General features: G+C 47.3%; 2 protein-coding genes across 5 annotated transcripts; both read left to right on the top strand.

The window, feature by feature from the left end:
* Nucleotides 1-33,958: 33,958 nt before the first annotated feature.
* Nucleotides 33,959-36,043, top strand: LOC125739910 (E3 SUMO-protein ligase ZBED1-like). The gene is made up of 4 exons (XM_049010462.1): nt 33,959-34,280; nt 34,388-34,537; nt 34,880-35,142; nt 35,252-36,043. Exons 1-4 carry the CDS (start codon nt 33,959-33,961, stop codon nt 36,041-36,043), a joined length of 1,527 nt encoding a protein of 508 aa, XP_048866419.1.
* Nucleotides 36,044-41,361: 5,318 nt separating this feature from the next.
* LOC125739744 (uncharacterized) lies at nt 41,362-54,899 on the top strand. 4 transcript variants are annotated; one of them, XM_049010202.1, is made up of 2 exons: nt 41,362-41,497; nt 50,614-54,899. In XM_049010202.1, exon 2 carries the CDS (start codon nt 53,063-53,065, stop codon nt 54,149-54,151), a length of 1,089 nt encoding a protein of 362 aa, XP_048866159.1. In that variant the 5' UTR covers nt 41,362-41,497; nt 50,614-53,062; the 3' UTR covers nt 54,152-54,899. The 4 variants fall into 4 exon arrangements, with proteins under 4 accessions (XP_048866159.1, XP_048866160.1, XP_048866158.1 ...); XM_049010203.1 differs by having other exon boundaries at nt 41,367-41,502; XM_049010201.1 differs by lacking the exon at nt 41,362-41,497 and adding an exon at nt 42,089-42,378.
* The last annotated feature ends 11,150 nt before the right edge of the window (nt 54,900-66,049 follow it).

Raw genomic sequence — 66,049 nt, forward strand, 5'->3', positions numbered from 1 at the left:
AGCCCGAGGAGTCTTATTTCCAGAGAAGCTTCCTTAGTCTCTGAGTCTGACTGGGTCTGGCTCCAGATGACAGGACAGTATGACAACCTCTTGGACGCTTTAGACTGCGAGTTCAGCAATGTGGGTCGAGGCGGTACAGTTTGTGGCCTCTCAGCTCGCGGGACACAGCTTGGACCAAGGCTTCCTCGCTCGTCGGACGTGGCTCAGCTCGCTGCCTCCTAGCTCGCGAGACACGGCTCAGCTCGTGGCCTCTCAGCTCACGGCATCCTAGCTCATGCCACGCGGCTCAGCTCGCGGCCTCATTTGCTCACGCCACTCGGCTCAGCTCTTGCTCTACCAGCCCATGCCACGCAGCTCCGTTCGCGGCCTCCCACCTCACGCCATCCTCGAGTGCCCTGATGACGGAAAACGTTGTTCTCTAGAATTTTTATTATTTTGGTTGTGATGGGGTTCAAAGCACAGTGCTGGCTAGATATCACTCTTGCAAAAAGGAGCCCGAGGAGTCTTATTTCCAGAGAAGCTTCCTTAGTCTCTGAGTCTGACTGGGTCTGGCTCCAGATGACAGGAGAGTATGACAACCTGTTGGACGCTTTAGACTACGAGTTCAGCAATGTGGGTCGAGGCGGTACAGTTTGCGGCCTCTCAGCTCGCGGGACACAGCTTGGACCAAGGCTTCCTCGCTCGTCGGACGTGGCTCAGCTCGCTGCCTCCTAGTTCGCGAGACACGGCTCAGCTCGTGGCCTCTCAGCTCACGGCATCCTAGCTCATGCCACGCGGCTCAGCTCGCGGCCTCATTTGCTCATGCCACTCGGCTCAGCTCTTGCACTTCCAGCCCATGCCACGCAGCCCCGTTCGCAGCCTCCCACCTCCCGCCATCCTCGAGTCCCCTGATGACGGAAAACATTGCTCTCCAGAATTTTTATTATGTTGGTCGTGATGGGGTTCAAGGCACAGTGCTGGCTAGATAGCACTCTTGCAAAAAGGAGCCCGAGGAGTCTTATTTCGAGAGAAGCTTCCTTAGTCTCTGAGTCTGACTGGGTCTGGCTCCAGATGACAGGACAGTATGACAACCTCTTGGACGCTTTAGACTGTGAGTTCAGCAATGTGGGTCGAGGCGGTACAGTTTGTGGCCTCTCAGCTCGCGGGACACAGCTTGGACCAAGGCTTCCTCGCTCGTCGGACGTGGCTCAGCTCGCTGCCTCCTAGTTCGCGAGACACGGCTCAGCTCGTGGCCTCTCAGCTCACGGCATCCTAGCTCATGCCACGCGGCTCAGCTCGCGGCCTCATTTGCTCATGCCACTCGGCTCAGCTCTTGCACTTCCAGCCCATGCCACGCAGCTCCGTTCGCGGCCTCCCACCTCCCGCCATCCTCGAGTGCCCTGATGACGGAAAACGTTGTTCTCCAGAATTTTTATTATTTTGGTTGTGATGGGGTTCAAAGCACAGTGCTGGCTAGATATCACTCTTGCAAAAAGGAGCCCGAGGAGTCTTATTTCCAGAGAAGCTTCCTTAGTCTCTGAGTCTGACTGTGTCTGGCTCCAGATGACAGGAGAGTATGACAACCTGTTGGACGCTTTAGACTACGAGTTCAGCAATGTTGGTCGAGGCGGTACAGTTTGCGGCCTCTCAGCTCGCGGGACACAGCTTGGACCAAGGCTTCCTCGCTCGTCGGACGTGGCTCAGCTCGCTGCCTCCTAGTTCGCGAGACACGGCTCAGCTCGTGGCCTATCAGCTCACGGCATCCTAGCTCATGCCACGCGGCTCAGCTCGCGGCCTCATTTGCTCATGCCACTCGGCTCAGCTCTTGCACTTCCAGCCCATGCCACGCAGCTCCGTTCGCGGCCTCCCACCTCCCGCCATCCTCGAGTGCCCTGATGACGGAAAACGTTGTTCTCCAGAATTTTTATTATTTTGGTTGTGATGGGGTTCAAAGCACAGTGCTGGCTAGATATCACTCTTGCAAAAAGGAGCCCGAGGAGTCTTATTTCCAGAGAAGCTTCCTTAGTCTCTGAGTCTGACTGTGTCTGGCTCCAGATGACAGGAGAGTATGACAACCTGTTGGACGCTTTAGACTACGAGTTCAGCAATGTTGGTCGAGGCGGTACAGTTTGCGGCCTCTCAGCTCGCGGAACACAGCTTGGACCAAGGCTTCCTCGCTCGTCGAACGTGGCTCAGCTCGCTGCCTCCTAGCTCGCGAGACACGTCTCAGCTCGGGGCATCCCAGCTTGCGGGACGCGGCTCAGCTCGCGGCCTCTCAGCTCACGGCTTCCTAGCTCATGACACGCAGCTCAGCCTGTGGCCTCCTAGCTCATGCCACGCGGCTCAGCTCGCGGCCTCATTTGCTCACGCCACTCGGCTCAGCTCTTGCTCTACCAGCCCATGCCACGCAACTCCGTTCGCGGCCTCCCACCTCCCGCCATCCTCGAGTGCTCTGATGATGGAAAACGTTGCTCTCCAGAATTTTTATTATTTTGGTCGTGATGGGGTTCAAGGCACAGTGCTGGCTAGATATCACTCTTGCAAAAAGGAGCCCGAGGAGTCTTATTTCGAGAGAAGCTTCCTTAGTCTCTGAGTCTGACTGGGTCTGGCTCCAGATGACAGGAGAGTATGACAACCTCTTGGACGCTTTAGACTACGAGTTCAGCAATGTGGGTCGAGGCGGTACAGTTTGTGGCCTCTCAGCTCGCGGGACACAGCTTGGACCAAGGCTTCCTCGCTCGTCGGACGTGGCTCAGCTCGCTGCCTCCTAGCTCGTGAGACACGGCTCAGCTCGTGGCCTCTCAGCTCACGGCATCCTAGCTCATGCCACGCGGCTCAGCTCGCGGCCTCATTTGCTCACGCCACTCGGCTCAGCTCTTGCTCTACCAGCCCATGCCACGCAGCTCCGTTCGCGGCCTCCCACCTCCCGCCATCCTCGAGTGCTCTGATGATGGAAAACGTTGCTCTCCAGAATTTTTATTATTTTGGTCGTGATGGGGTTCAAGGCACAGTGCTGGCTAGATAGCACTCTTGCAAAAAGGAGCCCGAGGAGTCTTATTTCCAGAGAAGCTTCCTTAGTCTCTGAGTCTGACTGGGTCTGGCTCCAGATGACAGGACAGTATGACAACCTCTTGGACGCTTTAGACTGCGAGTTCAGCAATGTGGGTCGAGGCGGTACAGTTTGTGGCCTCTCAGCTCGCGGGACACAGCTTGGACCAAGGCTTCCTCGCTCGTCGGACGTGGCTCAGCTCGCTGCCTCCTAGCTCGCGAGACACGGCTCAGCTCGTGGCCTCTCAGCTTACGGCATCCTAGCTCATGCCACGCGGCTCAGCTCGCGGCCTCATTTGCTCACGCCACTCGGCTCAGCTCTTGCTCTACCAGCCCATGCCACGCAGCTCCGTTCGCAGCCTCCCACCTCCCGCCATCCTCGAGTCCCCTGATGACGGAAAACATTGCTCTCCAGAATTTTTATTATGTTGGTCGTGATGGGGTTCAAGGCACAGTGCTGGCTAGATAGCACTCTTGCAAAAAGGAGCCCGAGGAGTCTTATTTTGAGAGAAGCTTCCTTAGTCTCTGAGTCTGACTGGGTCTGGCTCCAGATGACAGGACAGTATGACAACCTCTTGGACGCTTTAGACTGCGAGTTCAGCAATGTGGGTCGAGGCGGTACAGTTTGTGGCCTCTCAGCTCGCGGGACACAGCTTGGACCAAGGCTTCCTCGCTCGTCGGACGTGGCTCAGCTCGCTGCCTCCTAGCTCGCGAGACACGGCTCAGCTCGTGGCCTCTCAGCTTACGGCATCCTAGCTCATGCCACGCGGCTCAGCTCGCGGCCTCATTTGCTCACGCCACTCGGCTCAGCTCTTGCTCTACCAGCCCATGCCACGCAGCTCCGTTCGCAGCCTCCCACCTCCCGCCATCCTCGAGTCCCCTGATGACGGAAAACATTGCTCTCCAGAATTTTTATTATGTTGGTCGTGATGGGGTTCAAGGCACAGTGCTGGCTAGATAGCACTCTTGCAAAAAGGAGCCCGAGGAGTCTTATTTCGAGAGAAGCTTCCTTAGTCTCTGAGTCTGACTGGGTCTGGCTCCAGATGACAGGACAGTATGACAACCTCTTGGACGCTTTAGACTGTGAGTTCAGCAATGTGGGTCGAGGCGGTACAGTTTGTGGCCTCTCAGCTCGCGGGACACAGCTTGGACCAAGGCTTCCTCGCTCGTCGGACGTGGCTCAGCTCGCTGCCTCCTAGCTCGCGAGACACGGCTCAGCTCGTGGCCTCTCAGCTTACGGCATCCTAGCTCATGCCACGCGGCTCAGCTCGCGGCCTCATTTGCTCACGCCACTCGGCTCAGCTCTTGCACTTCCAGCCCATGCCACGTAGCTCCGTTCGCGGCCTCCCACCTCCCGCCATCCTCGAGTGCCCTGATGACGGAAAACGTTGTTCTCCAGAATTTTTATTATGTTGGTCGTGATGGGGTTCAAGGCACAGTGCTGGCTAGATAGCACTCTTGCAAAAAGGAGCCCGAGGAGTCTTATTTCGAGAGAAGCTTCCTTAGTCTCTGAGTCTGACTGGGTCTGGCTCCAGATGACAGGACAGTATGACAACCTCTTGGACGCTTTAGACTGCGAGTTCAGCAATGTGGGTCGAGGCGGTACAGTTTGTGGCCTCTCAGCTCGCGGGACACAGCTTGGACCAAGGCTTCCTCGCTCGTCGGACGTGGCTCAGCTCGCTGCCTCCTAGCTCGCGAGACACGGCTCAGCTCGTGGCCTCTCAGCTCACGGCATCCTAGCTCATGCCACGCGGCTCAGCTCGCGGCCTCATTTGCTCACGCCACTCGGCTCAGCTCTTGCTCTACCAGCCCATGCCACGCAGCTCCGTTCGCGGCCTCCCACCTCACGCCATCCTCGAGTGCCCTGATGACGGAAAACGTTGTTCTCCAGAATTTTTATTATTTTGGTTGTGATGGGGTTCAAAGCACAGTGCTGGCTAGATATCACTCTTGCAAAAAGGAGCCCGAGGAGTCTTATTTCCAGAGAAGCTTCCTTAGTCTCTGAGTCTGACTGGGTCTGGCTCCAGATGACAGGAGAGTATGACAACCTGTTGGACGCTTTAGACTACGAGTTCAGCAATGTGGGTCGAGGCGGTACAGCTTGCGGCCTCTCAGCTCGCGGGACACAGCTTGGACCAAGGCTTCCTCGCTCGTCGGACGTGGCTCAGCTCGCTGCCTCCTAGTTCGCGAGACACGGCTCAGCTCGTGGCCTCTCAGCTCACGGCATCCTAGCTCATGCCACGCGGCTCAGCTCGCGGCCTCATTTGCTCATGCCACTCGGCTCAGCTCTTGCACTTCCAGCCCATGCCACGCAGCTCCGTTCGCAGCCTCCCACCTCCCGCCATCCTCGAGTGCCCTGATGACGGAAAACGTTGTTCTCCAGAATTTTTATTATTTTGGTTATGATGGGGTTCAAAGCACAGTGCTGGCTAGATATCACTCTTGCAAAAAGGAGCCCGAGGAGTCTTATTTCCAGAGAAGCTTCCTTAGTCTCTGAGTCTGACTGGGTCGGGCTCCAGATGACAGGAGAGTATGACAACCTGTTGGACGCTTTAGACTACGAGTTCAACAATGTGGGTCGAGGCGGTACAGTTTGCGGCCTCTCAGCTAGCGGGACACCGCTTGGACCAAGGCTTCCTCGCTCGTCGGACGTGGCTCAGCTCGCTGCCTCCTAGTTCGCGAGACACAGCTCAGCTCGTGGCCTCTCAGCTCACGGCATCCTAGCTCATGCCACGCGGCTCAGCTCGCGGCCTCATTTGCTCATGCCACTCGGCTCAGCTCTTGCACTTCCAGCCCATGCCACGCAGCTCCGTTCGCGGCCTCCCACCTCCCGCCATCCTCGAGTGCCCTCATGACGGAAAACGTTGTTCTCCAGAATTTTTATTATTTTGGTTATGATGGGGTTCAAAGCACAGTGCTGGCTAGATATCACTCTTGCAAAAAGGAGCCCGAGGAGTCTTATTTCCAGAGAAGCTTCCTTAGTCTCTGAGTCTGACTGGGTCGGGCTCCAGATGACAGGAGAGTATGACAACCTGTTGGACGCTTTAGACTACGAGTTCAGCAATGTGGGTCGAGGCGGTACAGTTTGCGGCCTCTCAGCTAGCGGGACACCGCTTGGACCAAGGCTTCCTCGCTCGTCGGACGTGGCTCAGCTCGCTGCCTCCTAGTTCGCGAGACACGTCTCAGCTCGGGGCATCCCAGCTTGCGGGACGCGGCTCAGCTCGTGGCCTCTCAGCTCACGGCTTCCTAGCTCATGACACGCAGCTCAGCCTGCGGCCTCCTAGCTCATGCCACACGGCTCAGCTCGCGGCCTCATTTGCTCACGCCACTCGGCTCAGCTCTTGCTCTACCAGCCCATGCCACGCAACTCCGTTCGCGGCCTCCCACCTCCCGCCATCCTCGAGTGCTCTGATGATGGAAAACGTTGCTCTCCAGAATTTTTATTATTTTGGTCGTGATGGGGTTCAAGGCACAGTGCTGGCTAGATATCACTCTTGCAAAAAGGAGCCCGAGGAGTCTTATTTCGAGAGAAGCTTCCTTAGTCTCTGAGTCTGACTGGGTCTGGCTCCAGATGACAGGAGAGTATGACAACCTCTTGGACGCTTTAGACTACGAGTTCAGCAATGTGGGTCGAGGCGGTACAGTTTGTGGCCTCTCAGCTCGCGGGACACAGCTTGGACCAAGGCTTCCTCGCTCGTCGGACGTGACTCAGCTCGCTGCCTCCTAGCTCGTGAGACACGGCTCAGCTCGTGGCCTCTCAGCTCACGGCATCCTAGCTCATGCCACGCGGCTCAGCTCGCGGCCTCATTTGCTCATGCCACTCGGCTCAGCTCTTGCTCTACCAGCCCATGCCACGCAGCTCCGTTCGCGGCCTCCCACCTCCCACCATCCTCGAGTGCTCTGATGATGGAAAACGTTGCTCTCCAGAATTTTTATTATTTTGGTCGTGATGGGGTTCAAGGCACAGTGCTGGCTAGATAGCACTCTTGCAAAAAGGAGCCCGAGGAGTCTTATTTCCAGAGAAGCTTCCTTAGTCTCTGAGTCTGACTGGGTCTGGCTCCAGATGACAGGACAGTATGACAACCTCTTGGACGCTTTAGACTGCGAGTTCAGCAATGTGGGTCGAGGCGGTACAGTTTGTGGCCTCTCAGCTCGCGGGACACAGCTTGGACCAAGGCTTCCTCGCTCGTCGGACGTGGCTCAGCTCGCTGCCTCCTAGCTCGCGAGACACGGCTCAGCTCGTGGCCTCTCAGCTTACGGCATCCTAGCTCATGCCACGCGGCTCAGCTCGCGGCCTCATTTGCTCACGCCACTCGGCTCAGCTCTTGCTCTACCAGCCCATGCCACGCAGCTCCATTCGCAGCCTCCCACCTCCCGCCATCCTCGAGTCCCCTGATGACGGAAAACATTGCTCTCCAGAATTTTTATTATGTTGGTCGTGATGGGGTTCAAGGCACAGTGCTGGCTAGATAGCACTCTTGCAAAAAGGAGCCCGAGGAGTCTTATTTCGAGAGAAGCTTCCTTAGTCTCTGAGTCTGACTGGGTCTGGCTCCAGATGACAGGACAGTATGACAACCTCTTGGACGCTTTAGACTGCGAGTTCAGCAATGTGGGTCGAGGCGGTACAGTTTGCGGCCTCTCAGCTCGCGGGACACAGCTTGGACCAAGGCTTCCTCGCTCGTCGGACGTGGCTCAGCTCGCTGCCTCCTAGTTCGCGAGACACGGCTCAGCTCGTGGCCTCTCAGCTCACGGCATCCTAGCTCATGCCACGCGGCTCAGCTCGCGGCCTCCCACCTCCCGCCATCCTCGAGTGCCCTGATGACGGAAAACGTTGTTCTCCAGAATTTTTATTATTTTGGTTATGATGGGGTTCAAAGCACAGTGCTGGCTAGATATCACTCTTGCAAAAAGGAGCCCGAGGAGTCTTATTTCCAGAGAAGCTTCCTTAGTCTCTGAGTCTGACTGGGTCTGGCTCCAGATGACAGGAGAGTATGACAACCTGTTGGACGCTTTAGACTACGAGTTCAGCAATGTTGGTCGAGGCGGTACAGTTTGCGGCCTCTCAGCTCGCGGAACACAGCTTGGACCAAGGCTTCCTCGCTCGTCGGACGTGGCTCAGCTCGCTGCCTCCTAGCTCGCGAGACACGTCTCAGCTCGGGGCATCCCAGCTTGCGGGACGTGGCTCAGCTCGTGGCCTCTCAGCTCACGGCTTCCTAGCTCATGACACGCAGCTCAGCCTGCGGCCTCCTAGCTCATGCCACGCGGCTCAGCTCACGGCCTCATTTGCTCACGCCACTCGGCTCAGCTCTTGCTCTACCAGCCCATGCCACGCAACTCCGTTCGCGGCCTCCCACCTCCCGCCATCCTCGAGTGCTCTGATGATGGAAAACGTTGCTCTCCAGAATTTTTATTATTTTGGTCGTGATGGGGTTCAAGGCACAGTGCTGGCTAGATATCACTCTTGCAAAAAGGAGCCCGAGGAGTCTTATTTCGAGAGAAGCTTCCTTAGTCTCTGAGTCTGACTGGGTCTGGCTCCAGATGACAGGAGAGTATGACAACCTCTTGGACGCTTTAGACTACGAGTTCAGCAATGTGGGTCGAGGCGGTACAGTTTGTGGCCTCTCAGCTCGCGGGACACAGCTTGGACCAAGGCTTCCTCGCTCGTCGGACGTGGCTCAGCTCGCTGCCTCCTAGCTCGTGAGACACGGCTCAGCTCGTGGCCTCTCAGCTCACGGCATCCTAGCTCATGCCACGCGGCTCAGCTCGCGGCCTCATTTGCTCACGCCACTCGGCTCAGCTCTTGCTCTACCAGCCCATGCCACGCAGCTCCGTTCGCGGCCTCCCACCTCCCGCCATCCTCGAGTGCTCTGATGATGGAAAACGTTGCTCTCCAGAATTTTTATTATTTTGGTCGTGATGGGGTTCAAGGCACAGTGCTGGCTAGATATCACTCTTGCAAAAAGGAGCCCGAGGAGTCTTATTTCCAGAGAAGCTTCCTTAGTCTCTGAGTCTGACTGGGTCTGGCTCCAGATGACAGGAGAGTATGACAACCTGTTGGACGCTTTAGACTACGAGTTCAGCAATGTGGGTCGAGGCGGTACAGTTTGCGGCCTCTCAGCTCGCGGGACACAGCTTGGACCAAGGCTTCCTCGCTCGTCGGACGTGGCTCAGCTCGCTGCCTCCTAGTTCGCGAGACACGGCTCAGCTCGTGGCCTCTCAGCTCACGGCATCCTAGCTCATGCCACGCGGCTCAGCTCGCGGCCTCATTTGCTCATGCCACTCGGCTCAGCTCTTGCACTTCCAGCCCATGCCACGCAGCTCCGTTCGCGGCCTCCCACCTCCCGCCATCCTCGAGTGCCCTGATGACGGAAAACATTGCTCTCCAGAATTTTTATTATGTTGGTCGTGATGGGGTTCAAGGCACAGTGCTGGCTAGATAGCACTCTTGCAAAAAGGAGCCCGAGGAGTCTTATTTCGAGAGAAGCTTCCTTAGTCTCTGAGTCTGACTGGGTCTGGCTCCAGATGACAGGACAGTATGACAACCTCTTGGACGCTTTAGACTGTGAGTTCAGCAATGTGGGTCGAGGCGGTACAGTTTGTGGCCTCTCAGCTCGCGGGACACAGCTTGGACCAAGGCTTCCTCGCTCGTCGGACGTGGCTCAGCTCGCTGCCTCCTAGCTCGCGAGACACGGCTCAGCTCGTGGCCTCTCAGCTCACGGCATCCTAGCTCATGCCACGCGGCTCAGCTCGCGGCCTCATTTGCTCACGCCACTCGGCTCAGCTCTTGCTCTACCAGCCCATGCCACGCAGCTCCGTTCGCGGCCTCCCACCTCACGCCATCCTCGAGTGCCCTGATGACGGAAAACGTTGTTCTCCAGAATTTTTATTATTTTGGTTGTGATGGGGTTCAAAGCACAGTGCTGGCTAGATATCACTCTGGCAAAAAGGAGCCCGAGGACTCTTATTTCCAGAGAAGCTTCCTTAGTCTCTGAGTCTGACTGGGTCTGGCTCCAGATGACAGGACAGTATGACAACCTCTTGGACGCTTTAGACTGCGAGTTCAGCAATGTGGGTCGAGGCGGTACAGTTTGTGGCCTCTCAGCTCGCGGGACACAGCTTGGATCAAGGCTTCCTCGCTCGTCGGACGTGGCTCAGCTCGCTGCCTCCTAGCTCGCGAGACACGGCTCAGCTCGTGGCCTCTCAGCTTACGGCATCCTAGCTCATGCCACGCGGCTCAGCTCGCGGCCTCATTTGCGCACGCCACTCGGCTCAGCTCTTGCACTTCCAGCCCATGCCACGTAGCTCCGTTCGCGGCCTCCCACCTCCCGCCATCCTCGAGTGCCCTGATGACGGAAAACGTTGTTCTCCAGAATTTTTATTATGTTGGTCGTGATGGGGTTCAAGGCACAGTGCTGGCTAGATAGCACTCTTGCAAAAAGGAGCCCGAGGAGTCTTATTTCGAGAGAAGCTTCCTTAGTCTCTGAGTCTGACTGGGTCTGGCTCCAGATGACAGGACAGTATGACAACCTCTTGGATGCTTTAGACTGCGAGTTCAGCAATGTGGGTCGAGGCGGTACAGTTTGAGGCCTCTCAGCTCGCGGGACACAGCTTGGACCAAGGCTTCCTCGCTCGTCGGACGTGGCTCAGCTCGCTGCCTCCTAGCTCGCGAGACACGGCTCAGCTCGTGGCCTCTCAGCTCACGGCATCCTAGCTCATGCCACGCGGCTCAGCTCGTGGCCTCATTTGCTCACGCCACTCGGCTCAGCTCTTGCACTTCCAGCCCATGCCACGCAGCTCCGTTCGCGGCCTCCCACTTCCCGCCATCCTCGAGTGCTCTGATGATGGAAAACGTTGCTCTCCAGAATTTTTATTATTTTGGTCGTGATGGGGTTCAAGGCACAGTGCTGGCTAGATAGCACTCTTGCAAAAAGGAGCCCGAGGAGTCTTATTTCGAGAGAAGCTTCCTTAGTCTCTGAGTCTGACTGGGTCTGGCTCCAGATGACAGGACAGTATGACAACCTCTTGGACGCTTTAGACTACGAGTTCAGCAATGTGGGTCGAGGCGGTACAGTTTGTGGCCTCTCAGCTCGCGGGACACAGCTTGGACCAAGGCTTCCTCGCTTGTCGGACGTGGCTCAGCTCGCTGCCTCCTAGCTCGCGAGACACGGCTCAGCTCGTGGCCTCTTAGCTCACGGCATCCTAGCTCATGCCACGCGGCTCAGCTCGCGGCCTCATTTGCTCACGCCACTCGGCTCAGCTCTTGCTCTACCAGCCCATGCCACGCAGCTCCGTTCGCGGCCTCCCACCTCCCGCCATCCTCGAGTGCTCTGATGATGGAAAACGTTGCTCTCCAGAATTTTAATTATTTTGGTCGTGATGGGGTTCAAGGCACAGTGCTGGCTAGATAGCACTCTTGCAAGAAGGAGCCCAAGGAGTCTTATTTCGAGAGAAGCTTCCTTAGTCTCTGAGTCTGACTGGGTCTGGCTCCAGATGACAGGACAGTATGACAACCTCTTGGACGCTTTAGACTGCGAGTTCAGCAATGTGGGTCGAGGCGGTACAGTTTGTGGCCTCTCAGCTCGCGGGACACAGCTTGGACCAAGGCTTCCTCGCTCGTCGGACGTGGCTCAGCTCGCTGCCTCCTAGCTCGCGAGACACGGCTCAGCTCGTGGCCTCTCAGCTCACGGCATCCTAGCTCATGCCACGCGGCTCAGCTCGCGGCCTCATTTGCTCACGCCACTCGGCTCAGCTCTTGCTCTACCAGCCCATGCCACGCAGCTCCGTTCGCGGCCTCCCACCTCACGCCATCCTCGAGTGCCCTGATGACGGAAAACGTTGTTCTCCAGAATTTTTATTATTTTGGTTGTGATGGGGTTCAAAGCACAGTGCTGGCTAGATATCACTCTTGCAAAAAGGAGCCCGAGGAGTCTTATTTCCAGAGAAGCTTCCTTAGTCTCTGAGTCTGACTGGGTCTGGCTCCAGATGACAGGACAGTATGACAACCTCTTGGACGTTTTAGACTACGAGTTCAGCAATGTCGGTCGAGGCGGTACAGTTTGTGGCCTCTCAGCTCGCGGGACACAGCTTGGACCAAGGCTTCCTCGCTCGTCGGACGTGGCTCAGCTCGCTGCCTCCTAGCTCGCGAGACACGGCTCAGCTCGTGGCCTCTCAGCTCACGGCATCCTAGCTCATGCCACGCGGCTCAGCTCGCGGCCTCATTTGCTCACGCCACTCGGCTCAGCTCTTGCACTTCCAGCCCATGCCACGCAGCTCCGTTCGCGGCCTCCCACTTCCCGTCATCCTCGAGTGCTCTGATGATGGAAAACGTTGCTCTCCAGAATATTTATTATTTTGGTCGTGATGGGGTTCAAGGCACAGTGCTGGCTAGATATCACTCTTGCAAAAAGGAGCCCGAGGAGTCTTATTTCGAGAGAAGCTTCCTTAGTCTCTGAGTCTGACTGGGTCTGGCTCCAGATGACAGGACAGTATGACAACCTCTTGGACGCTTTAGACTACGAGTTCAGCAATGTGGGTCGAGGCGGTACAGTTTGTGGCCTCTCAGCTCGCGGGGCACAGCTTGGACCAAGGCTTCCTCGCTCGTCGGACGTGGCTCAGCTCGCTGCCTCCTAGCTCGCGAGACACGGCTCAGCTCGTGGCCTCTCAGCTCACGGCATCCTAGCTCATGCCACGCGGCTCAGCTCGCGGCCTCATTTGCTCACGCCACTCGGCTCAGCTCTTGCTCTACCAGCCCATGCCACGCAGCTCCGTTCGCGGCCTCCCACCTCCCGCCATCCTCGAGTGCTCTGATGATGGAAAACGTTGCTCTCCAGAATTTTTATTATTTTGGTCGTGATGGGGTTCAAGGCACAGTGCTGGCTAGATAGCACTCTTGCAAGAAGGAGCCCGAGGAGTCTTATTTCGAGAGAAGCTTCCTTAGTCTCTGAGTCTGACTGGGTCTGGCTCCAGATGACAGGACAGTATGACAACCTCTTGGACGCTTTAGACTGCGAGTTCAGCAATGTGGGTCGAGGCGGTACAGTTTGTGGCCTCTCAGCTCGCGGGACACAGCTTGGACAAAGGCTTCCTCGCTCGTCGGACGTGGCTCAGCTCGCTGCCTCCTAGATCGCGAGACACGGCTCAGCTCGTGGCCTCTCAGCTCACGGCATCCTAGCTCATGCCACGCGGCTCAGCTCGCGGCCTCATTTGCTCACGCCACTCGGCTCAGCTCTTGCACTTCCAGCCCATGCCACGCAGCTCCGTTCGCGGCCTCCCACCTCACGCCATCCTCGAGTGCCCTGATGACGGAAAACGTTGTTCTCCAGAATTTTTATTATTTTGGTTGTGATGGGGTTCAAAGCACAGTGCTGGCTAGATATCACTCTTGCAAAAAGGAGCCCGAGGAGTCTTATTTCCAGAGAAGCTTCCTTAGACTCTGAGTCTGACTGGGTCTGGCTCCAGATGACAGGAGAGTATGACAACCTGTTGGACGCTTTAGAGTATGAGTTCAGCAATGTGGGTCGAGGCGGTATAGTTTGTGGCCTCTCAGCTCGCGGGACACAGCTTGGACCAAGGCTTCCTCGCTCGTCGGACGTGGCTCAGCTCGCTGCCTCCTAGCTCGCGAGACACGGCTCAGCTCGTGGCCTCTCAGCTCACGGCATCCTAGCTCATGCCACGCGGCTCAGCTCGCGGCCTCATTTGCTCACGCCACTCGGCTCAGCTCTTGCTCTACCAGCCCATGCCACGCAGCTCCGTTCGCGGCCTCCCACCTCACGCCATCCTCGAGTGCCCTGATGACGGAAAACGTTGTTCTCCAGAATTTTTATTATTTTGGTCGTGATGGGGTTCAAGGCACAGTGCTGGCTAGATAGCACTCTTGCAAAAAGGAGCCCGAGGAGTCTTATTTCGAGAGAAGCTTCCTTAGTCTCTGAGTCTGACTGGGTCTGGCTCCAGATGACAGGACAGTATGACAACCTCTTGGACGCTTTAGACTACGAGTTCAGCAATGTGGGTCGAGGCGGTACAGTTTGTGGCCTCTCAGCTCGCGGGACACAGCTTGGACCAAGGCTTCCTCGCTCGTCGGACGTGGCTCAGCTCGCTGCCTCCTAGCTCGCGAGACACGGCTCAGCTCGTGGCCTCTCAGCTCACGGCATCCTAGCTCATGCCACGCGGCTCAGCTCGCGGCCTCATTTGCTCACGCCACTCGGCTCAGCTCATGCTCTACTAGCCCATGCCACGCAGCTCCGTTTGCGGCCTCCCACCTCCCGCCATCCTCGAGTGCCCTGATGACGGAAAACGTTGTTCTCCAGAATTTTTATTATGTTGGTCGTGATGGGGTTCAAGGCACAGTGCTGGCTAGATAGCACTCTTGCAAAAAGGAGCCCGAGGAGTCTTATTTCGAGAGAAGCTTCCTTAGTCTCTGAGTCTGACTGGGTCTGGCTCCAGATGACAGGACAGTATGACAAACTCTTGGACGCTTTAGACTGAGAGTTCAGCAATGTCGGTCGAGGCGGTACAGTTTGTGGCCTCTCAGCTCGCGGGACACAGCTTGGACCAAGGCTTCCTCGCTCGTCGGACGTGGCTCAGCTCACTGCCTCCTAGCTCGCGAGACACGGCTCAGCTCGTGGCCTCTCAGCTCACGGCATCCTAGCTCATGCCACGCGGCTCAGCTTGTGGCCTCATTTGCTCACGCCACTCGGCTCAGCTCTTGCACTTCCAGCCCATGCCACGCAGCTCCATTCGCGGCCTCCCACTTCCCGCCATCCTCGAGTGCTCTGATGATGGAAAACGTTGCTCTCCAGAATTTTTATTATTTTGGTCGTGATGGGGTTCAAGGCACAGTGCTGGCTAGATAGCACTCTTGCAAAAAGGAGCCCGAGGAGTCTTATTTCGAGAGAAGCTTCCTTAGTCACTGGGTCTGGCTCCAGATGACAGGACAGTATGACAACCTCTTGGACGCTTTAGACTACGAGTTCAGCAATGTGGGTCGAGGCGGTACAGTTTGTGGCCTCTCAGCTCGCGGGGCACAGCTTGGACCAAGGCTTCCTCGCTCGTCGGACGTGGCTCAGCTCGCTGCCTCCTAGCTCGCGAGACACGGCTCAGCTCGTGGCCTCTCAGCTCACGGCATCCTAGCTCATGCCACGCGGCTCAGCTCGCGGCCTCATTTGCTCACGCCACTCGGCTCAGCTCTTGCTCTACCAGCCCATGCCACGCAGCTCCGTTCGCGGCCTCCCACCTCCCGCCATCCTCGAGTGCTCTGATGATGGAAAACGTTGCTCTCCAGAATTTTTATTATTTTGGTCGTGATGGGGTTCAAGGCACAGTGCTGGCTAGATAGCACTCTTGCAAGAAGGAGCCCGAGGAGTCTTATTTCGAGAGAAGCTTCCTTAGTCTCTGAGTCTGACTGGGTCTGGCTCCAGATGACAGGACAGTATGACAACCTCTTGGACGCTTTAGACTGCGGGTTCAGCAATGTGGGTCGAGGCGGTACAGTTTGTGGCCTCTCAGCTCGCGGGACACAGCTTGGACCAAGGCTTCCTCGCTCGTCGGACGTGGCTCAGCTCGCTGCCTCCTTGCTCGCGAGACACGGCTCAGCTCGTGGCCTCTCAGCTCACGGCATCCTAGCTCATGCCACGCGGCTCAGCTCGCGGCCTCATTTGCTCACGCCACTCGGCTCAGCTCTTGCACTTCCAGCCCATGCCACGCAGCTCCGTTCGCGGCCTCCCACCTCACGCCATCCTCGAGTGCCCTGATGACGGAAAACGTTGTTCTCCAGAATTTTTATTATTTTGGTTGTGATGGGGTTCAAGGCACAGTGCTGGCTAGATAGCACTCTTGCAAAAAGGAGCCCGAGGAGTCTTATTTCGAGAGAAGCTTCCTTAGTCTCTGAGTCTGACTGGGTCTGGCTCCAGATGACAGGACAGTATGACAACCTCTTGGACGCTTTAGACTACGAGTTCAGCAATGTGGGTCGAGGCGGTACAGTTTGTGGCCTCTCAGCTCGCGGGGCACAGCTTGGACCAAGGCTTCCTCGCTCGTCGGACGTGGCTCAGCTCGCTGCCTCCTAGCTCGCGAGACACGGCTCAGCTCGTGGCCTCTCAGCTCACGGCATCCTAGCTCATGCCACGCGGCTCAGCTCGCGGCCTCATTTGCTCACGCCACTCGGCTCAGCTCTTGCTCTACCAGCCCATGCCACGCAGCTCCGTTCGCGGCCTCCCACCTCCCGCCATCCTCGAGTGCTCTGATGATGGAAAACGTTGCTCTCCAGAATTTTTATTATTTTGGTCGTGATGGGGTTCAAGGAACAGTGCTGGCTAGATAGCACTCTTGCAAGAAGGAGCCCGAGGAGTCTTATTTCGAGAGAAGCTTCCTTAGTCTCTGAGTCTGACTGGGTCTGGCTCCAGATGATAGGACAGTATGACAACCTCTTGGACGCTTTAGACTGCGGGTTCAGCAATGTGGGTCGAGGCGGTACAGTTTGTGGCCTCTCAGCTCGCGGGACACAGCTTGGACCAAGGCTTCCTCGCTCGTCGGACGTGGCTCAGCTCGCTGCCTCCTAGCTCGCGAGACACGGCTCAGCTCGTGGCCTCTCAGCTCACGGCATCCTAGCTCATGCCACGCGGCTCAGCTCGCGGCCTCATTTGCTCACGCCACTCGGCTCAGCTCTTGCTCTACCAGCCCATGCCACGCAGCTCCGTTCGCGGCCTCCCACCTCCCGCCATCCTCGAGTGCTCTGATGATGGAAAACGTTGCTCTCCAGAATTTTTATTATTTTGGTCGTGATGGGGTTCAAGGCACAGTGCTGGCTAGATAGCACTCTTGCAAAAAGGAGCCCGAGGAGTCTTATTTCGAGAGAAGCTTCCTTAGTCCCTGAGTCTGACTGGGTCTGGCTCCAGATGACAGGACAGTATGACAACCTCTTGGACGCTTTAGACTACGAGTTCAGCAATGTGGGTCGAGGCGGTACAGTTTGTGGCCTCTCAGCTCGCGGGACACAGCTTGGACCAAGGCTTCCTCGCTCGTCGGACGTGGCTCAGCTCGCTGCCTCCTAGCTCGCGAGACACGGCTCAGCTCGTGGCCGCTCAGCTCACGGCATCCTAGCTCATGCCACGCGGCTCAGCTCGCGGCCTCATTTGCTCACGCCACTCGGCTCAGCTCTTGCTCTACCAGCCCATGCCACGCAGCTCCGTTCGCGGCCTCCCACCTCCCGCCATCCTCGAGTGCTCTGATGATGGAAAACGTTGCTCTCCAGAATTTTTATTATTTTGGTCGTGATGGGGTTCAAGGCACAGTGCTGGCTAGATAGCACTCTTGCAAGAAGGAGCCCGAGGAGTCTTATTTCGAGAGAAGCTTCCTTAGTCTCTGAGTCTGACTGGGTCTGGCTCCAGATGACAGGACAGTATGACAACCTCTTGGACGCTTTAGACTGCGGGTTCAGCAATGTGGGTCGAGGCGGTACAGTTTGTGGCCTCTCAGCTCGCGGGACACAGCTTGGACCAAGGCTTCCTCGCTCGTCAGACGTGGCTCAGCTCGCTGCCTCCTAGCTCGCGAGACACGGCTCAGCTCGTGGCCGCTCAGCTCACGGCATCCTAGCTCATGCCACGCGGCTCAGCTCGCGGCCTCATTTGCTCACGCCACTCGGCTCAGCTCTTGCTCTACCAGCCCATGCCACGCAGCTCCGTTCGCGGCCTCCCACCTCCCGCCATCCTCGAGTGCTCTGATGATGGAAAACGTTGCTCTCCAGAATTTTTATTATTTTGGTCGTGATGGGGTTCAAGGCACAGTGCTGGCTAGATAGCACTCTTGCAAGAAGGAGCCCGAGGAGTCTTATTTCGAGAGAAGCTTCCTTAGTCTCTGAGTCTGACTGGGTCTGGCTCCAGATGACAGGACAGTATGACAACCTCTTGGACGCTTTAGACTACGAGTTCAGCAATGTGGGTCGAGGCGGTACAGTTTGTGGCCTCTCAGCTCGCGGGGCACAGCTTGGACCAAGGCTTCCTCGCTCGTCGGACGTGGCTCAGCTCGCTGCCTCCTAGCTCGCGAGACACGGCTCAGCTCGTGGCCTCTCAGCTCACGGCATCCTAGCTCATGCCACGCGGCTCAGCTCGCGGCCTCATTTGCTCACGCCACTCGGCTCAGCTCTTGCTCTACCAGCCCATGCCACGCAGCTCCGTTCGCGGCCTCCCACCTCCCGCCATCCTCGAGTGCTCTGATGATGGAAAACGTTGCTCTCCAGAATTTTTATTATTTTGGTCGTGATGGGGTTCAAGGCACAGTGCTGGCTAGATAGCACTCTTGCAAGAAGGAGCCCGAGGAGTCTTATTTCGAGAGAAGCTTCCTTAGTCTCTGAGTCTGACTGGGTCTGGCTCCAGATGACAGGACAGTATGACAACCTCTTGGACGCTTTAGACTGCGAGTTCAGCAATGTGGGTCGAGGCGGTACAGTTTGTGGCCTCTCAGCTCGCGGGACACAGCTTGGACCAAGGCTTCCTCGCTCGTCGGACGTGGCTCAGCTCGCTGCCTCCTAGCTCGCGAGACACGGCTCAGCTCGTGGCCTCTCAGCTCACGGCATCCTAGCTCATGCCACGCGGCTCAGCTCGCGGCCTCATTTGCTCACGCCACTCGGCTCAGCTCTTGCACTTCCAGCCCATGCCACGCAGCTCCGTTCGCGGCCTCCCACCTCACGCCATCCTCGAGTGCCCTGATGACGGAAAACGTTGTTCTCCAGAATTTTTATTATTTTGGTTGTGATGGGGTTCAAAGCACAGTGCTGGCTAGATATCACTCTTGCAAAAAGGAGCCCGAGGAGTCTTATTTCCAGAGAAGCTTCCTTAGTCTCTGAGTCTGACTGGGTCTGGCTCCAGATGACAGGAGAGTATGACAACCTGTTGGACGCTTTAGACTACGAGTTCAGCAATGTGGGTCGAGGCGGTATAGTTTCTGGCCTCTCAGCTCGCGGGACACAGCTTGGACCAAGGCTTCCTCGCTCGTCGGACGTGGCTCAGCTCGCTGCCTCCTAGCTCGCGAGACACGGCTCAGCTCGTGGCCTCTCAGCTCACGGCATCCTAGCTCATACCACGCGGCTCAGCTCGCGGCCTCATTTGCTCACGCCACTCGGCTCAGTTCTTGCTCTACCAGCCCATGCCACGCAGCTCTGTTCGCGGCCTCCCACCTCCCGCCATCCTCGAGTGCTCTGATGATGGAAAACGTTGCTCTCCAGAATTTTTATTATTTTGGTCGTGATGGGGTTCAAGGCACAGTGCTGGCTAGATAGTACTCTTGCAAGAAGGAGCCCGAGGAGTCTTATTTCCAGAGAAGCTTCCTTAGTCTCTGAGTCTGACTGGGTCTGGCTCCAGATGACAGGACAGTATGACAACCTCTTGGACGCTTTAGACTGCGAGTTCAGCAATGTGGGTCGAGGCGGTACAGTTTGTGGCCTCTCAGCTCGCGGGACACAGCTTGGACCAAGGCTTCCTCGCTCGTCGGACGTGGCTCAGCTCGCTGCCTCCTAGCTCGCGAGACACGGCTCAGCTCGTGGCCTCTCAGCTCACGGCATCCTAGCTCATGCCACGCGGCTCAGCTCGCGGCCTCATTTGCTCACGCCACTCGGCTCAGCTCTTGCACTTCCAGCCCATGCCACGTAGCTCCGTTCGCGGCCTCCCACCTCACGCCATCCTCGAGTGCCCTGATGACGGAAAACGTTGTTCTCCAGAATTTTTATTATTTTGGTTGTGATGGGGTTCAAAGCACAGTGCTGGCCAAATATCACTCTTGCAAAAAGGAGCCCGAGGAGTCTTATTTCCAGAGAAGCTTCCTTAGTCTCTGAGTCTGACTGGGTCTGGCTCCAGATGACAGGAGAGTATGACAACCTGTTGGACGCTTTAGACTACGAGTTCAGCAATGTGGGTCGAGGCGGTATAGTTTGTGGCCTCTCAGCTCGCGGGACACAGCTTGGACCAAGGCTTCCTCGCTCGTCGGACGTGGCTCAGCTCGCTGCCTCCTAGCTCGCGAGACACGGCTCAGCTCGTGGCCTCTCAGCTCACGGCATCCTAGCTCATGCCACGCGGCTCAGCTCGCGGCCTCATTTGCTCACGCCACTCGGCTCAGCTCTTGCTCTACCAGCCCATGCCACGCAGCTCCGTTCGCGGCCTCCCACTTCCCGCCATCCTCGAGTGCTCTGATGATGGAAAACGTTGCTCTCCAGAATTTTTATTATTTTGGTCGTGATGGGGTTCAAGGCACAGTGCTGGCTAGATAGCACTCTTGCAAAAAGGAGCCCGAGGAGTCTTATTTCGAGAGAAGCTTCCTTAGTCTCTGAGTCTGACTGGGTCTGGCTCCAGATGACAGGACAGTATGACAACCTCTTGGACGCTTTAGACTACGAGTTCAGCAATGTGGGTCGAGGCGGTACAGTTTGTGGCCTCTCAGCTCGCGGGACACAGCTTGGACCAAGGCTTCCTCGCTCGTCGGACGTGGCTCAGCTCGCTGCCTCCTAGCTCGCGAGACACGGCTCAGCTCGTGGCCTCTCAGCTCACGGCATCCTAGCTCATGCCACGCGGCTCAGCTCGCGGCCTCATTTGCTCACGCCACTCGGCTCAGCTCTTGCTCTACCAGCCCATGCCACGCAGCTCCGTTCGCGGCCTCCCACCTCCCGCCATCCTCGAGTGCTCTGATTATGGAAAACGTTGCTCTCCAGAATTTTTATTATTTTGGTCGTGATGGGGTTCAAGGCACAGTGCTGGCTAGATAGCACTCTTGCAAGAAGGAGCCCGAGGAGTCTTATTTTGAGAGAAGCTTCCTTAGTCTCTGAGTCTGACTGGGTCTGGCTCCAGATGACAGGAGAGTATGACAACCTGTTGGACGCTTTAGACTGCGAGTTCAGCAATGTGGGTCGAGGCGGTACAGTTTGTGGCCTCTCAGCTCGCGGGACACAGCTTGGACCAAGGCTTCCTCGCTCGTCGGACGTGGCTCAGCTCGTGGCCTCTCAGCTCACGGCATCCTAGCTCACGACACGCAGCTCAGCCTGCGGCCTCCTAGCTCATGCCACGCGGCTCAGCTCGCAGCCTCATTTGCTCTCGCCACTCGGCTCAGCTCTTGCTCTACCAGCCCATGCCACGCAGCTCCGTTCGCGGCCTCCCACCTCCCGCCATCCTCGAGTGCTCTGATGATGGAAAACGTTGCTCTCCAGAATTTTTATCATTTTGGTCGTGATGGGGTTCAAGGCACAGTGCTTCCTTAGTCTCTGAGTCTGACTGGGTCTGGCTCCAGATGACAGGAGAGTATGACAACCTGGAAGCTTGGACCAAGGCTTCCTCGCTCGTCGGACGTGGCTCAGCTCGCTGCCTCCTTGTGGCAGTGTTCTAGGAGTTTGCTGGCTAAATACAGATGTAGCCACTTAAATTTAGACTACGAGTTCAGCAATAACACTCTGTGTGTAGAGTACTTGCAATGATTTATCCATCCACCAGGGAGAGCAGTGATTATGAAAGCTGAAGTGACTTACCTGAAATCTGGTATTGTAACATCACTGCAAAAAATGAAAATCTAAGCAAGTATAATTTTCTTATATTCATAGAAAATTCCAATTTCATTAATAAACTGACTACATTGCAATAAATGGCCTGTGAAATTTAAACAAATTGTTTCTGTTGTGAGGCAAAGATGGCCTAAAACTAGCAAAATGTGTTTTCAGTCAGTTTATTGATGGAATTAGAATTTTGTATTTTACTTCACCTTTTGGAGATGAGGCAGACCCAAGATATAATAATTACAGGCCTAACCAAAGTAACAAGACTGATATTGTCAAATTAAACAGATTTGAAGCCTATCGGACTTGTTTGGCACATGATGAAAAACTTCATCCGCAAGGAGGTCAAGCCAGGTACAAAGCAGCAGTGTGTCCAAGCAATAGAGTTATTTTGGGAGACGAGAGTGACCCAAGATGTGTGTGTAACAGACTACAGATGCAGCCACCTCAATTTTCCCCTCCCAGCCGGCTGCCTGCCGGCTGCCAGCCAACTATCTGCCGGTTGCCTGCCAAAAGCCAGCCAAAGGGTGTAACCCCCCTCCTTCTGGGGGTGTGCCTAAATTCTCGTCTAAACCCGCCCATTTATTCACTTGCAGGGTGTTACTATGAGATGGAGCTTTCTTTACAAAAACATTTTAGTTGTGGTCACAAGTTTACATACACAAGTACAACAGGTATCAACCAGATACCTTTTGGTAGCCATTAGCAAGCCTCTGGCATAATTCTGGCTGAATTTTTGACCACTCTTCTTTGCAGAATTTCTAGTTCATTTAAACTAGTTGGGTTCCTGGCACGGACCTGACTTTTTAAGCATAACCCACAACTGTTTTGAAGCTTGGCATCCTGATCAGGAGTGACAATTTACATAAAAACATAAGAACATAAGAAATTTACAAACTAGAGGAGGTAATTCGGCCCATCAAGCTCGTTTGAGGAGAACTTAACTAATAGCTCAGCAACTAATAGCTAACTAATTTTATTGTTCTAGTATTCATTTATTGTTTTGTATTATTCCTGTAATATAATGTGATTGCACATTTTATACATCAACGTTTAATCCGTTGCATGTCATAAACTGCAAAAAGGCTAGTGTTGTGTCTTTTCTTACAGTTTTTTTTCAATTGCTAACACAGAGTAGAATCCATGGTACTCTCTTCACATACTCATTGCATTGCTCTGGAGAAATATCTTGGCATACAGCATTCATTGTTTGATCTTGTGTCAATTAACATAATTTGTTTATTTTATGTGGTTTTTACAATCTATTTTAGAAAGGGTCTTGATAGTAATTTAGCAAAATGACATATTTCAATGTTTTATTGGCAGTTTTAGGTTAGTATGTACTTATTTGCAAAATGGCCTCTGAAAATTTAATGTTATGAGTGAGACAGGAATCCATGATTTTTGAAGCATTTAGTTACACATGCATTTAGTTAGCATTTTGTATGAAAGCAAAGCAAAATGCTTAACATAAGCATTTTAACAGTTTAGCCCACATAAGTTAATGTTGTGGTGACTGTATGAAGAGTTTTGAGAAAGCAACTTCAGTATTGCAGTATCTGTCTTAGCAATTGAAAAAAACTGTAAAATTCACACTGCCTTTCCAAACTGATTAGTGTGAGGAGCAGTGACATTGGCATGAGAGACTGATGGACCAATGACAGTATGCAAAGGTGTGGTGACTCCAAAGTCACTTCAAAGTTGTAACACTTTAGTAATCAAACCTCACACAATTCTTTGAATGTCTCATTCACCTTTGTGTAGCCAGCCCCTATGTCTATAAGCTTCAGAGCTCAAAAGTCTTGGCTAGAAATGTTTATAATGTGATTTTTTTACAATTTGTCAGCACCACTGAAAATAGGATTCGAAAAGTATATGTTTAAAGTAGATTTTAACAAAAAAATAGAATAATCACATTCAAAATGATCTCAGATTATTGGTGCTGAGTTTGTACCGTATACAATACTAGTATAATTTTACAGTTTATAACATGCAACAAATTAAACGTTGTTGAATAAAATGTGCAATCACATTATATTACAGGAATAATACAAAACAATAAATGAATATTAGAACAACAAATTGTCACTCCTGATCAAGATGCCAAGCTTCAAAACAGTTTCTGTCTGGTTGAAGGCAGAGATGGGAAGCACATGCTTTGCACTTCCGATTGGTTTTGTATGCACTGTATTATATCATAGCACTGGATTAGTATGTGCCGGCATGCTCGCTAGCCAAGTACCTAGCCCTGTTTGTCTCTGGTGTTGTAAAAACTTCGGCTGTGTCTTCAATTCACCTTAACTCCAACAAGTTATTCGGCTAAGCAAGAAATCCTGCTTTGTGAAGTACCCCTGATCTCAACCCTATTGAAAATTTGTGGATCATGCTTAAAAGCCGGGTCCGTGGCAGGAACCCAATTAGTTTAAATAAACTAGAAATTCTCCAAAGAAGAGTGGTCAAATATTCAGTCAGAATTATGCCAGAAGCTTGCTAATGGCTACCAAAAGATTCTGGTTGATGCCTGTTGTACTTGTGTATGTAAAATTGTGACAAGTAAAATGTGTTTTTGTAAAGAAAGCGCCATCTCATGGTAACATCCTGAAAGTGAATAAATAGGAGGGTTTAGACGAGAAATTAGGGTCACCCCCAGAAGTTCTATATTCAAAGACAACACTAGGCCAAAGTATAAATTTCAAACCTAACCCTAACCGTAATGCCAAGTCTAACCCTAGCCTTGGCCCTAGCCATTAGATATACCATCTACAATATTACCCTAACTAGACTCAGAATGCCAACTCTATCCCAAACTCATACCGTACTACTAGCCCAAACACCCATATACTAAATGAGGATGGTTAACACCTCACATGCAATGGACACTCTATGTTGGTACCACAATGTTTTTTAGCCATTCCTTATCTTGTGACTTACATTAACTTACAATACAGATATTTGCATTACTGCTTTTATATATTAAAGTTATTTAAATTATTTAATCGTATTCGTCATTCTAATTTCATTTAATGGAGGTTCTTTCTATTAGATATTTTCTATGTGAGAAATAAATATCATTTTGTTGTTTTATCGTAGTTTGTTTTTATTCTTTTAATTAAGGGTCCAAAGCACGTAGTGGACCCACAACCAACCCTGCACCATTTCCATACTCATTTCAATCAGGTGCCTTTATCTCAGGCATGCTTCAACCAATCCTCACCAAATTTGACCCAGTAATGTAGCATTAGACCACAAACAGACCCTAAGTGCTAAGGCCACTGTCCATATATATGTCTAACACCCACCATAGCAAATTCAGCTGAAATGTCCTTATTTCTCATAAAACCTTCAAAGAATTGCTACCATTCCCTTCATCTGACTCCAGATTTTTAATTTCCTGTCATTATCCTGCCATTTGACTTTGAAAAATTCCTAAAACTTCAATGATACTTCAGGCTGTGTACACTGCAGCAACTGCCAGCAGATGGAGTCAGTGCTCCATTTATAAAATGCCATTCAATACTTTCAGCCATTCTCTTGTCTGAATGAACAGCCTAGAATAGGATACAGCATGATATTACTGCTGTTACTTGTAGCAGTGCCGCAACTCGGCACTTTGTTAATAATATACAGCACAGCCTATATTTACACAAGCAGTATAAACAAAGCAACCCTGTAAGATCTAGACTTATCAGACCAGGTATGAAGGTGCCTAAATCTACCAACTAGTCAGACCATCAGACCCAAACCATGCATTCACTCAAGCTCAGGCACTCCACCACTGGGTTCTACATTCTGTCCTACATTTGCTGACCTGCTAGACCGACACTCAACAATCTCCATCCTCATTTCTACCTACTACTCAGACCATCTGACCCAAACCAGTCCTGCTCTGTCAGACATCTGCTGACCTATAGTTCTGTTTGACTTTCTAGTACGCTCCTCTACTCTTTGTCCTACCAGGACGACCATCCTACACTTTGGACCTGTTCCTTACTGCCTGCAGTTATATTTTGATTTGTGTTTTTACTATCATTCTTCATATTAGGTCTTGACAATCAGTAGGTTAAGATATGCATTGTTGTCATGACCTCGAGAGGTTCTGGCATGGGGGCGAGGGATTTATTAACAAAAACCAAAAACACGGAGAACACTACAAAACAAAAAGGACCACTAAAGTAACTAAGAGAACAAAATGATCTACAAAGTGAAACTAGCTGCACAGGAACAGGCAGGGATTAAAAACATCAGAAACCACTGGCAGAAAGAACATCAGCAGCAGCAAGAACAATAGCAACAGCAAGAACATCAGCAGCAGAAAGAACATCAGCAGCACCAAGAACATCAGTAAGAACATCAACATCAGCAAGAACATCATCAGCAGCAAAGAACATCAGCAAGAAAAGCAGCAGTAGCGGATGAACATCAGCAGCAACAAGAACATCAGCAGCACCAAGAACATCATCAAGAACATCAGCAGCACCAAGAACATCAGCAGCAGCAAAGAACATCACCAAGAAGATTAGCAGCAGCAAGAACATCAGCAGCAACAAAGAACATCAGCAGCAGCAAGAACATCCGCAGCAGCAAAGAACATCAGCAAGAAAATCAGCAGCAGCAAGAACATCAGCAGCAGCAAATAACATCCGCAGCAGCAAAGAACATCATCAGCAGCAAAGAACATCAGCACAGAACATCAGCAGCAACAAAGAACATCAGCAAGAACATCTGCAGCAGCAAGAACATCCGCAGCAGCAAAGAACATCAACAAGAACATCAGCAGCAGCAAGAACATCAGCAGCAGCAAATAACATCAGCAAGAAGATCAGCAGCAGCAAATAACATCAGCACAGAACATGAGCAGCAGCAAAGAACATCAGCAAGAAAATCAACAGCAGCAAGAACATCCGCAGCAGCAAAGAACATCATCAGCAGCAAATAACATCAGTAAGAAGATCAGCAGCAGCAAATAACATCAGCAAAGAACATCAGCAGCAGCAAGAACATCCGCAGAAACAAGAACATCCGCAGCAGCAAGAACATCAGCAGCAACAACAAATATATTAGTGATTTTATTTTTTATCATCTTATTTTTTATCTTTATATTTTTTATCATTTTTTTTTTCTCTTAGCTTATTTGAATTATTTAAATTTATTTCATATTATCATTCTTCTTATCAGGTCTTTCCTTTTTGATTAATAAAAATATGGGAGGAATCCATTGAAATATAGGGACAGCAAGTCCATGCACACAATGTTGGGGTCGGTAAGGATCCCGTGATATTGCAGCTGCAAAGTAAAATCACTAGATACTAAAACGCGGCAGCGGAGCCCCAGACATTCACCATGTCCAACTGAACTTTTATAAGACTAAGCAGAACATTTGGTACTCAATCAGATGAAATACGCCAAAGATACAACTTCGTCTGTCTTCATTGGCTCCATATATATAGGCGCTTGCAACATGATTAGTTTAATGAAACGGCACCTACCGGCATTCGTTCCCTTGATGGTCAGCATGCCAACCTCACCCGCTGATCCTAATGTCTTCTGTTTGAGTCCAATGTCCCGGTCCAGTCATGGATATAGCCCACAGCACAGCTCACATACTTTTTCCATCTTCATCCGATCCGTTCAAAACTAAGAAGTCTGGTATTCAGTCAGCCCAAACGCTCCAATGATACACCGTACCTTGTCTCTCTTCACTGGCTCTCTGTAGATGCTGGCACCAAGTTCAGAGTAATGGAATAGCACCTATTATAACTATAAGTACTTCCACCCACCTACTGTATGTCCTGTCCCTCTGTGGCCAGAGGACCGCGTGACGTAGAAATTCTAGAACTCAACACAGCTGCCCGTCATATCGCGATTAAACCCGATAGCCAATGAGAAACGGGATTACGTAAGTACAGGGTAAACTTGCAAAACAAATACGTTACACCGCCCTTTCAAATAAAAACGGAAATGCGGTCCACATGTAAGTTTAATTTACCACTGCTTTGACCACGCAATTGTTAGCTAAATATAAACATGGGTCGCTTAGAGATTTACAAAAAAGCTGTACTAACCAGTAAAAGTAATTTTCGTAGCAGCAGCTAGTCGCCTTACTAATCGTTACCTCCCACTTATTTTCATCTATTTACTATTTTGCATAAAAAGAGAGATCGGTATCATTTGAAACTAAGCATCCAATCAGAATCCCCCGGTCCAACTCTGTGTTCCGGTGTCTTGTATTTCCTAAGTCCCGTATTTCTTTAGATTGAAGGTAACATCCCTACTAATAGTAATTGTTCTGTTATCATTGTATTACATTGAATTAATTAGAATATATTAGCTGTGAAAGTTTATTCCTTTGCTCTTTAGACGTCTAATTCAAAACAATGCGCCTGCGAATAGGTCCTTGTTTAATGATGTCATGGGTAGGAGCTCAAATTGTTGTAGTCACGACGTAGGGACTCGAGTTGTCCGTCTTTTACAGCTTGTTAGTCTTTGAAGGGATTATTTGTATCGTAGCGCCGGCTGGGCGCATGTCCCAGCATGCCTCGCATGCAAGTTGTAAGTAGCCCTTGTTTTGTCGTTATTGTTAATGTTACTGGTTACATTTCCTTAATGTTGCGCTTGTGTGTTGCATCCTCGTGTGTAATTAATTTACGTAAATCTTCCACCGTGCACGCGTCTTACAGTTCGGTGTCTGGCAACCTTATGTTTCGTGTATGTAATTGATTGGATGCGCTTTGCTTGTCTGATATGGTTCTTTTCAGGGCGACTAATATAGAGCGTTTTCTCTCCGCCCGTCGAGTCTCCGTGGTTCTTTCTGCTTCTGCATTGCATCGGTACCCCCGACGCTGCATTATGTAATTTCAACTGCACGGTGTATTTTTATTAATAAGCGCCTTCTGAGTATCTGCAATATTGTTTATTTAGTACGAATGCTTTTTTGTAAAGATACTAAATATCGTGGTTAGCAAGCTAGATTTTTTACACTAATGGTGCCTTGATTGTTGCTGCCTACCATTTTATATACATTGTATGCTAATTTCTCAGTCTTGCCCTTCAACTGGTGCCAGTAAAGGAGTCAATTCAGACCTTTTCAACGTGGTTCTTGCAGAGGAGTTTAATCTGACTGTCGACTCCAGCAAGGCACTGGATGTAAATCTTTTAAAAATGTATATATCTATGCCGCTGAAATGAGCCTTGCATATTGCAAGTTGAACCGAAATCATCTGAATCGAATTTCAATTTGGTATTTGTAAAGCTGGCCTATCCAGCCATTCAAAAGGTTAAACTTCTTAATTAAGTTTATGCAGTGGTGTAAAATTCAGCTTTGCACATAAATTAACTTACATTAATTAATTAAGCTACATATCACCCATTTATGTTTCCTAGCTTTTCCAGCACTGGAATGAAAATGATGCAAAACTTAATTAAAGCAGATGTTCACTGAACAGCTGTTGCCATCCCACCAGCAGGGGGCAGGACTGCCCCTCATCATATCAAGCAATGCAGTGTGAGGCTTCCTATGCAGCTTGCGTGCTCCCTCCCTCTCCCCCTTGGCTTTGTTCAGCCATTTACTTTGTGTTTCTGTGGCTGTGTGTTTTGCTTCTTTCAGCTGGTCTTAGGATCTAAACTGGTCAAAGACCATGGTATGGCTGCTTAAGAAAGCTCACCACAGCCTACTCTTTATGTGGAGGCTGAAGAAATTTGGCATGTTGCTGACAGTCCTAGGCAGCTTCTACAGGTGCACTGTGGAGAGCATATTAATCTGCTGCATAGCTGCGTGCTTTGGCAGCTGCGCTGGACAGGACAGACAGGCACTGCAGTGGGTGATCATGTTAGCTCAGAAAATCACAGGGTTAGGTCTCCCTTCACTGCAGGACATCTGTGACAGGAGAATCTGCAGATGGGCCAGCAGCATTGTCAGCAGTCTCACCCACCTCACCCAACAAATAGTCACTCTCATGAAACCTGTACAGGAGTGTTAATACCACAACACCCAGACTCCAGAACAGTCTGTACCCCCAGGCCAACAGAAGGATCAAGAACTGCCACCCTCTGCCAGCTGTGCCCCCACCCCAGGCACCATGGCAATGATCACCCAGCTTGCAGCACTCTGCACCTTACATGCATTTGTTGGAGTTTGTGTTAAGCAAATAAATGCCTTTTTCTTAAACCAATCACTGTTTTGTGTTCATTCAGAAAAGACAGAAGGCAGCATACTATCCAAAGAAGCCCCACAGCCATCAGGTAGATTTATGTTCGTTGTTGAACTACTTCACTTAGACTGATGGGATTTGGTGTGATATGAGGCTAACTGAGACTGATTAAATTACCAGTATCACCCAGCACCAAGACATCCCAGTTTGCTGTTTTGAGCACTTTAAATCATGCATAAGATGTTGCTTATTGGCCATAACTGATCACAGAAACATCATATACTTTGATGTGAGTTAATGTGTAGCCAAACAGTTTTCCAGCAAGCTCACACAATCATTTTTATTGCATAATTATTTTTATATTTGTTTTGAAGAATAAAATATAGTTATTCCATTACAATTGATGACCCCAGCTGGAGAATAGACTACAGGTCCCCAGTCACAAAAATAAAGAATAATGTCCTAGAAACACAGAATTTTTCTAGGCTGTAATCATTAGTAGCGCTGACAGAAACAAATGGTACAAATAAAATATGCACTTAAATTTCCTTTGTTATTTTGTTATTATTTGTTATTTTTAATCCATTGAAATAAAATAGATAATTAACATAACTGGGCTTTTTTGTGCTTTCCAAACTTTTAGACTCATATTCATTGTGAATATTTCAGATCTTTTTGATATTATGTTAGAGAAATATGTACTTTTTTTATTGTCATTTTGATAGACGCTTGGAAATAACACCCTGCAGCACCTTGGTCTTAATTTAGCAATAACACTTCTTAAGAACTGTCGCTTGAAAATTTCCACCCCCATACATGGCGATAAACAATGTTGAATGTTATTTGCATATCCTGTTTGTGTACCTCAATAAAAGATACTGCGAGGGGAGTTCCTCTTTCGAAGTTGGCTGAGTTCGACTGAGAGGCTGACACCTCGCAGTCAGGACCGGACTTCGCTTGCAGCAAGTAAAAAGTCATTGCAGCTGTCCGTGTTGTTCTGTGTTCAGAGACAGGTTGGTTTCCAGCGTATCTTTAGAAGAAGATAACCCTAACATATTCTGTTTCAGAGTGATTATAATTTCCTATAACCTGCTTAAATGCAGGTATATTCAAGTCAAATAAATTGCGTGGGATCCGACCACTTTGAGGAACTGTGTGTGGTTTATCTGTTAAACTGACCACTGCACTTTAACATAAACAGAGGAAACACTTAATAATGCTATAATCACAAATAATGCAAATGGTTCGTCATGAACGCCTGAGTTCCATCTCTGTGAGTGAGTGGAGTCTGGCTCCGTAGCCCTTCGTGATGGTGTCTGTATTTCATGGCCTGCTCTTCCCTTGCAGGCTGCTCTTTCATTGTAGGTTTGGAGGCACTGAGGTTGTCTGTCAGGTGGCTGAGGTGAGTAGAGTTGCACCACATCTTTCAGTAGTTGCTCCAGGACCCTCCCAGGTAGAGCTCAGCCTGGCAAATGGTCAGTGTTAGGATGTACTCACAATTGGCCTTGTACCATGTCTGAGCATGATTGTCCCCCCCCCCCCCCCCGCCCCACTTGTCTGCGGACACATTGCGCTAAACGTTCCAGGCCTGAGCATGATTTCATCATCACCGTGCAATGTTCAGACCCATTTCCAAAAGTGTGTAAAATCCCAGTCATGCAGTTTGGTTTACAATCATTTGTGAAATAATGGGTTGTTCTGAAGAGCTCAGTGAATTTTAGCCTGCTATTGTCACGGGATACCACCTTTGCAACAAGTCAGTTTGTGAAATTCTTTTCCTACTATATATTTCACAGTCACTTGTAAGTGGTTTTATTGCAAAGTTAAAGTGTTTAGGAACAGAAACCCAGCCAGAAAGTGGCAGGCCATGTGAAGTAACTAAGTGTGAAGTGCTAAGGTGCATATTGTGTAAAAATTGCTAATGCTTTGTCGACTCATAACTTTATAGTTCCAAACTTTCTCTGGCATTAACTCCTGCACAAACACTGTGCACTGGGAGATTCAGGGAATGGGCTTCTATGGCTGAGCAGCTTCAAGCAAGCCTCACATCATCAAACGCAATGCCAAGAGTCGGATGGAGTGGTGTAAAGCACACCACCACTGGACTGTGGAGCAGTGGAAACGTGTTATGTGGAGTGACGAATCATGCATCTCTGTCTGGCAGTCGTATGGATGAGTCTGTATTTCCTCTTCAACAATGTATGGGTATACTTTTAGAATTACATATATACACACAATCAAAAACACAAGTGAATGAGACAAATTTAGTTGTTCACTAAGTCAGATTAAACCTGTGGAAGCACAGCTAAAAGCATACCATCACCCATTATAGAGTGACCCATTGTCTTTGTAACTGAGTAATCACAACTAAGTGCAATTAACCATAATGAAAATGCACACAGAAACATTAGAGATAAATGTAATTTACTATGATGAAAAGCTTGCAAAATGCCCATTGTACTTCAGTGTTTCTCCTTTTCTCCAGTCGTCGACAGGTTCTGTGATTATTAGGTGATCTGTGATGTAGGAGATCCTGAGAATGCCTGCTGCTCCAAGGATGATTGGCAGGTGGCTTTTCCCAGGAACAGCGGGCTGGAGATGTGGGATCTGGAGTGAAGATAGAAACAGAGGAAGGAAACAAGCACATGTACATAACAAAATTTATCCAACACACATCCATTTCTACATCACCAGTTTCTATTGAATTAAATATGTTAACAAAACAAATTGTGAAGAAATAACATCTGAAGAGATGCTGCTTATCTCTGCACCATCTCTCTATCAGAAAGTTTATGTTTAACCGGCAATAATTTAGTAATTTTGTAAAAGTGAACCACCTAAAAATTATTATTCTTAAGACTATGTTCAACGAAAGAAAGCCAGAATTGATTGTCAGGGAGGGACAAATTTGAAGCTAGTCCAATCAGAAGCAGCATCTTTAGTTGGTGCTTATTGCATTTGCGCCTGATTGGATATTGTTGATCTAACTGCTTTCAAGCCCGTAAACCATGTATCTGTCTGTCTAAGGGAAACTACACAATTCTGTCTGTAAATCCTTATGCCATTTTGTCTTTGCTATGCAGTATTACGGTAATGCGTAATACCACAGTGTTTGGGGTAAATATGTGTCTTTGGAACATTGAAGCATGTGAATCTATTCTAGTAGAAGTTTTGAACAGTGAAAATGAGCATAATAATGGCCTTTTAAGCAACACTAGGTTGCTGTCCATGGTGCTGAAAACCTGGATTGGCAAATCTTACATTAAATTCCTTTACCTAATTTAACTGTAACCCTCTTATATTGTTGCCAGTGATGCTCTTAGGAGTCTAAAGAGGTGGGTATCGAAAGGATTACAGTGGGTAATAGGTGATTTAGATGAACTTCTGACAATCAGTTCAACTTTGGACAAAAACGCCTCCCAAAAGATTCTCTCTGTCTGTCTTGCTAGTTATTTCTCGTTACCCTCCAATCAAAGAGGAATAAAATGCACAAGCTCATTGTAGGAGATAGTGCTGGGTGATATGACGATATATATCGTGGGGACGATAGAAAAGTGTCTATCGTCCTATTTCTCTTCTATCGTTTCTATCATTTCTAACCTAATTACTAACTTACTAACGAAAATATTGCTTTAAATAGGCTATGACAAATGTATGATAATGTCTTGTCGCTATGCAATGCATACTCTACCCTTTATATAAGTGATAATAAAGAATAAAAATGAACTTAAAAAAAAAAACTTTTTCGCAAAGTAACTCCGTTTTGTGGTTTTGCGACATGACGCTTTACGTTGTTGCGACATGCTTTACGCTAGTTAACTCGTGAGTGATGGAGAAGCAAGAGGTTGAAGATGAATGCCCGGAGTCGCAACAAACTGAAACTGCTATGCAGGCAGCATCCCAAGAAGTACTTTTACCGAAACGTGGGGGTACGTCAATGATTTGGTTGCATTTTGGTTTCAAGAGCTCCGACACGGAGCAGAAGACAGTCATATGCAAACTCTGCCAAAAGACTGTTTCCGCGCCCGACGCTAACACAACAAACCTCTTTTACCACTTGAAGAAGGTCCACGAAAAAGAATACGGGAGAATCGAAGAAATGCGACGTAAAGAAAGTTGTGAAACAGCCCGGGCAAGTGGCGAGAAAAAATATAGCCAGCCTAAAATTAAAGAGTCTTTCATAAAAAGCACACCGTATGAAAAAACGTCCCAGCGCCATAAAGAAATCACATGTGCCATCTTGCATTACATTTGTAAAGGCATGACCCCCGTGTATACAGTTGAGAAGAGTAGCTTCCGAGACCTCGTCAAAGTCCTTGACCCGAGGTACGTTATGCCCAGTCGTAAGCACTTCAGTAAAGTCGAGTTGCCTCGCTTATATAACGCATGCCGGGCCGAAGTAGAGAAGGATGTTCGCAGTGTGGTCCATTATGCCTTGACAACTGACCTGTGGACGAGCAGAGCTGCGCAGCCCTACATGAGCGTAACCATCCATTACATCAGCAAAGACTGGATCCTCCGTGCTCGCTGTTTACAGACTGCGTACTTTCCAGATGACCACACGGGAGCCATGATAGCCCAAGGTGCGTTACTCGTGCAGTAATTTGTATGATGTACTTTTAGTTTACTGTTCTGTCATTTTTACTGTAGTAATTCCGAGTGAGACCCCTTAAAGTATTTATCTATCTAGGTCTGAGAGATGCACTGGAGACATGGGGACTGCAAGAATGCCACCTTGTCTGTGTCACCACGGATAATGCCACTAACAACATCTCTGCAATGGAACTGAATGAGTGGGAACGGCTACAGTGCTTTGGTCATCGTCTACAGCTAGCCATTGGTAAGTGTAAAACAATCTAAAAATTGCCTAGTGTAATATTTCAATGGGAATACTATACTAACAGCAAAAATATTAGTGAATTGAGATTAGTTTGGTTATCCTGTGTTATGTTTGATGTACAAGACATTATTATTGAACAAGTTATACTTGCCTACATTTTATTCATTATTTATTATTTTACCCTTTTATGGCAAAAACTGAATACTAGCTGCCCACAGATCTAGTTGTATTACCATACGTTAAATGTTAAATAAATCCATAAATTGGTTAAGGAATACATGATCAAGTTAAAATGTCAAAATATGTTATTAAATTACATACTTTTCCATTTGATCCAAACAGAGAACGCTCTGAAAGCTCTCACACCAGCATCTACAAAGCAGGCTGTGGAACGTGCAGTTGGAGTCTGTAAAAAGGTGGTCAGTGCCTTCTCCAACTCATGGAAGAGAAAACGTGACTTGGCCAAGGCACAAGCAGTGCTGGGCTTGCCTCCCCATCAGCTCATAACTGAAACCCCTACAAGATGGGGCTCTCGGCAGCAGATGATAGAGAGGTTCCTTGAACAGGAGAAAGCTCTTTCACAGGTCCTCCTTGCAGACAAGAAGGTGAGACATGGACATTACACACTGATTTTCATTGTGGATTCTGATTTGTTTGTAGCCTAGATTCACCTCATGATAGTAACCCATTTTCTTTGCTTGCTATCTGACTTAGGCAAGACACCTGGTGCCAAGCTGGCAAGACATGGTGGTGCTAGAGTCCTTAAACACAGCACTGGGTCCACTGTTCGAGTTTATTGATGCTTTGTCGGGGGAGAAGTATGTCAGCGTATCTTTTCTGAAGCCGGTACTGCACCTCTTTAACAACGAAATCCTCAGCCAGAAGGATGGGGATACAGAGCTCACAAAAGCAATAAAAGAGGGCATTCTCAAGTACCTTAATGAAAAGTATGATGACCATACCACCAACAACCTTCTGGACATGGCGACACTTGTTGACCCACGGTTTAAGACAGCCTACATGAAGGAAGAGAGGGTGGAGTTCATAAAAATGAGAGCTGCAGCAGAGCTGGTGGACATGGCAGCACCTGAAAGTGCACAAACAGAAGCAGCCTCCATTTCACCCCCAGCTGCTGAAGATAATCCAGAGCTTCCCTGTCCCCATCCCACAAAGAAAACAAAGAAGAGTTTGGGTAGCTACTTCAAAAAGGCAGGTCAAGGTACCACCCACTCCCAGCCAAGCAGAGCATCCATTGAACTGGAGCTCTCCATGTATCTTCAGGCACCTGGGCCTGACTCGGAGACCGACCCTCTGGAATGGTGGAGGCAGCATGAGTTGAGTTTCCCATCGGTGGCCAGGCTCGCCAAGAAGTACTTAAGCATTCCCGCTACTAGTTCTTCATCTGAAAGGGCCTTCAGTGCGAGTGGGAACATCATCACATGTAAGAGGTCATGTCTTAAGCCAAACACAGTTGACCAACTTGTCTTCCTCGCACTCAACCTCTAAATTTGACAGAGACATTTTTTCTACTTTTACAAAGTAGCCTTTTATGTTTGCACTTTTATTCATGGCTAATGCCTTAAACAGTGTTATGTTCAACTCTGATATTTACTTTTGATACTTTATTTTGGTTTGCAAACTTTGCACTACAAGGTTGAAAAATGTTTTGTGTTTATTTTTTATAATTGAGTGCTTTTCTGCTCAGAAACTTGAAATGGTTGTGCACTTTAATTTTTTTTTTTTAATAGTTTATTTTGATAATACTATTTAAATAACTATGATGTGGATAAAAAAAATGTGAAGGCTACTGTAGCTCTACCTCCACCACATCTGTTGTCATTTGATACATTTATATTGCTAAACTAAAATGTATTTTTCTCATTTGTGACAGTTCAGTTAAATGTAACTTCAAAATAAAGTTGCAAAAAAAAGTATGCAATGATATTTTTGTCAAACTTTTCAGAGAATAACTGAAAACGTACTTTATTGTGGTATATCGTGATATATATCGTTATCGTGATATAAATTAATCCATATCGCGCTATATGATTTTTCCATATCGCCCAGCACTAGTAGGAGATATAAGGTGCAAACACATTAAAGATTTGTTTTAACATTATAAAACAGACATATACATTAAGCGCTTTGAAACTTTACGTTCAAACCAGCAGTTGCATCTCTGATTGTACAGAATGCCTTGTCAGGGTAACTTTTGAAGTCATAACTAAAACAAAAATTCTCACAGGATGAATGGTGATTTTACAGTTAACTCTCATTTTACAATCTACACACACTTGACACAAAATAGGTATATGCGAAATATGTCTTTTTCAACAAAAGCTTTTTAAGCCTAAATCAAATGACACGACTCACTGTACACACAGCGCCAATGGTTTTTGGAAGCTGACTTCAGTCAATCATTTTTATGAGCCAAGTAGACACGTATACACTGAATTTGACATGGTATATTTTATCCTAATAATCATATTAAATATCTCTAAAGGGAATAAGGAAGGGATTAGTTTTTAAAAAGCAAAAAAAATGTAATTTAAATAAATGTAAATATAGAGTGAAGTGCCCAGATGCAGTAGTCCAGCGGCAGAGTGCAGAACAGGGCAGGAGCAGGACCTGGAGGGCTCCAAGGGCCTTGCAGGGTGGGAGCGTGCAGCGGGGCCGGAGCAGCAACCATGGATGGTGTGTCCCCGTCTCCCTCTCCGGGAGATCGAGACACGGCCGGGCCCCCTTCTGGGACACCCATCGATACTGGAGTGACCCATTCTCTTTGTAACTGAGTACTCAAAATTAAGTGCAATAACCCATAATGAAACTGCACACATAAATAGAAAAGACAAAGGTAATTTATTATCTTAAATAATTAAATTTAATTAATTTTTACTTTAAATTATTAAATTAAATTACCTGGGGATTTTTGTAATTCTTATTGGCAATGTGTCTCAGTGAAACACCTGAAAAGTTTAAATCTAGCATGTTTCATGGCTTCACTGCATTTCCCTCCACAATGATCATCTAACTGATGAAGTTGAAGACAGAGCTGAAAATTAGTTATATCATGACTTCAAAAGTTATCCAAGGGACAAGAGATTCTGAAAAATCTGAGATGGAACTACTGGTTGGGCTGGTCATCGCCTGCTTTTTCTAAATGAAGTTTCAAAGCACTTAATTAATGTATGTAAATATGTTTTATAATATTTAAACAAAAAGCTTTTTAATGGGTTTGCATCTTATATATCCTACAGTGTGCTTGTGCATTTGATTCCTCCTTGATTCAGGTGAAACAGAAAATAACTAGCAAGAGAGACAGAGAGAAACTTCTGGGAAGATTTGTTGTCCAAAGTTGAACTGAGTGCCCAAACCCTTTTGGATGTCAAATTTCATCTAGGTTCATCTAAATCACCTATTACCCACTGTAATCCTTTCAATACCAACCTAGTAGACTTCACATAGCATCACTGCCAACAAAATTAGAGGGTTATAGTTACATTAGATAAAGGAATTTTATGTAAAATTTGCCAATTCGGGCATTCAGCACCATAGACAGCAGCCTACTGTTGCTTAAAGGGGCATTATTATGCTCACTTTGAATTTATAATTCTATTTTTAGGCTCTACAAGAATAGAGTTTGCATGCTTCAGTGTTCCAAAAACACATATTTTCTCATTAATGCATATCTCTATTCACCCTCTGTCTAATCCCACCCCCAATGAGTCCCGTGTGGTTTGATTGGTCGGCTTACCCTTCATTCCCCTGTCTTGCAGTTGGCAGACAGATCCTTGCAGGTAGACAGCCAATAAGGATTGTGTTATGAAGAGACCTCATCGTGTTGTGAAAATAAGGGCTGGAATTCCAATGAGGTGTTTTAGGCAGATGAGAGAAGAGTGGTTTCCGTGGTGAAAGTTACTCCCTTTGCTATGTACTTTGCGTCTTAAGAATTTACAGACTGTTTACATGCACCTGAAGCCATAAAACACACTAATAGAAAGGGAAAAGCATAATAGGTCCCATTTAGTGAGTATTATACCAGTTTCCAATACATTATTATATGTATATTTATTTTGATGTTGACTAGAAGGTATGTGATATCTTTCTCCCCTTACCCCTCATCAGATAAGTAAGAGCTGCTGTCAGCTGAGACAAGCTGGTGTGATTAATTTCAATTCAATTCAACATTACTTCTGTCATGCATTTTCACATTACATTGTCTCAAATCACTTTACCTTATCCCCTGCCCAAAGCCCCCAGAGAGCAAACCAGTGGCAAGGAAAAACTCCTTAGAAGGAAGAAACCTTGGGAGGAACCAGACTCAAAGGGGAAGCCCATCCTCCAAGTGCCGGCACAGGAAGTGATATGAGCAAAATGTCAAGGTCCCAATTCACACTGTCTATATTTTAAGATTTGAGTCTCAAAGTGGGCAGGTGATGGCAGGCAGGTGCTGGTGCTGCTTCTGATGACAGGAGGAACTGTGGTACAGCAACAGGGCATGCAGGAGAGACGTTACAGGATGAGAAAAAAAGTCCTAATTTCATGTCTTTCATTATACTACAAGATGGTCACTGATTGGTGGGCTCTGAGGGGGAGCTCTGAAATCCACAACTATTTACATTTAATTTTGAAATATTTGTAAAATATTAATTAAATCAGAATATTTATTAAATCAAAATATTCACAATTATACAATTTTTAACAATAAGCAATGCAATAAGATTTTTTTTTAACCAGCAGGTGGCAGCAAAGCACGTGTGAAGAAGAGGCCATCAGCAGTACAAAGCACCGGCTGTACAGGTTCCCAGCAGACAATCCAAACCTCCTTCATTAACTGACTCTCATGGTCTGACTAGACAGTCTGAGCAGATCTGCGTGAAAGAGGCCTCACTGCAGTTAGCATAACCATTTATTTTACAGCTCTTCTGTCTCATTCTACTCCATAAAGGTCACATCCCCCCTTCCAGCTTCCTCTGATGCAATCTAAACGATTAATTTTCCTGCATAAAATCACATTGAGTGTTTAAGTTTAATTTTGACAACAACAAACTGTATGTCACTGCAGGGCTATAGAGAATAACTACTCCAATAATTACATAGTGATATTGAAGAAAGACATGTCATCCACTATGTCCACTAATCATAGCAGCCTTAATGCATACATCAAAAAAAGGTGTGTATATACAAAATGATATTTTAATACGTATTATATCTCTTTACGTGATAAAGACCTAAATATATAAGCTATTTGCTTTAAATATGTGACTCATGTTAGAGAAAATGTAAGTAAACTATGGGGACAGAAAAATCACTGAATAACAGGAATGACTGACATATAGTGCCAAACAGATATGGTGCAAAGACAGAACTCATAGTACAAAGTAAACGTAGTGCACTATGTAGGGCAGGGGGTTCATTAGTTTCAGGAGAAGGAGGCTACCACCTTGAAAGTAAGTGGCTACCATTGTTTAGGGAAACTCGACATGCAAACTCTGAGACATGAGACGTAAACCAATTTCAGGGGGTGGTAGGGGTCCTTCTGGGGAAATTTTGAAATGTAGACCCATTAATAGTCCCTTTTTCAGGCATCTTAGAGGCCTCATTCCACCAAATTTTACTGACACAAACTCTGGGTTATTTTTCATCATACAGTAGTAGTACTAAGTAGTAGTAGCAGTCTGTTACTGAGGACACCAAATGTATCTCATTCTCAGATTATGTTGATTAATGATTGATGTACTGGTCAGTTGCAGTGCTCAATTATCAAGTAATGGTTTCATCAACAAGAGGTCAGCTTACCAGTGTCTGAAATAAGACTTTTAACCATTAACCAATCATTTAAAAAAATAAAGTTAACGTGACAAAGGAAATGATGTCTATCACTTTATTTATTTCACACCCTATTAGACATGTTAACACTACAACTACAACTGTCTGAATGTAGCTTCTTAAATTCAGTAAATTCAGTGGTCTCCTAAATCAAAATAATTCCATAATCCTACCAGGTACACTCATGTCAAGACTCGGCTAGAAATATTCCACAGGCACAGTACAGGGTAAATAATCAATCTGAAAATCAAATAAGAAAGACTGAATTTACTAAGAAAGACTGAATTTTCACGCATGGTATAAAAACTGTCAGAATGGGTTAACTTGGAACACGTGTTAATGTTTGTAAACAAGCTCGGCTGATCGTGACGTCTTCGCTGTATTTTATATGGCTAGTAATAGTAGCTAGCCTACACACACAACTAGATCAGCGAGTTCAGATGCTCCAGCGTTCTGTCATTTTTTTTTTGTCAGAATATTTCACTTTGTAAATAAGCTGTCGGCCTTAGCTTTCAAACAAAATCAGTGTCATGCAATATCTCCCCATATTCTTCACCAATTTTACGCCGATGTTGGCTCAAACGAACGAAGATATCGATCGTCTGCTGCTGGTCTGATCCATGTGCATCTGTACTGTGTGAATAAGTCGACGAGTCGAGTCGTATGTCAATGCAATGCATGCAGCAAACGAAGCGACGACACCGGGATGAAATAGTATAGTGTTACGCCATGCTGGTCTCACTTTATTAAGTATTAAACTCACCTTCAGTCCTGGGCAATTTCGCGCTCGGTTGCAGCCACTGGTCAAGAAGGCTGCTTCGCTTTCTAGACGCCATTTTGTCCACTTGCCTCAATCAGCCAATCAGAAAACGCAGAATAAAAACTTGCCAAAAATAGCCAATCAAAACGAAGATAAGAATTAAGAAAGCCAAGCTAAGATGAAGATGGCTGCGCCTAGACAGAACACGGAAATTTCTGCAAAATAAATCTTTTATTGTGGCACCGAGTGCTGATCGTTTGATTCTGGTAACAGAGGCAGATTTTTTTTTTCAACAACTGAAAGTAGCCGGCTATGTACTTACCCACAGGCGGCGAAATATCGCCGGGTGCCGGCTTCAAATGAACCCCCTGGTAGGGTAGGTTGTAAATTTGTCTGCACTTTGCAGCTTACCTTGCGTTGACTCTTTGTAGTATGGACCCCACAACGGTGGTGGAATTATAAGGGGCTGGTCATCAGGGGCATGGATTTTGTGGCAGTTTCTTTATTGTCCATATCAAACTGAGCATAGAAGCGCTTAAGCTGGTTGGCGTTGCTGGTGGAGGGAGCTGCATTTGTGGGTTTCTATTCTGCAATGAACATAAGAACTATACAAACGAGAGGAGGCCATTCGGCCCATCAAGCTCGCTTGGGGAGAACTTAACTAATAGCTCAGAGTTGTTAAAATCTTATCTAACTCTGATTTAAAGGAACCTAAGGATTCAGCTTGCACTACGTTATCAGGAAGACTATTCCATACTCTGACTACGCGCTGTGTAAAGAAGTGCTTCCTTAAATCCAGCTTGAAATGTTCTCCCGCTAATTTCCACCTATGGCCACGAGTTCGTGTATTTAAACTAATGCTGAAGTAACTATTTGGTTGAACAGCATCCAAACCTGTTAGAATCTTATATACCTGGATCATGTCCCCCTCAGTCTCCTTTGCTTGAGACTGAACAGATTTAGCTCAAGTAACCGTTCCTCGTATGAACAAAGAAAAAAGAATTTAAACAAAGATGGCGGCGTCCCGGAGCCGAGTATAAACAAAGATGGCCGCGCCCTTAAGCCGAACGTAAACAAAGATGGCCGTGCCCTTAATTGGAATGTAAACAAAGATGGCCGCGTCTTGAAGCCGAATGTAAACAAAGATGGCCGCGTCTTGAAGCCGAATGTAAACAAAGATGGCCACGACCTGGAGCCGAACGTAAACAAAGATGGCCGCGCCCTAAAGCCGAACGTAAACAAAGACACTGTAGTAAGTGAAGGAGTAACAAGCCCTCTTTTCCCTAGTTCTTGAATAAATTTTAATTGTAATATCCTTTTTTAAGTAGATAAAAAAAAACTGGAAAAGCGCTAGAATCATCTCACATCAGATTAATGAAAACCTATTGTTTAAAGTGTCCCTTTTTATTCATGCTCCCATATTGTGTATTTATTTTGTTTTTCTTTTCGGTAGATTGCCCCCTAGCTTATTCTTTATAGTTCTTACATCGGCCATGAGAATTTGTATTTCTGTATATTGTTCTGAATTTTATGTTGTTAATAAAGCTTCTGGGAGAAAAAAAAGAATGTAAACAAACATGGCTGTACCCTGAAGCCGTACATAAACAAAGATGGCTGCACGCATGATACTCTTTTTATTATTATTATTTATTATTAAGCATTCCAAACAACAACATGCAGATGTTCTCATTTGAACACACTTAACAAAACGAAATACAGCAAGATACAGACAGGGGTAAATGCACAGAATAGAAAAAGGAGAAAAAGTTTTAACGGTAAGCTCAAGGCTGAAAATGCATCCATGGTCTTAACAGCTTTTCTGTTTTTTGATCCATGCAGAGTTTGGAAATAAAGTACCATTTCGATTTTAAAGTTCTGGATCCTGGGTTCCTTCTTTGTCCATATTTACATCTATGAATAAAATATTTCCCATGTAAATTAAAAAGGTTTAATATACATTTCCTATTGTATTCAATATCAGTCTTTTCATAAAAGAAAATAACATCCTTCTTTTCCAGTGAATTGTTTTACTATAAAACATATTAAACATAAGTTCAACTTCTTACCAAAAAGAAAAGACATGCATACAAGGGTGCGTTGGCTGTGTCTGAATGTGAGCTATCTGGGGTTAAGTGTCTGGATAAACTGGTCCCTGGCCAGTTCACTCTGTACTGATAGAGCCATGTGAGCACAGACACACCTACACAACCCCTTGATATCATTAAGCAGGATGCAGAGAGACTCATTTGACTCAGTCCCTGCACCTATTGTTTAACTGAGAGGGCAGAAGTCCTCACACTGCCCACAGCGATTCTGCAGGGCACTGACCAGTGTCTCATCCAAGGGCTCAAGCAACCAGTAGTGTACACCTCACAAAAACATGTGTGACAACCCTGAGGACCTGCTTGTATACCACAATGGTATCCCATCTCCCCTTGCTCTTTAAAGGGGTACCACCCATCCAGTATAGTTATCACTGGGCTATCACAATGTCATCACAATACTAAAGACTGAAACAAAGTCGTGAGGTCAGACCCTCTGTATACAGCACACAGTCTCACCCTCACATCCTGTATGACCACATTTCTGCTGTTCACATGGCATTTCTCCAGCTTCCATTGCCCTGCAATGGACTGACGTGCTGTTGAAGGTCTACCTCACTTTACACTTTGCCCATGTCTTGTGTGTATACCCTGTCCGATCCTAACGTGTATTTAGTGTGTGTAAATCTCTCACTGCATGTGCATTTCGCAGTTCAGCATCTGACTACATTGTGTTTCCCATCTGTGTATTTGGGTTCGGTGCTTGTTGGGTGCCTGTCGTGGTCCTTCTATTTACAATTGTACGCGGGGCATGCTGGGATATGCGCCCCACCGGCGTTACATTAGTTTAAAAAAATGGAATCTGATCGAGAAATTTGTTCATTGACCAAATTTTATATGGGAACCAATGCACACAGATGTCATCCTCCTTTCTGTGCTGTAGTCCTCCTTTTTGGATACAAGTGTCATCCTTTTTAGAGTCATGCTGGTGGTCACAATATTGCAGACTTGGCCTACAGATTCTCTTCACTGGAGCTGACAGCTTTCTAGCCCCCTCCTCTTTCCTCTGCTGAGGAGCAGAAGCTGAGCACATTGTATCCAGTTCAGACCCTGCCTGTGTATGTACACAGGACAGCGGGCTTCAGGAGGTACCATCAGCTGGTCGTGTCCTGGGCTACACCCCAGAGGGGCAAATCACTGTCCCGCCAGAGGCTTCCTCACTGCATTGTACAAGCTATACCCTAAACTTATACATTAGGGGTGTGCCTCTCCATCACTAAGGCTGATGTGATACACATCTCAATGCACTGGCAACCATCTGATTCATTAAGATACATATGAAGAAACTACTAACGTAATTCGATGTCATTTACCCCTATTGTGATGCAGTGTGATTCGGTGCGATACGATGCCCATTCTGTTAGGGGTGTGGCCACATCATGGGCCTTGTTCAGGGGGTGTCAGGCCAGGATATCTGTAATGTGGCAAGCTGAGCTACATTGTACACATTTGTGTGTTTTTACAGGCTGGCTGTCTCAGGGTCGTCCGTGCACATGCAGTGTTGGAAGCCAATCCCTCAGAACTGGTGTAAGAATCAGCTTTTGGGTGTTTATAGTTTCCTGATTCGGGATACTGCAGTGCATTCTGGGAGCCGTCTGTATCTCCCACAGTGAAACACCCAGCGAAGTTAGGAAAAGGACTTATCCCTTGTTCTTTGGTAACAGAAGGAGGCGTTTCCTCATCACTTCCCTCCTTGCATAGGCAAAGGATGACATGATCCATCAGGGATGTCAACTGGGGTACTAAGGGCAGGGCGTAGCTTGGTCTTGGGTCAACCTGTCTGTCACAGACAGATGTGGTGTTAAAAAGTATAATAATTGCAAGATAAAGGTAATATTGATGTTTTCTTCTAGAAGTTGGTGTTGAGGCTCAGAGGGAGGGGGATGAGTGACGTGGAATTGAAGATCCAGAGTGAGAAGGCAAGGGGGTCCAGATCAGTGGTCACGATCAGCCTCAGGAGTTGAGACTAGACCTGGTTGTCTTTCACTCTGCAGCAGGTTTGGAGAGCAAGTTAACCTCTAGCTGGGCTTGTGGTTTCGATATCTGGCCCAGCTTTTTGTGGGTGAGATAGATTAATTTTTATTAGAAAGCTGTAACACAGTAGTTTTAAAAAAAATAAAACGGTCATTGAGGGAAAGCAGAATTCATTTATTAATACATTAATAAATTCATAATTATAAATATAAAATGTCAGATAAAAACAAAGTTTTATTTAAAAAAGGTTAAAATGTCAAAGCTATGAGAAGTTAAAAATGGGCTGACGGGGTTAAAAGCTTTTAAAGAAAAAAAATTATACCTGCCTATACATCCATATTTAACTTGCTGTCTACCTGTTGAGCCTTACTGCTCACAACGGGTTGATTGATTATGTCTGCGGAGGCTGGAAAGGGGAAACTTTCAGTGCGATGCCTCATTCTCAGTAATGCTACCACGGCGGAAGCATTGTGCCTGGATGTGTTTATTTACATTCCCCTTTTATTCAGGTACGATATGAGCATATTAGCTCCTGAATTGTTAATATGTTTGCTGCGCTATTTTATGTGTGTTTTATTAACATGTCGATTGTATGTTGAGTGTGTTTTGAAGCTGTATTGTCAGTTGTAAATTGTTAATCAGTATATGGCTAAGCGGCTAGCTGAAACTTCTTCCCCAGTGGCGGGAACAGAACGACCTGAGGCCAGCTTGTTGTATAGTGTGTGCACTCTGCTCAGGTCAAGCTCAGTAAGACGCACACAAAGCATTTGGGTTTTGGTATGTTTGTGGGTGTACTTTGTTATGCATTTATTCGTATGTTCACTTCTTAAGTCAGTCGCCATGATAAAAAACGGATAATACGAAGGGACACATGCTATATGTATTTTTTTTGTTTATTTTCTGTAAATTCTCATTTGTAAATTTAAGGTCATGTTTACTGATTAATAGACCCTTGTTATACTTACCTGTTACACTTGATTTTATCTGTTTTAAGAAAAGTGAGAGATGTTAGTGTTTATTTACCTGTACAGCAGAATGGAATTACATTCGGAGCTGAAAGAGAATATAATTGGTGCAATATTTTGTTTTGAGAATAACCTTATAAACGCATATTTAATTGTTGGAATATTTTATTTTGGACAAAACGATGCATCTCTGCAGATGTTTTGAAAATAATACACATATATTCTCGGTAATGCTACCACGGAGGAAGCATCGTGCATGGATGTGTTTATTTAGATTTCCCCTTTATTCAGGGTGTTACATGGGCAGTTTGCATGGTCTCCCTGTATCCACCTTGGATTCCTCTCAGTTCTCTGGTTTCCTCCCGCAGTCCAAAGACACGTGGTTCAGGTGAATTGGTGCCTCTAAAAGTGCCCATAGTGACTGTGTGTGAGTGTTTGCCCTGTGACAGACTGGCATCCTGTCCTGGGTGTTCCCCGACTTTATGCCCTGTGCTGCCTCCGATCAGCTCCATGCTCCCAGTACTGTACTGACCCTGTACTTAATATGAATGTGCAAGATAAATGGCTGAACTAAAATACATTGAAATGCTTTTTGTATAAGTCATGTCAAGTGATTTTATTGAAAAAGTACAGTAAAAAAAACAATACATATTGTGCCAAAATGCTGTAGATAAAAATAGTACAATAAAAGCATGAAATACGTCATACAACCAGAGACATTGGATAAAGTTACATAAAATATATAATTTTAGTAAATCAATGGGGATAAGATAAAAGCAGGAGTAACTGTAAACCTGGGTACAGAGAACGGCAGTAACCCAATCAGGATAAAAGCAGGAGTAACTCTCCAGGTCTTTGGTTGAAAGGTGTGGTTTAAGCCAGGCTATTGAACTCAGCTGACAGAAACACCCCTTCACAACAGCATTTATTTGTTTATCAAACTCAGTGATGAATCAAAGATGACACCAAGATTTTTAGTATGTGACTGGAAGTTCTCTGAATGAGGCCCTAATTGTTCTCATGAACAGACCCTGAGTGACCAAAACTCATTACCTCTGTCTTGTTTTCATTAATCTGGACGAAAGTCATTGCTGTCCTGTTCTTAATATCCTCCAGACAGTTAGAAAGGGCCACCAGAGAGCAGCAGTCACCAGGTTTTAATGGCAGATAGAGCTGCGTATCACCAGCATAGCAATGATATTTTACATAATAATGTTCACAAATAGAACCCAAAGGAAGCATGTATAGAGGGAATAGGAGAGGGCCTGTATCACAGGACTGGATATGTTTACAAGTAAGGCCATAGTACTGAAGGGCTGTGGCCATCCCACACAGTGACAAGCCCATTCATTCACCTCATCTAGGCCTTTTACTAGGGATTTAAGGTCCTGGTTTTCCTCTTAGACCCTAGAACACACTGCCAAGCTCAGATTCCCGATCCTACATCCTGCTGAAGCCCTTCCCAAGATCAGACACTAGTTTTGTTTTCCTTGTTTTTATAGTAAAATGATGGTCTTTGAGTTTTATACATCATCACTGTTCTGTTAATTACACATGACCTAATCTAAGTATTATACAAACCAAGCATCATTAGTTAGAGATGTCATGAGATGGAAAATCCTTATTCAGTTAATTATTTTCCCCACAGATGCTGATGGTGTGTCGACAGTGAAATGGGTCTGTGTATAGAGAGGATGATCTGTAACAGTCCCATGTTCCTATGGTGACAGATATATAAACTCATGTGAAATACTGGTGCAGAGGGTATAATGTGAGGTCATGTACTCCCATAGTACACACTGACTCTCCACAGGAGGGTAAAGTGTGAGTCAGAGATGATCCTGACCAGCGAGTCTTCACTGTGACCATCAACAATCTGACAGCTGAGGACTCCGATCGGTACTGGTGTGGTGTGAAGATCAGTGGAGCCTCTTTGATCAGGTTAATCTGTCAGTCACTGATGGTAAGATGTCTGTACTGCAGACTGTAGCCAATGAGATGCACAGTATGTAACATGTCACTGAGTCAAAAAGGAAGGACCTTAACACAAACACAGAAGGAAAAAATGTTTTAATATTTCAAAAATCTGCATTTTAATTTAACTCAATATGATAAACGAGACTTGGAAGAAGTAACAGTGTCAGCTAAATTGGGCGACTTCATGAGGTTAAATATGATAAGTAATATGTTAAAAAATGTCACTTTATTGGGCAAACATTTACATACAGTATGTATGTTGTAATGGGCTGATATTCATAAACATTTCATTGCTGTGCAAATCTTTGAGTGTTTTACCTGTGTGTTCAAGTCCTCCAGGGCTGTCAGTGGGCAAACAGGAGGTGACGGGTGTGGATGGAGACAGTGTCAGTGTTACTATGGAAACAACAAAAGACAAAGGATGTGGTGTTTGATTGGGGGCTCCTGTCTATTTGGCTGATACAAGTTCTGCTCACTTCTGCTTGGGTTGCATGGATCACCAGCCACTTGTCACCAACTAACAGACCACAGCCTACCTGACTAATGTCATAACTGGTGCACCTAGGTATAAAATTTAGTCTCACTGTCTTCGAAAAAAGGCCACTGTCTGGAACCCCATGGAACCACATTTTTGATTCCTTAGGCAATTTTTACGCTATGTGACAAACAAAAACAACACACAAGTTTGTCTCAACACAGGCTCCATAGTCAAGAAAGCACAGCAGCACCTCTACTTTCAGCGGAAGCTGAGAAAAGTCCATCTCCCATCCTCACAACATTTTACTGGGGAACTACTGAGAGCATCCTGAGCAGCTGCATCACGGTCTGATTTGGGAACTGCCTCGCCTCAGATCACAAGACCAGCGGATAGCGAGGATAGCTGAGAAGATTATTAGAGTCTCTCTCCCCTTCATCATGGACATTCACATCACACGCTCCATCCGCAAAGCCACCAACATTTTGGATGACCGCACCCACCCCTCACATAATCTTTTCACTCTCCTAGCATCTGGAAAAGCATTCAGGCCTCAGGGACTGATCTGATACCACACACAACACACACACACACACACACACACACACAGGTGTGTAATTATAATACCGTGGGGACTCTCCATTCAGGGGCGGCATGGTGGTGCAGTGGTTAGCACTGCTGCCTCACACCTCTGGGACCCGGGTTCGAGTCTCCGCCTGGGTCACATGTGTGTGGAGTTTGCATGTTCTCCCCATGTTGTCGTGGGGTTTCCTCCGGGTACTCCGGTTTCCCCCCACAGTCCAAAAACATGCTGAGGCTAATTGGCGTCGCTGAATTGCCCATAGGTGTGCATTTGTGAGTGACTGGTGTGTGAGTGTGCCCTGCGATGGGCTGGCCCCCCATCCTGGGTTGTTCCCTGCCTCGTGCCCATTGCTTCCGGGATAGGCTCCGGACCCCCCGCGACCCAATAGGATAAGCGGTTTGGAAAATGGATGGATGGATGGATGGACTCTCCATTCATTTCTATGGGGAAAACTGTAATCCCAACATGACAACTTTAACCCCTACCAACCCCTAACCTTAACCATATGTAACCAAACCAAATACAAGACTTTTGGCATAGTTAGTTTTTTGACTGTATTTACAGATCTTTGTGAGTACCTGAAAATGCCCCCCAAAACATCAAAATAACAGGTTTTTGTCACATTGTGGGGGACATTTGGTCCCCACAATGTAATATACACCTAATCCACACACACACACAGATTAGGTATCTGAATCTTTGTGGAGATTCTCCATTCATTTGTACGGGCGTAACCCCAATCCTAACTATGGCAACCTTAAACATTGCAGTAGTTACCAAGCAGTAACAGTAAGCAACCAAACAAAATGCAAGACTTTTTGAATTATTCCTTTGACTGCATTCACAGAATTTAATAAAATTCAGTATCGTCTTACTTTCGGGATCGAAAACATGTCCCTACAAAGTCAACATAACATGTTTTTATAGCACTATGTACATGACCACCCACCCAAACGCGTACACACACACAAACAGACACAAACAGGCCTACCTACAGTATACCCTCTGTTGGAGAAAGCGTCAGGCTTTCCACTCCAACTCTGCACACACTATTAATTATGAGACAACACACTTAAAGTTTTACTTGCGCAAGGGTAACCACACTCTCTGCATGCTAGGCTACAAACGAATGTGTTACAAAGGGTGGTTCCCCTTGGCACCTTTATTTATAGTCAATGGGGGGCAGGGGTCTTGGAGTGAGAACAAAGAAAGGACTGTGAGAGTAAGAAGAAGTTGTGGTTTTACTCAGGTGGACAACTATTTAAACACGTACTCAGGATACGTGTAAACTAATATAATCTAAAGTATGAAGATAAAGGAAAACAAAATAATGTATATACATATTTACACTCATTGCTGATTATACAGAAATGATAACAAATGATTAATAACAGTTTCTTCAACCTAACAGGTGTAAAACAGTACTGAACACACTTTACGTGTCCAGCCTTGGATGTAACTTCATTGTTGCAATAAAGACTGAATTCTGGATACTACACAAGCGGCCCTCTGACTTCTGATTTGGCGGGGAAGGAGAAAAAACCACGACATAAATTGGCGTCACGAACAGGATCGGAGAAGAGACCTGGGGAGGCGACCACCTGGCGGAGAACTGGGAGACACCCGTCTGCATTTGAGCGGCGCGCCCAAACATAGGTAAGGAAAGCTTTTTATTATTGTTTAATAGAATAGGAAAATAGAATAAGGAGACGGAGACGGGGGTGTCTCGGGGACATACGCCGCCAGGCAGAGCCTCCCGGTAAGGGTACTCGCCGATTAGAAGAACTAAAGATAGGAGAGCTGTTTGTGCAGTGTCCAGTGGGCCCAGTGTGTGTGTGATGTGAGAGAAATCCCTAAAGGAAGGGTCACGTGTGGATATTCCCTCACAGATAAGCGCCTTGAAGGAGGGGAAAGTTGACCCTGAGGGCTTGATATACTGTTGCGAGGCATAGAGGCCTTGAAGGTTTAATAGTGATTTAAAGGTATTGCCCTGAGAGAGGGCCAGTGTTTGTGCTGCAGGTTCTTGGATTAGTGTGAGTCAGAGACATCGCCCTAAGAGAGGGGGGTCTCCCTGTTCTGATAAAGTAAAGGTTGGGTGGCCCTAAGGGAGGGGCCCGTGTGTTTTAAGTTGTTAAATGCTGTTATGTCGTGATGCAAAGATATTGCTAAGTTGTTAAGGAATTGTTTTAAGCAAAGGTTATGTTGTGTTGCAAATAAAATATTGGTAAAGTAATAAGGCCAGAGAGAGCCTAAGTATTAGAAGTTGTGGGGATTTTAAAGGTCTGCTGGATCAGATTGGTTTTGTTATGCAGAAGTGGGGAAAGTGATCATATATGCATTTTTGGGTTGAATCAGAGAAAAAGCACATATATTTTTGACGGATAAGTTGAGTGATAAGGTGTATGAAGCAGAAATAAGCACCCCAGAGGTAAAACTGCTTAGAAAACTAAAATTAAAAAGGGATCAATCTAGCAGGGGGACTGGATAGAGCATTTGTGCATTTCTATAAAAAATCAATTATAGTAGTGGAAGTGCAGGTAGGTGAGTTTAGAATTTTGACAAATCTCAAAATAAAGTTTTTTGAATAAAATGTGATTAGAATATTCTATGGACTATAGAGACTAAGTTTAGAGATAAAGGGTATTAAAGCACATCTTTGTGAGAGAACAACAGGTCATAGACAAGGGGTTTTGTGACCTTCCATGGAATTAGAGAGTTTAACAGAGAAAGCGTGAGGAGGCTCGTGTGCATGGTGGACAGGCAAACGTAAAATCAGGCTGATAAAAAGGAGAGAAGGGAGGCTTTTGTATATGTGTGCCCATAGATAATTGGGTGCAACGTTAGGAGTAAGTAGAAAATAATTTAGAGTCAGTGACACTTTAAGGTGAAGTAGGTTCAGTCAGGGAGAGAATTCTTATTAAGGAAAAGAAAGGAAAACAATAGAACACGGGTTGGCTGTGAGGAAATTTGGTCATTTTTATACCAGACAGGAAAACAGCCCAAGTGACAGTAGAGTGGAGGAAAACAGTAAAATGAAGGGCCCAGTAAAGGCAGCAGACACACCAGTACAGCAGCTGGGGAGGGAGCACCCCCTGCTTAAAACAAAGATAGAAAAGATGTCTAAAAAGTGGGAGAATAGAACAAAGGCCCTGGTAACTAAGTGGCCTAAAGGGGGCACATGGGATGTAGCAGTGTGTGAGGAGATGGAGACTCTGATAAAGTATCATAAGGCTAATAAGAACACAGAAAGGCGTAAAAAGAAAAGGCGTAAGGAACTGGAAGTTTTGAGGTTGTTTAAAGTAAAGGGAGAGACCCGGAGAAGGGACCAGAAAGCAATGAGAAAGGCATTAAGTGAGAAAGAAGAGATGAGGAAGGAAGAAATATGGCCACCGTCTTATCAAAGTCAATACCCGTTAGTGGAAGCCCCACCTCCTTCGTACAAGGGTCAGTTTCCAGTAATAGAGGGGAAGGTAGAATTCAAAGGTGAGGTGACACAGACGGAGGAAGCAGGAAGGGAGCAGAAAGGAACGGCAAGTTGTTTAGATGGATACAGGGTGTTAGGTTGAAGAAACAGTTGTTAATCATCTTGTTATCATTTCTGTATGATCAACAATGAATGTAAATACATATATACGTTATTTCTTATCTTCTAGCCACATACTCTTAGCTATTGTACTCTAAGTAGGTGGTTAACAGCTGCCTACTTAGATAAGAATCTCACTTCCCTCTCTTGCGCCCCCCACTGATTATAAATAAAGAAGCCAAGGGGAACCACCCTTTGTAACACATTCTGCTGTAGTTTGCATTGCAGAGAGTGTGGGTACCCCTGCAAGTAAAACTGTAAAGTGTGTGTCTCGTAAATGTGGAGTTGGGGTGGAAACGCCGGGCGCTTTCCCCAACACAGGGAAGTGAGTGCATTGCTGCGGCAGGCTGTGGAGGAAGGACTGCAAGGAAGTGAGCTAATAACAGAAGGCCAGGCATGTGGATCTGAGAAAAGGGGAAGTGCTAAAAAGGTGGGGTACGGAGTAAGTAGTGGTAGTGATGCAGAAGGGCTGATGCACCTGCTGGACACCCCTAACCCTCCATCTAAAGGATGGAGTCAGTTTCAGGAGAAGGAGACGGAAACAGAAAGTGAGGAAGGAGTAGAGGATAGAGTAGTGAGAAGCAGGAGGGCTGTAAGGGCCCCCACCAGGTACACTCCGATTACACTTCCGTTAATGGTGAAAGGAGCACAGACACAGTATGTGCCGTGGGCAGGACAGGATCTGGAGGGCCTGCTTCTCAGACTCCCAGTCTTAGCAGAAGGGGCCGGAAAGTGGATAAAAGCATTAGAGGAGGAAACTATGGGTCGGCTCCTGGCGATAGGGGACATAAAGGCAGTTATGGCTCGCGCTTTGGGGGTGGACGCAATGGAGAGATTGCTGCGAAGCAGTGGCCTGGCAGCGGCGACAGGGACTCCTTTGAATGATGCATGTCCCTTTGGCGGTTACCGTGCTAACCTCTGGCACCAGCTGCGATTAATGTTTCCTCCACGGCTGAGTGTGGTTGAAATGAAGGTGGAGCCCATAAAGGAGGGGGAGAGCCCAGCTGCCTATCTGCAAGCTCAAGAAAAACGGTGGCGCACTGAGACAGAGCAGGACCTGCAGAATCCGGCATTCAGAGGTCTGTACCGGAGGGCACTGCAGGACGCGCTCCCTAAGCCAGTGAGAACCAGGCTAAGGCAAGTTGTGGGACTTATTATTATGCCTGAGGAGCAGTACCGTGAGCAGCTGATTCATGCTATTGACTTGTACAGAGAGGAGGAGGACTCTGCTAAAGAGCGTGAGAGGGAGCTGACAAAGAAACTGAATCAGATGCAGCTGGAGGAGCTGACCGCTAAAAAGAAAAAAGTCCAGGCACCAGTGGTCTCTCCGGACCCCAGCCCCCGGGGGCAGCCTGTGGACAGCTGACAGTCTCCTGTCGCTGGGGCCCCTCAGAATACTAATTGGCCTTCGGTCCCTGATTGGAATAGAGAGAATAGATATGATAGGTGGGGGGGGGGGTGATCAGAGAGCACCTGATTTCCCACAAATGAGACAATCCCAGTCTATGGGAAGACTGGAGAACAGGCCACTTCAGCTGGTGTGCTGGAACTGTAACCAGCCCGGACACACCTCTAGAGTCTGCCCAAATCCACCCTTTCGGGGGTGAGCCCGACACGCCCTATGGGCCCGGTTAATCCAGGAGGCTCTGTAGGTCCAATGCCAAATAGAGGCAGGGGTGGCAATCCGCAGTTGCAGAATAACAGATCACGGGGTCCGATCAACCCATGGGCCCAGGGACGTTTATTCTAGGGGTGCCCAGAGAATCCTAAAGGGGTATCTCAGATGCCAATGTTGAGTAAGGGGTCTGAGGCTGAGCCGATGCTGCAGGTTCAAATAAATGGCAAAGTAATTCCAATGATGATAGACACTGGAGCCACCTACACTTGTGTAAGACTAAAAGATGCCAATCATATCCCCCGGTCCGCTGAGAAGGTCAGGACCATAGGATTCTCGGGACAAGTGCAGCATATTCCAAAATCTGCTCCAGTGGAGATTAAGATAGGGGACAAAAATGTAAATATGCCCATACTAATATCAGAGCACACCCCAGTGAATTTGTTAGGCAGAGATGCTTTGTGTCAGCTGCAGATAGACATAAAATGTACAGAAGGGGGTGTAGAGGTGCTCAGTGGACAGTACAGCCTCATGCGACAAAATTTGTTGTTCTATAAAGGGCAGTATAGTTCATATGGGATTGAAGATGATACTGGAAAAATTTGGGAAATTTTAGGACAGTGGAGTCCATTTATACAGGAACAAATATAGCAATAGGTTTGTTGCGATGGGGAAAATTCAGTGATCCTGAAATAAAGGGTGAGTGGGATCAGCTCATAGAGTCTCTGCCTGGCTGGGAGAAAGAAAGGATGTACATGATAACAGACGGGATAATATTAGGCCCTGAGGGAGTAGCCATTCCGATACGGAAAATGGGAATAGTGGGAGAATGGTACAACATACCAGACACGGAGCCCCACATAGCGATGGCTTTTAATCAGTCCATGCTGGATCTGGGAGAAATGATGCAGCGAGCAAAGCAGGTGGTTTGGGTGCCGACGGTGTGTGAAGGCGTACAGGCAGCGGCAGGAGAGAAGATGTTAAGGATTCAGTGGAGTGCAAAGGTTGTAGGTGATTTGAAGTTAGACAACAGAGATCCGTGGCTGTGGAGCATGATAGGAGTACAGTGTGATGCAAAAGAAAGTACAGAGGAATGTTGGCAGGAAATGGAAAGAGAAGTGCCTGAGGAGGTGTGGACTGCTCACGATAGATGTAGGCCTAGTAAATTCAGCTAGCCCAGTGGAAATTTATCTTAAACCAGGGTGCACACCACCCTGGAAAAACCAGTATCCCTTGAAACCTGAAGCCGAGGAAGGTATAAGGGAAACGATAGAGGGATTACTGGATGCAGGGGTGTTGGTGCCTACCATTAGTTGCTGCAACACCCCCCTCTTGCCTGTGCCAAAGGCAGGAGGTGAAAAGTGGAGGCTGGTACATGATTTGCGTGCAGTAAATGAGGTAGTGGAGGATCAGACAGCAGAAGTTCCCAATCCACACACCCTGTTGACAAATGTGCCCCCCAATGCAAAATGGTTTACAGTTGTGGATTTGTGTTCAGCGTTTTTCAGTGTGCCCCTTGCAGAACAGTCACAGTTTCTGTTTGCTTTCACCTACAGGGGTCAGCAGTATGCCTACACGAGGATGCCACAGGGATTTAAGCATTCGCCGCATGTTTTTAATCAGGTGCTTAAGGCAGACTTAGATGGACTGAATTTAAAAAGTACAGTAATACAGTATGTGGATGATCTATTGTTGTGTGCTGAAACGCTGGCAGACTGCCACCAGGACTCAGTGCAGTTGCTGAAGGTCTTGGCGAAAGGGGGGCATAAGGTGTCCAAGGCCAAGCTGCAGTACTGCCAAGAGCAGGTTACGTACTTGGGGCGTGAGATCAGCCACGGGAGGAAAGCTATAGCAGCAGAACAGCTAAAGGGGATCACTAAGGCTCCGAAACCCATGACTGTGTCACAGATGCTGACTTTTTTAGGGATGACAGGATTCAGCATGGACTGGATTGAGGACTACGCTGTGAAGGTGGCACCGTTGCGGGCACTGATAAAGGAGGAGGGCCACACTAATTTGAAGGCCTCCTTAATTTGGACAAATGAGGTCTCGGTAGCATTTGAATCTATCAAGCAGGAGCTACAGAATGCACCTGCTCTGGGCCTCCCAGACTACACCAAGCCATTTTATCTGTATGTCAGGAACAGGAAGGACGGCTTTGGGACAGCTCTGCTCACTCAGGACTTGTGTCCTGGCAGACGGAAGCAGCCATTGGCATACTATAGCATGAAGCTGGACAATGTGGCTCAGGGATGCCCACCCTGTTTCCAGGGAGTGGTGGCTGCCTATTTAGGCTATGAAAAGGCCACTGCCATCACGATGGGTTATCCAGTGACAATTTATACTTCACATAAGGTGGTGGACCTTATTGACAAAGGCAAATTTGTGTTGACCCCAGCAAGGCAGCTAGCGTACTTTGCATTTCTCACTTACCCGGATGTGACAATAAAGCGCTGCACTACAGTAAACCCTGCAGACAGCATTCCCCTGGAGGATGAGGGGCAGCCACATAAGTGTGTGGCAGAGTCTTTGGTTTACACTAAACTGAGAGCAGACTTGGAGAGTTCTCCCATTGAAAATAGCGAGATGGTGTTGTTTGTGGACGGCTCATGTTGGAGAGATGGGGATGCCTTAAAGGCTGGGTTTGCTGTAGTTCAGGCACAGGGTGATGATTTTTACACTCTCGTTTCAGAGCCAGCGGCACAACCGTGTTCCGCTCAATTAGCGGAGCTAAAGGCTTTGACTGAAGCGTGCCGGCGAGGACAACATAAGACGGTTACTATCTACACAGACTCTGCATACGCACACGGTGTATGCCATCTCTTTGGAGCAGTCTGGAAGCAAAGGGGGTTTCACAAAAGTGACGGCTCCCCCATTCAGCATTATAATCAGATTTTGGAGTTGCTACATGCAATGATGCGTCCTAAGCGTTTGGCTATTATTAAGTGTCAGGCCCACCGCAAAGGTCGTGATTTTGTTATACAAGGCAATGCGGCCGCTGATGCGGCAGCCAGGGCAGCTGCACAGGTCAGGGCTGCTCATCTTTTGCCTATGGTGACTGTAGAGCCTTACTGTTTCTGATCTGGTGGCCCTGCAGGAGCGTGCTGGTCCCTATGAGGCCTCTGTCTGGCTAAAAAGGGGGGCCTCTAAGGATGCTAATGGTCTGTATCACAACCATGAGGGACTTTTGGCCGCACCTCTGTCTCTGGTGAACATTTTCATAACGGATGCGCATGGTCTTGACCGTTGCGCAAGGGGGGGGGGGGGGGTGTTACGGAAAATTACACGACAAGGTTTCTGGGCACCTCAGATGCAAGCAATGGTGGATGCAAGGTTGTCCGAATGTGAAGTGTGCATTAAAAACAATGTGCGCAAATCAATCACGGCCCCAATAGGGCACATTCCAGTGCCTGAGGGACCGTTCAGACACTTGGTGATGGACTATGTGGACATGGGAAAAACAGCATATGGAAAGCGATATATGCTTGTGATTGTGGACAGGTTCAGCAGATGGGTGGAGGCAATACCGTCCAAGGACATGGGGGCGATGACAGTGGTGAAATTCCTGATCAGAGAGGTGATTCCGAGGTTTGGGATACCAACTGAAATAAGCTCTGATAATGGAGCTGCCTTTGTGGGGAAAGTTACTAAGTTAGTGGTTCAACAGCTGAGAATAAAACAAAGGTTGGGATGTGTGTATCACCCTCAGTCGCAGGGCATGGTGGAGAGAGTGAATGGCACACTTAAGCAGAAGCTGAATAAGATTTGCGCCACCATGAAAATGAACTGGGTAGATGCACTGCCAACAGCCTTGATGGCGTATCGGATGGAAACGCACAGGGTGACGCATTTGTCTCCGCATGAAATGCTGACAGGGAGACCAATGCCTGGATCGACTTGGAGGGGGCCGTATAAGGGACCCAGCTTAGATCAGCTGGGGGATGAATTAAAGTTGTACATGAGGACTTTAATCAAAATACACAAAGCTATTTCCAAACAGGAAAAGGAGAAAGCACAGAAAGAAGACACAGACCGGGAGGAGCCAGTCATCTTTCCAGGAGATAAAGTCTACCTGCGAGTGTTCCGGCGAAAGTGGCACGAGCCCCGACGAGAGGAACCCTTCAAGGTGACACGAGCCTCAGCAACAGCGGTACAGGCAGAAAGGAGTAACACGTGGCATCATTTGAACCACTGCACTAGAGTACTGCACGAAAGGCAGATAGTCACTGAAACCAACACAGAGGATGCAGCTGCCCTTGGCTCAGATGGCCCTGATGGAGCTCCCAGAGGAGCTCCACAACTTGGAGAGGAGCCAGTTTCAGGTTCAGAGCAGACTGAGGGTCAAGAGGGAGCGTCGCAAGCAGACCAGCCACTCCAGACAGGACAGGAAGCTGTGGGTTCTGGTAGGGCTGACAGCGATGATATTGGTGATGCTAATGATATATCAGGCCCTTCAGGTCTGGGAGCACAGCAGGACCACAGGTCAGGTGAGTTCAGAACAATTGACTTCACTGACTCAGCCTTGTCCTTTAACGCTGAATAACCTCTCAGATAACAATGAGCGAAAGCGGAGAGAGGTAGGGAGGAGATATGGGAGTGAGGAGAGTGAGCAAATTGTAGAATATTACCAGGATGAAATAGACCTGGAAGGATTAGCAAAACGTACGCTTGGAAATTAGTGGTATAAATGGGCTAAGTATACCGCCGCTTCATTAGGACAGGAGGGTTGTGTGTTGTGTGCAGGTCCTGACCCTTCAGTTAGGGTAGTCCTGTTCCCATACACTAATAAACGGTGTGAAGAATGGGAAATGGAGAGGATTATGAGATTCTGGAAGAGTCTGTGTCAGGAGGGGCAGGCTCCTGAGAAAGACTGCAGACCCATATCTAACCAGTCAGAGCGCATACCATACTGCCCCTATAAGTGTCTGATATATCAGGGAAATACTAAATATGCTTACAGGGTGGAAAAGCATTGTGGGCAGTTTAAGCCCTGGGAAGGGGGACAGCAAGATATTATGGTGAACAAATTGAGTTTTTTCAAGGGACTTATTTATGAGTGTTTTACAAATGATGAGCCAGAGGAGGTAGGCATCTTCTGGGGAACCTGTGGAACTGTTTGGGATGTGAAAGGTCCCCGAGTACCGAATGGAGAACTATCACGTGTTCCGCTGGATGCGTTAGAAAACCAGAGTGTACCCCTGGCAGATGTGTGGTGGCTGTGTGGTAAAGAGGGTGGATTGAGGCCTACTCTTCCCTATAATTGGGGAGGCCTCTGCGCTAGGGTAATGTTAGCAAGCCAGGTGGATATATATTCTAGAAGACGACCATCTAGGTCCCGCAGATTTGTTGCAAATTATGAGAAGGATCCCAATGTATATATAGATGCGATTGGCCAGCCGAGGGGCATTCCAGAGAAGTGAGATAGCTGCTGGTTTCGAATCAATATTAATCTGGCCTACTCTTAACAAAAATGTGGAATGGATAAATTATTTGTACTATAATCAGCAGAGGTTTACCAACTATACTCAGGGGGCACTCGCATCTCTGGGGGAGCAGCTTCAGGCCACCAGTCTGATGACCTGGCAGAACAGGATGGCCCTGGATTGGCTCCTGGCAGAAAAAGGGGGAGTGTGTGTGCTGTTTGGGGATCAGTGCTGTACGTTTATTCCTAATAATACAGCCCCGGATGGTTCCTTTACTGAGGCTATGAGAAAGTTGCAGGGGTTACAGGATGAGATGGCAAGTAATGCAGGACAACATGACGGGTTGTTTGACTGGTGGTATGATATGTGGGGCAATTGGCAGCAAGCCCTTATGAAAGCACTCTGTGTGGGTGCTGTGCTCATTTTTGCTCTGCTACTAATCTTTTGCTGTGTAGTTCCTCTTGTTCGCTCCCTAGTTGGGAGAGCACTGTCCCGGCAGGCAACTATAGCTGCAATGTCTAGAGTGGTGGGAGGACCGTTTGGAGCGGCATCCTCCTGGACCAACACAGAAATGGATGGCGACATAGACACCTTGGATGCAGTCCTGCCCATAGCTGAAGTTCGGCCATTCCGTGTGTGAATACTCCGAGCAGGAGACCTGCAGCGTGGCTGCCTCCCACGACATCTGGGATTTTTTCTAATTAAGACAGACTGTCCATTATAATAGTCTGCAATGTTGTTAGTTAACCTTTTACTTATCTTTGTATTACATATATCTGTTTTTGTATTGGGTTTGTAATAGATTTTGTAGTCCTACTGTATATGCAATATATCCAGGGGAGGTCATTGTATGGCGATCCTCCCTTCCCTTTCCTGATGTACCCCCTGTCCTGCCGTTGGTTGACTCTCAGTGTTAGTAGTATGTGAGCCATGCCTGCCATGGACCCCGAAGGGGGGCTGCGCCTGTGGTGGGCTGGGAGTGGAATTTCCCTGGGTCATAGGGTTTTTGCCCTCCCTCCTAGGCTGGATGGACAGGATTGTGTGTGGGACTCCTTGGAGTCCCAAAGGGGGGAAATATATGGAATATTATTTAGCACTATATAACATAGAATACAAGTAGTATGATATTATTAAAAAGTATGTGAAATATCCATGATGTAATCATTACAATATAAACATTATAATGTAATCAACACAACGTAATCAACTGAGTATGTATTTGCACCTTTTGTTAGTCTGAGATTCTGTTAGCTACTTTATATTAGTCCTGAATCTATGAATATTCACTTTTATTAACGTATATTTTATCACAATGTTAAAGGACAAATATATTATCAACCTTTTAGTTAGACAATGTGTAAAAGGCTGAAACTGCCTAGGTTTACTACTGAAGGAAGGGAGCTGCTCACGCCACCATTATGTTCAGCCGAGAGACCAAACGGTAAAAGAAATGATGGACAAACTTATCACCTAGGGGTGTGGATTAAGGGAAAAAACTATTATTGTGAATGGCTGAAGGAATAATGATGCTTAAGTGACGAGATATTGTTAAATGATAAGAACTTATATAAAAATTGGTGTAAAACAGTACCGGACACACTTTTACGTGTCCAGCCTTGGTTGTAACTTCTTTGTTGCAATAAAGACTGAATTCTGGATACTGCACAAGCGGACTTCTGACTTCTGATTTGGCGGGGAAGGAGAAAAAAACCACGACAGTAGTAGGGACAAAATCTCCTACCACTGATAATTCTGACCATACACAAATTTTTATTTTTCTGCGTCTTGCGATTTTACTGTATCAAAAATAACCAGTAAATCCTATTATTATCCTGCTACCCCCACTCTACCAAAACTCATGAAATGATACATTTGGAGGAGGAAGATTTCTAATTGATCCTTTATACCCACCAACCAGACCAGTATAAGAAGCTGTACGATGTAAAGCCTCTTTAAATGGGTACAGACTACTTCCGTTTATTGTAATAAGTATCTCATAAATTTGACTGTACACTTTTGCATGGTATTGATAGATTTTGAAAATTAATTACTTAACACAATTCTTATTAAAATTGTTCATTATACAACCTGAATGTCTCAAGGTAGCACATTAGTACAAAAGACGCTGTATGATGTATTATTGTAGCAGTCAGATGTTATTTTAACCAATGTACAGGTTTACCTTTAATTTAATTCTACAAACATAATCAAAATCACTTGTGAAAAAGACATTTAGTCACTTACTAAGGCAGATACAACCTGTGGAAGCACAGCTAAAAGCATACCATCACCCATTATAGAGTGAACCATTGTCTTTGTAACTGAGTAATCACAACTAAGTGCAATTTACTATAATGAAACTGTACACAGAAACAGTAAAGGCAAAGGTAATTTATTATGATGAAATGCTTCCAAAATGCCCAGTGTGCTTCAGCGATTCTCCTTTTCTCCAGTCGTCGACAGGTCCTGTGTTTATTAGGTGATCTGTGATGTAGGAGATCCTGAGAATGGCTGCTGCTCCAAGGATGATTGGCAGGTGGCTTTTCCCAGGAACAGCGGGCTGGAGATGTAAAGGTGGGATGGAGAAAATAAAGTGTAGGGGAATACAGAGTACAAACAACCATAAGAAACACACGGCCCATGGCCATACGTCCACAAGACAACCACCCGCCCAACCCGAGACGGAGCCCACGAGGGACTAAGGGGGCGCCAACCCCCGTAAAAGGAGGTCCGCAGAAGGGGTACAGGCAGGGAGCCCCCCAGTCCCTCCCGCAAGCCCTCCACCGAGGGAAGCGGGTCCAGGGCCAAAGGGCCCCATCAACCGGGAACACTCCCCTGGTGGACAGTCCCCCCAGCCCGCTCCCCGGCAGGACGGATCGCCGCCCACTGTAGCGACCAGGCACGTCCCCCCCCCTCCCCGACACTGCAGGATGATCTAAGGGAGACCCATACAAACAAAGTGCACCCCCCCCCCCCCCACGAGTGGACCTGCGTCAACTGGGGAGCGGCAGACCCCCCGCCCAGCCCAAACCGAACCCTCCAATTCGCCTAGAAGGGCTCAGAGCATCCCTAGATACCCCGGACCGCCTGCCAGGGCCCCACCACGGCGCAGCAGAGCCAAGGACCACCCAGTCCACAGCCCACAAGAGGAGACGGCCCACACCGGCCAGGGCCCTCTTCTACCTGCCGGGCCACCCCACCCGCGCAGGGCCAGAGACAGAGAGTTGGGGGGGCCCCTCAGCCCCCACTGATTCCCCGTCCCATGTTAATGTGAAGTGTGCATGTACATGTGTGAGAGAGTTGTGTGTTTATGTCTACAATGCATTAAAATTAGTGGGTGCAGTTCGAGTATGAGGGCCCCACCACTGGCAGATGGCAGAGTCCCCCATCCCCCTCCCTGCACCCCAAGGCCCTAATGTAGCATGGACTGTGTATATAACTAAAGTGCAAAAAGCTGGTGAACAGTCGAGGCACGGGCACCCCACCGCTGGCAGATGGCAGAGCCCCACCTGCCTAAACCCACCTCCTCAGCCCTAGTGTCATGTGCTGTCTAATGTGTAAGTAAAACCTCCCCACTGCCCCTCAAAGCCCTAGTGTTGTATGAAATGTGGTGTCCGGCCCAGGGGAGCAATAAGGGCGTGCAGGAGTGGGCCCCCCCCGGCACCGGGGCCAGATCCCCGACTGGCCCCGATTAGTCCTCATCCCCGACCCCACACAACCGGCAGGGGCGGCCAACCGAGGGGGTTCAGGGGCGCCACATTAACAATTGTTAATAAACATTCCACTATACATCTCAAAATTTATCACACTTAATTCATTATCTTTGATACTGTTTCAAACATTTAATGTTCCCCAAACAGCAGCAGAAGAACCATAACTTCATCTTCCTTGTATTTTGGCCCTTCTCTGTGTCAAGAGCTCTACAAGCTCAACTTTAATATTAATTTTCCACCACTTCTACATCTTCTATCTTTACCTGACCCACATCTATCTCTACACCACCAGTTTCCTCTCTGAAGAGTCTCAGAAACAATGCCAGCATTGCCTATCACTCTCACACCCTCCCCTCCCTTACACCAGTCAGTCACACCTCCCAGTCCCCCCATAACCTCCCCAGCCTGGACAGTGGGGGGTGTCGCTGGTGAGCACTCCTCCAAACCTTTCCTCTCTCCCCAGTCGATCACCTCGTCCCACAGGTCCCAGGCTCCCCAGTGCTGGTCGTTGGTCCAGGAAACAGCTTTCGGAATTTTCATTCTGGTTAACATAATTAACTAGCCGTCTGTGATACTCTCAAAGCCAAACTAGACACTGTGTATTTTCAACGCACTCCAGACATTTGCTAAATGCTATTCACCAAGAATGCCTATGGAAAGGGATGGAGCCTTCATTAGCTGCTCGTGGCATCGAGGCTACTCCGATAGAAGCGGCCAAATTGCTAAAACTGTTTCACAACCTATACAGTAACGCTGGCGAAATCAGGACGCTGCTTCGGTACGTTATAACATCGCCATGGTAATGAACCCAGCAAACGGTTAATCTTACTTCAACAACATGGGACATTTAAAAAGTAAACGTATAGGGGCTCTTTTCAGAATAACATCTTCAGATGAAACGCATTACGACAGACTGGATGAGTAAAACCAATCATATCAACCATAAGTCTTATTGTTTTTAAGTTTAACACAATTATTTTCTCTTACAATTTAAATATAAACAATCACATTACGAAAAATGGCCACAGCATCTACAATTTAAGCTACTAATTTAAAATATATTTCAATTATATTTTGCGGCAATATTTGTATGAACTGTATCACGACATAAAATGAAATATAAAATTAACTATGCTAACAAAACATAATCTGAAGAAATAGCAAGAAACATACGAAGAGATGCTTCTCACCTCTGCGCCATCGCTCTGTCAGAAAGTTTATGCTCAAACTGCACTGATTTTGTTTCTATGGAAACCAGCGAAATTTTTCATTGGTCGAAAGGATGAAGATATGTACTGACGCCATTTTCAACGAATGAAAACGAGAATTAATTGTCAGGGAGGGACGAATTTGAAGGTGAACCAATCAAAAGTAGTATGTTTAGCTCGTGCTTGTTTTGGCTGAGCGTGATTGGATTTGTTGATCTAACCGCCTTCAAGCCCGTAAACCATGTATCTACTTGTCAATGGGAAACCACGCCGTTCTGTCTATAAATACTGACTGTAATTTTTTTATGACATTATGTCTTTGCTATGCAGTATTACGGTAATGCGTAATACCGCGATGTTTGGGGTGCTCCGCTGTTTTTTTTCCATAGCTGGTGAACGCAATTAGCATTTTAGCCACGTTGGTCGGTACGCTTTTGAGAAAGAACACTATAGTTCTTGTTATTCACATTCTGTGTCCTGGTGTTTTTAATTTCTCATAATGTGAACAAAGATATGTCATATACAAGTTTTTTGAGAGACTAAATTTTGGTTTGATTTATAATTTATTTAATGGTAAATAAAGTTCTTATATAGCCATTTTAGAATTAGTGCAGTCTTTCGTTTAGAATTAGCGCAATATTCTTAAAAACTGCATGTTCAAACCAAACGCCATGCCATAATAACTGCTTTACAGATATTTCATTCAGGAATCTATGGAGGGTATACTGTAGGTAGGCCTGTTTGTGTGTGTGTGTGCGCGCGCGTTTGGGTGGGTGGTTATGTACATAGTGCTATAAAAACATGTTATTTTGACTTTGTAGGGACATGTTTTCGGTCCCGAAAGTAAGAAGATACTGAATTTTATTAAATTCTGTGAATGCAGTCAAAGGAATAATTCAAAAAGTCTTGCATTTTGTTTGGTTGCTTACTGTTACTGCTTGGTAACTACTGCAATGTTTAAGGTTGCCATAGTTAGGATTGGGGTTACGCCCATACAAATGAATGGAGAGTCCCCACGAAGATATAATTACACAGCTGTGTGTGTGTGTGTGTTGTGTGTGGTATCAGATCAGTCCCTGAGAGTTCAGTAGTCAGACGCCATGTTTCTGAGTCTGGTTGTGGAGGCCTGAATGCTTTTCCAGATGCCAGAGTGAAAAGATTATGTGAGGGGTGGGTGCGGTCATCCACAATGTTGGTGGCTTTGCGGATGTAGCGTGTGATGTGAATGTCCATGATGGAGGGGAGAGAGACTCTAATAATCTTCTCAGCTATCCTCACAATCCGCTGGTCTTGTGATCTGAGGCG

Source organism: Brienomyrus brachyistius, chromosome 4 (genome assembly GCF_023856365.1).
Source record: "Brienomyrus brachyistius isolate T26 chromosome 4, BBRACH_0.4, whole genome shotgun sequence".
NCBI classification, from domain to species: Eukaryota; Metazoa; Chordata; class Actinopteri; order Osteoglossiformes; family Mormyridae; genus Brienomyrus; species Brienomyrus brachyistius.

Coding starts and splice junctions, on each gene's coding strand:
- LOC125739744 (XM_049010202.1), top strand. CDS start 53,063: ATGTGGAGTTGGGGTGGAAACGCCGGGCGCTTTCCCCAACACAGGGAA.
- LOC125739910 (XM_049010462.1), top strand. CDS start 33,959: ATGACCCCCGTGTATACAGTTGAGAAGAGTAGCTTCCGAGACCTCGTC. Junction 34,281..34,387: donor GGGAGCCATGATAGCCCAAG/GTGCGTTACTCG, acceptor TTATCTATCTAG/GTCTGAGAGATGCACTGGAG. Junction 34,538..34,879: donor TCGTCTACAGCTAGCCATTG/GTAAGTGTAAAA, acceptor TGATCCAAACAG/AGAACGCTCTGAAAGCTCTC.